Source organism: Myotis daubentonii, chromosome X, assembly GCF_963259705.1.
Source record: "Myotis daubentonii chromosome X, mMyoDau2.1, whole genome shotgun sequence".
NCBI lineage: Eukaryota > Metazoa > Chordata > Mammalia > Chiroptera > Vespertilionidae > Myotis > Myotis daubentonii.
In genome coordinates, this window is record NC_081861.1 from 14,829,205 (window position 1) to 14,901,293 (window position 72,089).

Sequence of the window (72,089 nt, forward strand, 5' to 3'; positions counted from 1 at the left end):
AAAGTCTGTCTTCAGCTTTCACTTTCACTTCTCCTGCATCATCATGTTCTTCTACTTCTGCATTTCACCTTTTAAGCCCCTCCGGTTGCCCTAAAAGTTCAAGCTCAACCGTGTCTGTGGCTTCTTGGACTTTGTTGGAAACTTGAAGACATTCCCTTTTCCCTCAACCTTTTCTTTGATTATGGCCATCTGAGGACAGAGATGCCATCTTTTCTCTCCAGAATTGTGTAGCCATCACATGCCCTGGGGAGCTTGTCTTAATGGGTACAGTTTCTGTGGAACAATATGGCTCTCATGGATTCTTTTATGGCTTTCAGAACTATAAGAAGTCACTTCCATGTCTACTTGAGTTTTGTTGGTTCACCCTAGGAAGTGATCTGACCTTGGGGTCAAATGTCTATTCATATTATGAACTAGTAATATTGTTGTGCTCATTTTCCATTGTTGGGTAACAAGTTACTACACATTTAGCAGCTTAAAAGAACACACATTTTTTTAAAAAAGAATACACATTTATTAGTTCACAGTTTTGTGAGACACAAAAGAAAGTCCAGGCACAGCTTAGCTGGATCCTTCACTCAGGGTCTCACAAGGCTGAGGTTGAATTGTTGACCAGGCTGCATTCTTTTAAAAAATATATTTTTATTGATTTCAGAGAGGAAGGGAGAGAGAGAGAGATCTCGCAAGATAGAAACATCAATGATGAGAAAGAATCATTGATTGGCTGCCTCCTGCATGCCCCCTACTGGGAATCAAGCCCACAACCTGGGCATGTGCCCTTAACTGGAATCCCCTTTGGAGCTATTCTAGGCTGTCAGTTTCATCAGTCTTTTAAAAAAAATTAAATTTATTTTATTTTTAATATATCTTTATTGTTGAAAGTGTTACAGGTGTCCCCCCTTCAGTTCACAGGCCAATGCTTTATCCACTGAGCCAAACTGGCTAGGGCCAGACTGCATTCTTATCTGGAGTTTGAAGTCTTCTGCCAAGGTCACATGGTTGTTGGCTGAGTACATTCCCTCAGGTCCTTAAGGTCACCTACAGTTCCCTGCCATGTGGCTCTATGAAGTTACAATATGGCTTTTCAAAGATCAGCAAGAGGATTTTCCTAGTGTTTTTTAGCATGATGGACTCCAATCTCCATTGTAATGTAGTCACAGGTGTGACATCTGTGTCACCTTCACCATATTTTATTGGTTAGAAGCACATATTCCACCCCACACCCAAATGGAGGGGAATATGCATGGACATGACTAATTGGGGTAAGCTTAGGGTGTGTCCACTACAGCTGTCAATGAATACTAGCTGTTCACCTTTATTCAAATCTAAAAACTCTTCCAGAAAGATGCAGATAAGATTCCATGCCTTGTCTGTCATCTCTCATATCTGTCATTAGAGGTCTGGCTATTGTTCTGAGCAAGCTTTCCAGCTGCCTCTTCTTGGTGGACTCCAACATCTCAGCAACATGTCAGAGGTGCTTGAATCAGTGTTAGATTAGGTGAATTTGTCTTCATATCCATTGCTTCCTCTGGGGAAACTCTTCTTTTTGACAAATCAAAAGTCTACCTGTGTTATGGTGATCAAGTTATATTTCTGCGTGTCCTTCCCACAGACAGTACACTCCTGTGGGAGGGTAGCAGGCAAGGACCAGTCTGCCTCCTTAATCCTCATGTAGTCCCCTCCCCCTAGGCCTAGATAAGATGGGACTCAGTGCACAAAAGAACCACAGACATTTTTAGAGGCAGGAACAGTGTGTGACTTTTGTCTCATTCTTCACATTGGTCAACCCTGGGGTATAGTGAATTATTTTTTCTTACTGGCTTTTTGGTAAGGACGAGAATATAATTAGGTCCTTAGTTTACAAGCTCATAGGAGGCACCAATTGCTGTGAGAAAGTATTACAGATCCCAAGGAAAGAGGAAATAAGAGTAAGAACAACTTTCTAAACATCCACTGGAGTATTTATTGACATTGGGCTCAGGCTTTCCTGAGACATTAGGCCATAATTTTGGGAGGAAAAGGGCAAGACTCTGAGCAGCCAACAGTACAAAGGAAGGGTTAGGATGAAGAGGGACAGCTGAGGGACCACTTGAAGCCTGGCAGCTTGGGCCCTTTTCTGGGGCTGACCCACCCTGAGGGCTCTGTATGCTCTGGCCTGGGGATAGCAGGCAGAGGCTGGCCCTTTCCAGTGGGACACTAGCCAGGCCTCAGTGTGAACAGCAGCCCATTGCTGGGGCCTGAAGAAACAGCAAAGCAGGTGCAGCAGCAGTGGCGGCAGGCCACAGGCGATGACCACGTTCTGCCTATTGCTTGAGGAGGCAGACCTCTCATTGAGAGCCACCTTGCTTTTCTACTTCCTGTCTGTGTGTCTTTGGTCAAGTGATTCAGCCTCTTTGAGTTTAATTTCTGGATTTGTAGAATGGAAATGATAGCAGCATCTACTTTACAGCATTGCTGTGAGGAGAAAATTAGCACGTTGCCTGGGTCATAGGAAGCCCTCAATAACAACATTAATATTTTATGCATTTCTTCACGCAAAAAATACCTCTAGTCTACCTGGCATCATGTTAGGTTATTTCACTGGGGAGTTGTGGTGGGTCAGAGGGAGCATGGGGACTGTGATGTCTTTCCCAACCTTCAGTCCCAGGGAAAGAGTGAATGATTCTTGTCAGGAGGTATGATCTTCACTCCTCCCATCTCCTGTTATCAGCCTCTGTGAACCTCTAACACTGTCAAGCATCTTCCACACAATGGCTGCTCCCTCTGCCTGGATCACCCTTCTTGCAGACATCCACGTAGCTTGTACCCTCATCACCTTGGGGCTTTTGTTAAAATGTAACATTATTAGCTACTCTCACAGAAAATAACAAGCAAATCCTCCCCTCCAGACCATACATGCCACTGCCACTCTGTGACTAACGAGTGTCGTGACTAACGATTTTTTTGAGATACCAGCTGTCTCTGGGCCGATTTTTTGCATTGAGTTGATAAAGTAATTTGAGTTAACGAGCTCCTTAACAAGCTCGGTCTCTCTGAACGAATTAAACTCTTAAGTCAAGGCCCCACTGTATTTGGTTAATTATTGTCTGCAAGCTCCATTAGGGCAGGCACTTAAAAACTCCCAAGCCACCAATAGTGTTTGATATACATATCTGTGGTACTTAGTGTTTGTTGAACAGATGAATAGGAAAGGGAGTCAGGAATGCTGGTTCTCAAAGGGCCTCACTGAAGGAGAATGGCATTTAGGGTGGTCTGTAAGGAAAAGTGACTTTTATAGAGAGAAGAGGGAAGGGAAAGGCTGCAGGTGAAAAGTACAGTAGGAGCAAAGAAGCAGGAAAGTGCTTTTTAAAAACAGTGGTTGCATCTCAAATCTTTGGAAACACCTTGAAAGACTCACTGCAGCAGCTCTCCAAAGAGGATCAGAAGCAAGAGCCTGTCTCTCCACCAGGCCCCGCCCCCAGCGGGGCGAGGCTAGCAACAGGCACGCAGGCGCACTAGCGCCGTGACGCTCAGGCCCCAGAGGCCCTGCCTGCGTAGTCCGCGGTGGTGGCGGAGGTGGCTGTGCCCCGCCCTCCCGCCGCGACTGGTCACCTTCGCTCTGGAGCAGTCGCACTGAGGCAGAAATGCCGCCGTCGGACCGGGGCCTGCTCTTGCTAGGCCTGGTCCTGGGCTCCTTCTGCACCCTTCTAGGATCCGTGGCGCCAGGCAACAATTCCAAAGGTGATGCCTGTGCCCCTGCCCTGATTGTGGGGCTCTCTTCCTCCCTCCCAGCTCCCCTCCATTCTTCCCTCTGTACATTCATCCTTTAGTCTCTCGCTCCCTCACTCATAGTTTTCCCTCCCTTCCTCCCTCCCTCTCTTCCTTCCTTCCTTCCTTCCTTCCTTCCTTCCTTCCTTCCTTCCTTCCTTCCTTCCTTCCTTCCTTCCTTCCTTCCTCTTTACATTCATCCTTTCTTCCTTTCCTTCCACTTACTGTCTTTTCTTCCCTCTATCCATACATCCCTCCTTCCCCAAATTCTTCTTTCTGTTCTTTTAACCGTTCCTCCCTCTCTCTCCCTCTTTCTCCCTTGGTCTCTTCCTCTCTCCCTCCCTCATCCAGGCTTGAGGCCATGGCCAAAGCCTAACCCTACTACCCAGGTCTGAGGCTTCCTCTGTGCTCCGACTCCCACATCTCTGGCTTGGTTAGCTGGTTTGTCAAGGTGCAGGGCACAGTTTGGACCTTTCAGTACCCTAGCACCTACCATGATCTGGGTTCAGTGTCTGTGCAGGTCATCTCACTGAAGCCGCACCCTCCCGTGCAGATGCTCTGAATGTCCTTCTAATCATTGTGGACGACCTGCGTCTCTCCCTGGGTTGTTATGGGGACAAGCTCATAAGGTCTCCAAACATCGACCAACTGGCATCCCACAGTCTCCTCTTCCAGAATGCCTTTGCCCAGGTATGTCTGGGGTTCTCTAGGTATGTATGTGTGACTTGTGCACTGAGGGTTGGAGAAGGGGGGTCACCTCAGGAGTTGTTATATGCCCCTGATTGTGCCAGGCATATCTTTATTAGAGGGAAGCATCATCTGGAAAATGGCAGTTGTGATAACCTGGTTGTCTACTAACAAGGAAGCTTGTACTTTCAAGGTTCCCCTCCTCCTTGGACCCAAGTAATACCCTGGCCCTAACATGCTCAGCCTTCTTCCCCATAGAGGGGGTTGCCTGGTTCTGAGAAGGAAGGGGTGCTATAGAATGGCACCCTTAGACCTGCTGGCTAACTTTGAGTGAGTGCCAGTCAGCTTGCCATGGTTGCACTTCTTCATCTAATTAGTGAGGGCACCCCCAAGACCCTTGCCTGCTCTGTGCACCTGTGAGACGCTATTGTGTAGAAGGACATAATCATCTGCTGTTTTGAGGGGCTGAGGCCTTCCCTCCCTCTTTCCTGGGAAACATTCTGGTGACTGGGTGAAACCCAAATCCCACTGTTTGGCTTTGAGATCTGCATGACTCAGCTGCCAAGCTGCTTGCTGAGGACTTGGTAGGTTGCCTGGTTACGTTTTAGCTCCCAGACTGTTTTTCTCTGATGATGTTTCCCTCCGCTTCTGTTCCCTAACAGCAAGCAGTGTGCGCCCCGAGCCGAGTTTCCTTCCTCACAGGGAGGAGACCTGACACCACCCGCCTGTATGACTTCAACTCCTACTGGAGAGTGCAGGCTGGAAACTTTTCCACCATCCCCCAGTACTTCAAAGAGAATGGCTACGTGACCATGTCAGTTGGAAAAGTCTTTCACCCAGGTACTGCTTGCTGTCCAAACTCTGGGTTATTCATGTCCAAGCACTGGGGATTCTGTCCTGGGGTTGGGGCTGTCTTTTGCAGAAACCTCTTAGGGCTAGGTGGACACCTCATTATTCACTACTGACATTTTATAAAAATCTTACTTCTCAACCTGGCAGGAGGAGTGAAAGGGGGTAAAAAGGGTAGAAATAACAAAGGGTAGGAGTTTTCCTTCCTTACAGAAATTAGTCATGGTGTGGTTTGATTCATTCAGCTCATGGGGTGGAAGAATGTGCACTGGATTGGATGAGATTCTAGCTCTGTGCCTGACCCTCTGTACTCCAGGGTCCTTGTCAATAAGTTAGGGATTAAGGGTTAGAACATCTGAAGATGTCCCATGTAGCCAGAGCTGTTGTTGCTGTCTTGTCTAAAGAAGGGGCTGCTGCTTAAGGTCTGTGAATTAGGTCAGCAAAAGCAGTGTAAGCTGATACCCAGGACCTATAGAGTGTCAGGGACTGCAAATCCTGACCTTCAACACTGCTTAATAAACTGACTCTCTCGAATGCCAAAATGAGAATGCTAAAGCACAGACAAACTTTAAGACTTTTTTTTAACTTACAGAAGAATTGCATGATTATTGGACAAAAAAGAAGTATAAACTAAATGTAAAACACTTGTAATCACAGCACCCTGTATTTTGATACAGGGGAGCTGTATTTTGATGTCCACCCTATTCTAGGCACATTATTTTTCTGATTGGAGATTATTCTGTACATATAATTTTCTATCATGATTTTCAACATAAAATTTTCCCATATAGTTACTCTTCATGCAAAGTTTTTTTAAAAATGACAGCCCAGTAGTCTAATATATAGATCTACTGTACTTTAGTCCAAGTTGTTTTCAGATCTTTGCTGTCCCACGTAGAGCTGAGATGAACATCTCTGGAGGCAGACTGAACTACTGATGGGCAGTGCCACCAGGAATCTAGGCCCCTGGGTTTCAGTTCTAGCTCTGCCACTTCTTAGCTGTGCAGTTGATCTTGAGCTAATCATTCACCCTCTGAGCCTCAGATCCTTCTCTGGGAAGCTGAAGTCATAACTACCTTAATTACCTACCAGGGGAGTGTTCAGTGTAGGTAGTTCAGGAGTGTGAAAGTGCATAGAAAAACCCAAGCCCTGTATAGAACACAGTGCTTATCATTAGGGCAGTGGTTCTCAACCTTCCTAGTGCCGCAACCCTTCAATACAGTTCCTCATGTTGTGGTGACCCCCAATTTCATTGTTATAAATTGAACATAATTAAAGCATAGTGATTAATCACAAAAACAATATGTAATTATATATGTGTTTTCCGATGGTTTTAGGCGACCCCTGTGAAAGGGTCGTTCAACCCCCAAAGGGGTCGCAACCCACAGGTTGAGAACCACTGCATTAGAGCTTACTACTTGAATGTTTTCAGTAGTTTTCCTTTTGTTCACTGCTTACATTGGCAGGATCAACAGCCTTCTTCTGGAACCCTGTTGGCCAGTCCAGGTTGAGGGTAACTTTAGGCTGGGCTAAGTTGGGCCCAGTTTTGAAGGTGAATCAGTCAAAAATATTTTGTGCAAATAAAAGCCCACCATCAGGAGAACTTTCTGCAGTCAGTACTCATATTATGATAACCCCTTGTCTGAGAACAGCTGGAGGGAAGAGAGTTTTGGGGAGATGAGGAAATAAAGCAGAGGGGAGATTTTGTTTCAGGAAGGGAGGCCAGATATGGCCTGAGTGGTGGTGTTTACCTCCTTCCTCCTGATGGTTAGATTTTGGGATCAGGCTCGAAGCAGAGTGTTAGCCAGAGAACAAAGGCTTTGCTTGCAGTCCTTGTGGAAATACACTTTTCAACTTGTTCTTTGTTCTCAAGACCTTGTTCTATCAGGGAAGAATCTGTCAAAGATGACAGCAGCCACCTTTGATTTAATGCTAGCTATGTACCAGTAACTGTGCTGGCTGCTCCATTAATCCTCTCCTCAACAGCAAACAAGGGTTTTTTTTTTTTTTTATCATAGTCATCATTTCCTGAGGAAGAAATTGAGGCTTGTTGGAGGTCAAGTAGCTTGCCCAAGGTTGCACAAGTACTAAGGAGCAGTGCCGGGACTTGAATTCAGGTCTGTCAGTGGCCTCTGCTCTATCCACTATTCTTATTGTTCTGATGAGCCTCCCACCCACTGCCCCCTAAGTATTTCACTGTGCTGATAATGCTCTTTCTCCCGGGGTTCTGACTACGCTACCCTCTCTGCTCCTCCTGGCTAATGCTCTCAGATCCACTTGGTAGCACTTCCCCTAAGACTCCTTGCAAGCCTCGCTGACTCAAGTCTTCACTGTGAACGTCACCAGACCCACATTATCTCTGGGCCTGGGGCCTCTCCCACTTAACACAGTACTTCTACTCTAGATAGCTAGCACTGATTCCTTGGTTTCACACATTGTTATTTTGTCTTCCCAAATAGGCTGTTAACTGCTGAGCTTAGGATGGGTGGTTTAGTAGTATGCTTCATGAATGAGCACTGAGCCTGGAGTTCTAAGACACTGAGCCTGGAGTCCTGGCTCAATCATGTAATATCTGGTTGGCATCAGGCATAGCACCAACCTTCTCTGAGCCTCCTCTTCCCCACCCAGCCCATGGTGGTGTATGTGCCTTTGCCACCTTCTTCATAGGGCAGGTGAGAGGCTCCAGTGAGGGCTGCAGGGCTATGTTGCTGTAACAGATTGGCTTATCTCACCCTTTTAGGTTTCTTCCTAAGAGCCTAACATGAATTACGAGGGCTTTAGAGACTGGGAGGTCAGATGCTTAGTGCTCGAATAGAAACCTAGATAGAGTTGGCTTTAGGGGGATTTATCATTATGTGGCCTAAGTTCTTGATTTTATAGATTAAAAAACTGAGGCCCAAAAGGGGAGATGATACTTCCCTAAATGTTTACAAATTTTTAACTTAGGGTGAGGAGGGCATTGAAAGACCTTTCATGTTTTATTTAGTGACTTTCTTTTTCTCCCCACCTCAAGGAATATCTTCTAATCATAGTGATGATTCTCCATATAGCTGGTCGGTTCCACCTTATCATCCCTCCTCTGAAAAGTATGAAAATACTAAGGTAAGTATGTGAACAGGGTATGGTTCCGAAGAGGAACCACTTTTATACACTGTCTAGTAATTTAAGGTTAACTATTGTGTATGCTGTACCTTCTTTCAAGCTGGTTATCCATTGAGGTTTGTGGGTTTTGTTTGCGATTTTGACTTGACAGAGACAAGTGTTGAGATCTTTGGAGAGGTGGCTTTGTTTTAGAAGTGAGTGGGAATGCCCTCTTCTAGAACCGTACGTTCTAGTGTGTAAGACTCATTTAATGGCTCCTTGGTGCTCATTCTGGATAAAGCTCTGTGCTGAGTGTTATAGGAGATGCTGAGACATGGAAGGGTGAGAGAGAGAACTGTGCTCCAGGACCTTCAGCCCAGATAATCTGTCTGTCTGTCTTAGGTCTACTGGGTTTATTCAGGTGCTGAGATCTTTGATAGGAGTTTTAAAAATTTAGAGCATTATGGAAGAAAAGGAATATACAAAGTAATTTATTCTTGGTTCAGATGAATTCCCAATCTATAAGTGAAACTGAAACCCATATTTAAGCAATTCAGAAAACCAGCTGCAGGACTGAGAAATGGCATGCTCCTTGGAGGCTTTTAGATACATATGGAGAAGGGTGTGGATTTGTGGGGGTTGGTATGGTGGAGTATTTTAAATTCTTGAAAACTTTCCATTTTATGTAGATTTAAAGCTATGGGCTCTTGCCTTTGGCTTATGGCTTGAGTATTAACAGAATGAGATTGGAAGACCCCATCTCAATCCCTACATTCCCTGAAGCCATCTTGCTACTTTAAATATATATATATATATATATATATATATATATATATATATATATATATATATGTATATGTATATATATATATACGTATATATATATATATATATATATGTATATATATATATATACGTATATATATATATATATATATATATGTATATATATAAAATGGATTTCAGAGAAGAAGGGAGAGAGATAGAGAGATAGAAACATCAATTATGAGAGAGAATCATTGATTGGCTGCCTCCTGCACGCCCCACACTGAGGATCGAGCCCACAACCTGACCATGTGCCCTGACTGGGAATCGAACCATGACCTCCTGGTTCATAGGTCAACATTCAACCACTAGCCATGCCAGCCAGGCCATTTTGCTACTTTTTAGTGACCTCAAATGCCAGGTCCATGTCCCCACTCTACATTTGTTCTCAAAGTGGTGGCTATAACTGTGCCAAATCCTCTGGGAGTGCTGGAGATCATGTAGAGGGGAGCAGATGCTGGGAGTCAGATGCTGGGCTGTCCAGCCTGGGGCTGGGTGGACAAGGCAGCCTGTGGAAAGATGCTCCCATTTGACATGGAGCAGCAGCTGACACTGCCCCTGGGTCTTTGTAAGGTAGAAATCATGGTCAAAACTGACTTTGGCCTTTGGCCACCATGGCCACTTTGGGAAATGAAGCAGTAGGCTAAATTCTGTGCATGGTGTGGTTGAGGATCTGGTAATTCCATAAACTGTCATCTTAATCTGTCTTTGAAATTGAAGAAAACATTTTTAAAATTTTTGAGATACAATTCACATACCATAAAAATCACCCTTTAATGTGTACAATTCAGTGATTTTTAGTATAACCACAGAGTTGTGCAACCATCACCAAAATCAATTTAAGTCCATTTTGTTACCCCCAAAAGTAGCCTTGTACCCATTATCGTTCACTACCCATTTCCTCTCAATCCCCAGCCTGTGGCAAAAACTGATCTTTCTCTTTGATTTGCCTCGTCTGGACATTTTGTATAAATGGAATCATGCAGTGTATGTCCTTTTATGTCTGGCTATTTTCACTTAGTATAATGTTTTTGAGGTTCATCCATTTTGTATCATGGATCAGACCTTCATTATTCTTATAGCCAGAGAATAATCCATTTTATTTATCCATTCATCAGTTAATGGGCATTTGTGTTATGTCCACTTTTTAGCTGCTATATTCATGCACAGGTTTTTGTATGGACCCAAGCTTTAACTTCTCTTGGGTAGAATCGCTAGGTCAAGTGTTCGTGTGGACTTAGGTTTTTACTTTTTGTTATACACCTACAAGTGGAATTGTTGGGTCATATAATAACTATGTTTAACTTTTTGCAGAATTCTCAGAGTGTTTTTCAAAGTAGCTGCCTTGTTTCACATTCCCACCAACAATGTATGAGAATTCCAATTTCTCCACATCCTTGCCAACACTTGTTATTTTCCATTTGTAAACATTATAGCCACCCTAGTGGTTTTGATTTGCATTTCCATGATGACTAAAGATGTTAAGCATCTTTATGTGTACTTATTGACCATTTGTATATTTTCTTCGGAGAAATATCTATTCAAGTCCTTTGGCCATTTTTAAATGGGCTTATTTCTTTATTGAGTTGGAGACAGATTTTTTTTTTATCATTAGTTTACTTGGGTTTCCTTTAATTATGATCTAGAGACAGAGGATTAACAGCAGGGAGGTAAGTGCTGGTGGCTTTCTGGCCCTTCTCTGGAAAAGCAGAAATGCTTCTGTGTTTAAGTTCTACTTCCTGTGTCCCTGTTCTGAATGACTAATACTTAATGGGCTGGGCTGCTGATATGAATATTAAATACATTGTGTGTGTAAAATCCATGACTTCTATTTCTTGTACCTAACAAGCTGACTTTATATATTTTGTTTTGAAAGACATGTAAAGGGCCAGATGGAGAACTCCATGCCAACCTGATTTGCCCTGTGGATATGGCAGACATACCTGAGGGTACCTTGCCTGATAAACAGAGCACCAAGAAAGCCATACAATTGTTGGAAAAAATGAAAACATCTTCCAGTCCTTTCTTCCTGGCTGTTGGGTATCACAAGCCACACATCCCCTTCAGATACCCTAAGGTGAAGAGCTGGCTGAGGGCTGATCCAACATAGTCATGACAGCTGTACTCTTTGTTAAATAAGGGATTTGTGTAGTGAAGGTGGCCATATCCTGCCATCCTTGATCACTAGGGATGCCTGATGACACTAATATACTCAGTGGTGTGAAGATGGGATTCAGAGGTCAAGGCTAAGTAGTAGACTTAGTACATATAAGAATCTTGTTGGAAATGCTTGGCTTTCTACTTTCCCCCATTGGAGGGTTTTATTTCTTTTCCTTGAACTCAATGAACAAATGTTGAGTTGGTTGGTGAGATCATTATAGAGAAGAGTCAGAGCTGCCAAAGCCTGCAATAGGGGATGGTCCTTGGGACACAATTCCAAGGAATGTGGATCTCTCTTCATAAGCCCTTTACCCCAGAGCCTGTCAGCTCAGACTCCTCATACACACGACACTGCATTTTTGTTGGAACCTCAAATCCTGTACTTGCATTTAGAGCTTGTAATATCTTTTAAAAAATACTTTTCCCTATCATTGTTAGTTTTTTTTTTTTTTATTGTGTGTTCCCTGGGCCTGAGCAGCCCATTTTTTTTAACTTCTCATCCCTTGCTCATGAGGAGAGTTGAGACCAGAAGGCATGTTCCTTGATGCTGCTGGTATCTTGCTTAGATTGGCCCAGGAATTTCACCTTCCTAGCAGGAGCTGTCAGGTCCCTTGATGGAATGAGTCTCACTTCTTTTGCTTTTTGTGCAGAAGAATTAACCTTGCAGGCCTCACTATATCCTTTGGAAGTTTTGCTTATGAGCTTGACCCTGGCTGGAAACCTGAATCTCTGGAGTGTTCCTACCATTCCAAGAATTGATGAGTGGCTCACTATAACTATACTGTTTATGCAAACCCTTACCTTCCTGCATGAAGTCTGGAAGTTTGGTATGTGTAGGCAGAGGATGCCAGGGTGACCAGCCCTAGTAAAAACCCTGGATTCTAAGGCTTTAATGAGCTTCCCTGGTGGCAGCATTTCATACATGTTATCACACAACACGTTGCTGAGGGAATTAAGCACATCCTGTGTGACTTCACTGGGAGAGGACTCTGGAAGCTTGTGTCTGGTTTTCCCCAGACTTCATCCATGTGGCTTTCTTCTTTGCTGAATGTGTTTGGTCTCCTTTTACTGTAATCAATCATAGTCATGAGTATGACTGTGTGCTGAGTTCCAGTGAATTACGAACCTAAGGATGGTTTGGGGAACTGACAACACCTCTCCACACTTTTTCTAGTTGCAATGGAGGGGAGATAGGAACAGGAGTGCATGATTTGTATGAGGGAAGAGAGCTGTCGCTACTCTGTTTGTTGAAAACAAGTCATAGTATTTCATTACCATTGGCATCTTATGGGAGTGACTTAAGGTCTGACTTTCAGATGGGGAAATGCCTGAGCAGTGTTAGTGAGTCACCATGTGAATGCATCACAGGCTTAGAACAAAGGCAACATAAATACTGATAGAGTCTCAGCCCTGTGCCTTTGCTAAAAGAGTGACAATCTGGTGGCTTTATGTGCTTTTCTTCAAGGAGTTTCAGAAATTGTATCCCTTGGAGAACATCACCCTGGCTCCTGATCCCCATGTCCCTCCTGGCCTCCCTCCTGTAGCCTATAACCCCTGGATGGACATCAGGCAGCGGGAGGATGTCGAAGCTTTAAACCTCAGTGTGCCCTATGGCTCAATTCCTGTGGACTTTCAGGTACCAAGAACATTTTTTGGGGAAGTATTAGACACTTAGGGCATGATGTCACTTTTCTCTGTAGATACTATGTACTAAGAACTTTCTCTGTCCAAAGCATCTTACAAATTGCTGGGGTTGGGGGTGGTCTGGAGGCATTTAGGACATGGGAAGTGCTGCATGGATAAAGTGTCTCCCAGTCAGTGTCTCCACTTCCAAAGAAAGAGGCATCTGGAGATTTGATAACTCACTGGATGTGGGCACAGGGGTGAGGAAGAGGCCTGGATGATCATCAGTAACTCATGGAGCATGCTATTTAATCTAAGTGACAGTTCATCAGTTATAGGGTGGTGGGTAACTCCTGTGATGCCCAGAACACTCAGTTTGCTGGTACTTGCAGGTCCCCTCTGAGGAAAATGCAACATGGGCATGCATCACTCTCAGAATGATGCAGGGTCTGTTGGTGAGCAGGGTCTTGGAGCAGAAGGAGCTGGGGCACCAACATGGCCAGTGCCATCCAGCTGCAACATCTGGTTTCCCTTTTCATGAGGTGGGGGTGGAGCAGACATAGAGTTAGAAGCTGCACACTAACTCATCAGCTACCCTCTCCCTGGAGTGTAGAAGACATGCTGACCAATGCTATTTCTGGAATATTCCACATTCATCCCTGCCCTTCTTTTACCATGTGAATACTCCAACAGGAAGTCTACAGTGGAAAGAAGAGGGCCATGCTTTCAAAATGTGCTTCCTCTATTACCTGCATCAGAATTACCATGAGGGCTGCTAGAAACTCAGAGTCCTGGCCCCCACTCATACATAGGAAACTAGAAGCTGAAAGTGGAGCCCGAGATCCTGCATTTCCAAAAATATCACATAGTTGACTCTGATGCACACAGAACTTTGAGAGCCACTGCTATAGGGTATAGTTTACAACAAAATATAATGTACAGGTATCTCTTGCTGTCCACACATATTTTACCCCTGAGTTTGGACAGCAAGAGTTTGGGTGGTGTGGGATGTGTGTTCCTCACATAGACTTGCTTCCTGAGTTTCAGATGGTAGTAGTGAGAGTTTAGAAAGCAGTAGATTCATCCATTTGTTTGGTTTCTAATTTCTATTTGTAAGAGTTCCAATAGTAAGGTTGCTGGAATTGCAACCCCACGGCTACAGTTGAACACCTTGTTAATAATAGTCACTTAAGATGACCCTTTAAATGGGCTCTGTGCCAGGAAGGGTGCTCAGTATTGTGTGTGTTCTCTCTTGTAGTCTCCATGGGAATGTAATGAGGTACCTGCTATCTCTGTTGTCCAGATGAGGACATTAAAGGCAGAGAAGTGTGGTGACTTGGTCCAGATTACACAGTTAGTGATCGTGGAGCATGTAATGCCAAAGCTGCATGGTTTATTTTGTTGGTTCCAAACAGTCCCAGTTCAAATTTCTGTTCTACCCCATATCAGCTGCATGATCTCTATAAAGTCATTGTATCTCTTGGGGCCTTAGATTCTTTATCTGTAAAATAGAAACCAGATGAAGAAAGGTTTTCTGTGAGAACACCTACTTCAAAGGTATTTAGTGGGGACTACAGTGATCATGTGAAAGCATCAAGGACAGTGTCAGCTGCCTGGTGAGGGCTCCTTCAAAGTTCTTTTGTCCTCTATCCATTGGTGGTGTAGCTGCCCAGTTGGACACAGAGAGGTGAAAGCATGACCCAGAGGAACTCCCTGGAATACTCATGAGCTGGTCCCTGGCCCACATTTACCTGGAACTGGGGACCTGCTCACTGTCCTCTTGCAAATTTAGGGGTCTGTGCCCAAGCCCCATCTCATTCTATTCTTTAGCCTCAGTTCTATGCCCTCTTTACCCCCAGATTTCTAACTGAACTCCATGAGCCAGCCACCTTAGCTTCACACTCAGGAGTTTGCCATCTCCAGGCCAGCTCCTCTTCACCACCCTGACCACATCTTTTTTTTTTTTTTTTGCAGCTCCCTTACTCCACGCTCTCATTCCCTACACACCTCCCTGGGATTGCTTCTTCCAATTCCCCAGTGATTAGGACCTTTCTGGGCTTCACACCTTCCTTGAATAGCTTCTGCCCCATGGAAGGTCACTTACTGTTCTTGGTAGCACCTCAGCCCATGTCCATTTATCCTTGCCACACCTGCAGTACCCTGATCACAGCCACCACCTCTGCTCTCAAGCCTGAATCCTGAGCGAATCCATGTAGCCATGAGGCAGAGACACACACACAGCCTCTAGCCCCAGCAATTCTATGTGGTGTAGACTCTCTGCTCAGCTCCCTTCAACCCCTTTGGCCCCTCTGCCCCACACATCCCTCTGCCTGGTCTCTCAGCAATGACTATGCTTCCTGTTTCAGAAATGGAGGCTGGTAGACAGTCTAAGGGAGGGGAATGCAAAAGATGGATGTGGGTACATATCCTAGCTGTGGTCCTTGCCAGCTGCGTGTCTCTAGGCAAGTTAACCAACTGCTCTGAGCCTCGGAGTCCTCCTGTGTAAGATCAGAGTGGTAATGCTCACCTTATAAGATAGTTCAGAGGATTAGATGGTACCCAACAGGTGTTTGGTAAATGGTGCTATTAATAACTCCCTCACCAGTATCCAGAATCATGCTTACATGTGTGCTGGGCTAGCAGCCTTCTCCCTAATCTTGCAAGAAGAGCACCAGGGACTTGGCCCCCCAGCCCTTTAACCCCTCCTTGCCATTATCTAAAAACGAGGTCTCCTCTCCTCGCCCATTTTCCCCCAGCCTACATAGCTGATCATATCCATCCCATCTTCAGAAGTCCTACCTCCCTTGCCCCTGCCTGTTTCTTCTCCCTTACCAATTTTTTTTGCCTGCCCTTCAAGGGAGAATGAGTGAAATGTCTGTTCTCGCTGTGTCCATGGCCTCACTATCCATTTGTTCTTTATCCCCCTCTGCACAGCCTTCTGCCTTCCCAACCCACTAGAGTTCTCACCTGGGTCAGCACTGACCTTGTTGACAAATAAAATCCATCCTATGGGTGTAACCTTCCCTGAGTCCTTGCTGCTTTCTTACTGTTGATCAGCACCACCCTTTCTGGAAACGTCAACCTCCTGGTGGACTTCAGTCCCCATGGTAGGCCCCTCTTTCTGCATCTGCCACTTAGGAGTGCTGCTCCTCAACATTAGCCCCAGAGACCCTACTATCTCCTTTCTGTCCCTCCTCCACAGCCAGGCTCAGCTGAACCCTGCTGAACTACTCCTCTAGCCACAGCCTCCCTCCTGTTTTCAGAAGTGTCTGTCCACTTGGCTGTAAGAGCCATTCCCAGGCCACTGCCCATGGTGACTTCAGCTCAGTAGGCTCCACATGGCCAGGCCACCACTCCTGCTCTTGTTTTTCTTTAGCTGCCCCTCTGCTTTTGTGCCAGCCCCATGCCATTGAAATAGCCATTGAATCATGCCATCAGCTGAAGGAGAAATCTAGAGTTACCCTTGGAGTCCTCGTCTCCTTCCCTTGCATATTCCCTCCCCTTTCCCACTCCTACTTATTCTCCCTAATCCCCCTCAAATCTATACTGGCTTCTTGCTCTTTCTTCACATTTTTCCCGACCACTGCAGTGGGTCTGGGTGTGTTTTGTTTATTTAACAAATGTCTATTGAGCCCTTCCTGTGTGCCCAGCACTAATACAGTATCATTTTTTCTTGAGCCTCTGGAATCTGCTCTGGGCTGTTGCCTGAGGAATCATGCTGACCTGCAGCCCAGACTGTATTGACGCCTCACCCTGAGCATCCTCAGTGCCTCCCTTTGCCTCCAGTGTGGGACCTCCACTCCTTGGATGGACCCACGAGGTCTGGATCATCTGACCTGTCTTTTAGCATCCTCCCCCTTGGCCCTGTTGTTTTATTTTTCATACACAGCGGCCAGCTGACTGGCCCCAAACACACCCTGCTCTGGTGATTTTGTTCCATCCTGTGCTTTGTAGCCCCTGTTTAGTGTGCCTTATCCCAAATTGTCTGACTGCCAGTACCCTTTCTCAAATGCTAACTCTTCTGTGAAATCTTCCCTGATTTCCCCAGGCTGACTTGAGGGCTCATTCTCCCATGTCATCCCTGGGCCCCAATAGGAATGTGCACTTTCTTGTCTCTAAGCCTGTGTCCTCACTGGACAGGTGACTTGTTAAGGGTAAGGATCACATCTGTTTCTTTCCCTATTTCCAGTGGCTAGCATAGGAAGGCAGACATAGTCTTGAATAGGATACAGCCATCCTGACAGGTGTCTTTGATCTCCAGGAGGATCAAAGTTCCCCAAGCTATAGACTGAAGGCTTTTATCTAGTAGAAAGTTGAAGTAGGCCAAGGTTCAGCACAATCCTCTTAGAGAAGGTTGTTAGATGGATAGCAGTCATTTTTGCCTCACAGATAGAACCGGTGAGTCTCATGATTACCCTCACCTGGCAGTGAGAAAAGAAGCCAGAAGGTCCAGCCGGTAAGATGGCTGGGTACATGGTGGAAGCTGTGGCTGCTCTGATAGGTCAGTGGCCCCCTTATTCCACATCCTTGGTGGGGGTTCATCTTTTTCTTTAATATTTCTGAACAAGGCTTGGAGGGGAGTCATCCCAGAAGGGGCCATGACATTTTTACATCAGTGCTTGGCCTGGCTGCTCCAGAAATCCCTCTTAGGTTTAGGGACCATGGAGGGTGTGCTGCTCTCTTGTCCCACCATTGCTCTCCAACCTGCTGGGTGTTTGTTAGAAATTAGCCTCACATGCCAGCTTCAGCCAATGAAGACAAGCAGTTTCCAGTCTTCTGCTGGGTTAGAAAGTAGTCAGAGGAAAAGGCCCATCCACTGCAAAATGTGACTTTATTTGGAGTTAGGGTCATTGCTGATGTAACAAGTTAAAATGAGTAGTCCTACTGTAGTAGGGTGGTCCCTGACTCAATCTGACTGGGAAGAGAAGAGAGGTACATGAGGAAGAATTCCATGTGAAGACAGAGGCAGAAATGCGAGTGCTACAGCTGCAAGGCAAGGAACGTCAAGGACTGCTGCCACCACCAGAAGCTAGAAGAGGCAAGACCTTCTCCTCAAGCCTTCAAGCCTTCAGAGAGAGAATGACCCCGTGGATACCCTGGTTTCAGACTTCTGGATTCCGGAACTGGGAGACAATACATTTCTGTTGTTTTAAGCCCTCCACTTTGTCATCCTTTGTTGCAGCAGCAACAGGAAATGGATACAGGTTTATGGTATCTTTGGAGTGACCCTTAGCAGAATTTGGAGGGACTGAGGGATCAGTTTCTATGTACATGGTCATCTCCTGGGACCTGTAAGAGTATGTGAAGGAGACAGAAAGAAACAGTAAGTGGCAAATCCATTTGCTGTGCCCTAAGTGAAAGCTGATCCCCTTAAAAAAGAATCTTAATTTTACACCTGCATAATCACTATGGGGCAAGGGGATGTAGATAGTATAGAAATGAATGACATGTTTTGACAGAGAAAATCAAGGGCATCAGCACAGGGATGGTGTTTGGGAGGGATGTTCAAGTGAACACTGTCTATGCTACAGCAATTTAAATCACAGTCACTCTCATTATTACTATTATTTTTTTAAATTTGTAGAGGAAAATACGTCAGAGCTACTTTGCCTCTGTTTCCTACATGGACACGCAGGTTGGCCACCTTTTGAGTGCTTTGGATGACCTTCAGCTGGCCAACAGCACTATTGTTGCATTTACCTCAGATCACGGTAGGCATTTTAAAGTGCTCTGGTGAGTCACTCACTTGGGGTGCTTGTCTGACCGCCTTGTTAGTCCTGGGACGTCTCTTCATGTCTCTGTGGCTCAGAGGAGCATGTGAGATGCTGGAATGGTAGAAGTGGGTGGGTGGGGGAAATCTGTAGCAACCTTTTATTTTTTTGCTTAATAAAGTCAGCAGGAACCCTCCATTTGTGTGGGAAGCCTTTTTATCCCCCATTTCTAACATAGAGGGTGGGTCTTAGGAAGATCCAAAACATTTTTGATAGAACTCAACAAGGCCTTCAGATCTGCCTCTACCCCTCCACTCCATCCTTTCTGCCATGAGCCTGGGGTTCACAATTATCTCTTCTAAGGCAGTTTCCCACTTTTCCAAAAAATGAAAACATCTTTTTTTTTTTTTATTGCTTAAAGTATTACAAAGGGTATTACATATGTGTCCTTTCCCCGCCCCCCCGCCCTTGACAGTCCCCTAGCCTCCCCTAAAAACATCTTTTTTTAAATGTTCTTTTTCTTTTAACTTTTTAAAATTTCTTTTTAATTTTAAAATTTTAAATATGCCAAAGAGGAAAGGATAAACAACTCCTTGGTTTCCATCCATCTTCCTGCTACCCAGGTATCCACTCATGGGAGTCTTGTTCATCTCATCCTCCACACCCACCTCTGAATTCTTTTGAAGCAAATCCCAGGTTGTTCAGTTTTATGAACAGTATCTCTAAAAATTTTTGGCTTTTTTGAAGTATAGCCACATTACCAAGAACCAAGAAAACAGTAATTTAATATCATCTAATATGAAACACAGCAATATTAGAACATAATATGTGCTCATTGCAAAAAGGAAAAAAACAAGTTCATGGAACATATCATATAGGGCCAGAGCATCCTACCCTGGGCTAACTGTCACTGACAGATCGGGGGCCATTTGCAGCTTTTGGTTGTGCATATGCATGTGGCTACGGGTTATGTGTGTGCATGCATGTAATATACTAGTAATGAAACATGGCAGGGTTGATTGTGCTATGTGTGCTGTTTTGTTCCCTGATTTGTTTTTTTATGACTTAACAATATCATAGACAATTTTCTGTGTGATTTTTCACAACCTAGCTTATGCCTTGTAAAGGCCTGTGTATTTATTATATATGGAGGTGTTGTAATTTTTTGCTATTTCCCTAATGAACTGCCATCCACTTCCGATCTCTCTTCTCAGTGCTGGGTTTCCTCTTGCAGTGCTAACACAGCCCTTTGTACCCCATGATGGCAAGGCCCACTTGGAAGCACTCTTTGCTCTGAAGCAGCTGCAGTTGATTACAAATTGCTCTTCTCAAAGGGCTCTCCCAGGACTTTGTACATCTGAACTCCAAAAGTCTTCTCAAATCCATGCATAGCAACTCTGTGGCTTTGGTTATTTTGTAACACAGAATACTCAATGTACAATCTCTGTCTTTTATGCATTATTATATCAAAAAGAATACTCAAAAGGATTGGAAATTTCCAACTTGGAGTGTTCAAGTTACCTTTTTAAGGGATGTTTTAAATCAGGGTTAAGGGTGGTTTTTAGTCAAGGTTAAAGATTTGGAATCAAAAGTTATATTTTTTGATCTATGCTATGCCCTAAAAGTTGGACAAGCTGTCCTTTTTTTTATTTTAGTGATTGTGCTATAGTTTCACAGCTTATTCTTTGGTGGTACACACCCAAATGTAAAAACCAGAGGTATGAAACTTGAGTCAAGATAGGTAGACATAGGATAAGGCAGTGATGACACTACAGCTGTCGGAGTCCCTGCCCAGTCAAAAATGAGCCCATCTTAGCAGGGGAGGTGGGTTTAGGGGGCGGGCACTGATCCTGTGAGTCCAACCTGAGTGCATATTGCTAGGTGCTTACTAAGAAGAAGATATTTTAGTTTGAGAATTTAATATTTTTTCCTCTTAATAGGTTTCCTCATTCAAGATAAATGTGTAACTTCAAATAAAGTAATATACAGGTGAAATCACCCTTTTCCTGGTAATTTTAGAGGAATTTTTTGGTAGTTGATGAGTTTTTGCTTCATCTGGTTTTTAATAACAGGAAATGAAATGGTGTCTAAAATTAACAAGCTGTAATGTGATTATTTCATTTCATTCTGTGCTTTTTTACGAACCAGGGTGGGCTCTAGGCGAACATGGAGAATGGGCCAAATACAGCAATTTTGATGTCACTACTCATGTTCCCCTGATGTTCTATGTTCCCGGAAGGACGGCTCCGCTTCCAGAGGCAGGCGAGAAGCTTTTCCCTTACATCGACCCTTTTGATTCCATCTCAGAATTGATGGAGCCAGGTATACAATATGCTAAAGTGATATAGCTTGACAGTAATAGCTTCTTTTGTTTATATAAACCACTTTACCAAATCATAGGCTAGGGGCCTACCCAGTCCACCTTCTTGTCCACTGCTGGCATCCCTACACACGTTTCCTGGGTATTTTCCATGCTCTGGGTAAGGGAGGACTGGCAGGGCCAGAGATGACAAGTATGGCCCCTGTCCACAAGGAGCCATGAATGGCAGGGGTGGGGGAGTGTGGAGACAAAGGAGCAAAAGGCATCCCTAGGATAGGAAGGGCTATGTTAGAGGTGACAGACAGCAGCAGCCTACTTCAGAGCTCAGAGGAAGTAGTTAGCAGATTCGGTTAGGGCAGGGGCTGTTCCTCCATTCCCACATACACAAACACAGATGAGCAAAACTCCATTACCGACACACTTCTGGCAGAGACTTAGCCCTTTGTGAGAGAGAGACATTTGCCATTTTGGCAGCTCATCAGTCTAGTGAATCACTAGTTCTGTAACATTACCAGGTGATTCTCCTTCTGCCCTCCCCAACAGTGACCGTCAAGTTTACTTTGATTTCCATGTGCCAATCTTTCCAAGCTTTGAAAACAACCTAACCTTCTCTTCTCTAGACTGAAATCCCCAGTCCATTAACTGTTCCTCTCAAGATGGTGTTAGACCCATGGTTATCTTGGTCTCTGTCTTCCAAAATGCTCCAATTTGAGAAAGCACTTCCAGAAATGTCTTTTGGACAGGATCCCCTCTTTGCCACACAAGGCAGCCTGGATGGTGTTTTTGCGAGTTGTCTAATGACTTGATCTGCTCAGTGCAGAGATGAGGCATGTACTTTAGACAACATTTGCTCTTTGGGAGTCCTTTTTCTATGACTCTGCTAAAGCAAGTTGCCCCCTTTCTGGAGTTCTGCATTTAATCCATCTTTTTAACATCTACGTTCTGTACTTTGTAGTGATTCCTATTTAAATTTTTTCTGGTCTTGGACCATCATTCTGGCCCTTTTAGATCTTTCCAAATTTGCTTTCTACTGCCCATTTTTATTTTCTGCACATTTGATTTTTGTGTGCTGCATGCTCTCTCTTCTTTCATGTCATTGATAAAAAGGTTAAACAGTTTAAAGGCATGAATATAGCTTTTGTTGACTTGGAGAGATCTTCTGACAGGTTGAGAATTTTTTTAAAATATATTTTTATTGATTTCAGAGAGGAAGTGAGAGGGAGAGAGAGATAGAAACATCAATGATGAGAGAGAATCATTGATTGGCTGCCTCCTATGTGCCCCCCACTGGGGATTGAGCCCACAACTCAAGCATGTGCCCTTGACTGGAATTGGACTGGGAACCCTTCAGTCTGTAGGCCAACACTCTATCCACTGAGCAAAACAGCTAGAGTGAGAATATTTTTTGAAACTTTTGTTGGGAGGTTTTTGGCAACTTATAAATGTATAAAACTGCACTGTCATCTAGTTTATTTCCAAATTTTATCTCTAGCCTGTATCTGTTTCCTGAACTTTGGACTTAGATTTCCAACAGCCAATCTCACATGCCCAGAGCTAAACTTCTGACCTTTTACCTCAAGCATTCCTTTGACACTCTTCCATATACGATATGCAGTGCATCAGGAAGCCTGCCACTCTCCATTCAGAATCTGTCCATTACATTTCTCACCATTTCACTGCCATCACTGTGGACCACCCTGCCACCATTCTTGCTGGATTACTGGAATAATTTGCTAAGTTCTCCTTGGTGTGCCCTTGATCCCCTAGAGTTTTTCTTCCTCATAGTAGCCAAAGTGCTCCTGTTAAAACCCCAGTCAAATTGTGTTATAGTCCTGTTCTGGAGCCTTCTATGTTTTCTTGTCTTACTCTGAGCAAAATGTCCTTACAATGACTAACAAGGTCTGATGTGATCTGGGTCCTCATTATCTTCCTAACCTCATCTTTTTACAAGCTGTCTTATGCAGTGACCCTGTTTTCTCACGACGAGATTCAGGGTAAACATTTTTAACATGTACACTACATGTGAGGTTGTGTGATCTCATTGTATCACATTGGGGGACTTCTTGGCAGCCTGTGCCATTATTAGTAATGCCAGGTTTGATCACCTGGTTAAGGTGGTCATGTCAGCTAGGTCTTGCCATTGTAAAGGTTATCTGTAGTCTGTTCCTTAACAGACTTTTACTCAGTGGTTTGGGCTTCCACTGATGATCCTTGCTTGAATTAATTATAAACTGGTGGTTCCAAAATTCAAATAGTTTTTAAAAGTGCCAAGAGGGCTGTGGGCACCTTCATTTTGCATCCTGCTGTTGGGTGAGGTGCTGAGTTGATATTGTTTCTAAAATTCTTATACTAAAAATAGATATTATAAAAAAACACAAAACTTGTGGAGTCCAGATGGGCTCCTTTACTTATTCTGCTTTGCTGTGGCAGAATTCTGTAATGTAACCCATTCTGTTGGGTCTTTTTCTCCTTCAGGACGGCAAGTCGAGGACCCTGTGGAGCTTGTCTCTCTCTTTCCCACACTCGCAGGACTTGCAGGATTGCATGTTCCACCTCGCTGCCCCAGTCCCTCATTTCATGTGGAGCTGTGCCGAGAAGGCCAGAGCCTTCTGAACCATTTTCAATTTCATGATTTGGAAGAGGATCTGACCCTCCGTGGTAATCCCCGTGAGTCCATTGCCTATAGCCAGTACCCCCGGCCTGCAGACTATCCTCAGTGGAATTCTGACAAGCCAAGTTTAAAAGATATAAAGTTCATGGGATATTCCATACGCACAATAGACTACAGGTATACTGTGTGGGTTAGCTTTAATCCCCATGAATTTTTGGCTAATTTTTCTGATGTCCATGCAGGGGAACTGTACTTTGTAGATTCCGACCCTTTGCAGGATCATAACATGTATAATGAAACCCAAGGTGGAGATCTTCCCCAATTGTTGACACCTTGAGTTGTGCCAACCATAGAGGGCATATATATGTAATGTGCTCCCTTCTGGTTGGTGACAGAATGAGTTAGAGCTGGTTATTTTGTAATATCCCTTAATATTTGAAGAGGTACCAAGGGGTATGCAATGAAAATATGCATGAATAATTTGGCCTAAAAATATATAACAGCCAAACATTTTTATTTGCTCTTTATTAATTTCTAATTGTTAATTAAACTGGGGCTTGGCTGATCCTTTTCCTTCCTTTTTTTGAACAGTCATAGCTTATTTATTGAATGGATATGTACAGAGTGAGCAAACTAAAATTATTATACCTTTAGATATCAAGAACATAATAACCAAACATAGCACTATATTCAAGAAATACTTTGTTTGTGGAATTTAGTACATTTCAAAAAAGTAAGCATATATCAAATTAGGTTCAACACTAAGTTCCTGGTTCTCTATAACTTAATAATTTGTCTTAGTTAAACCAATATAATAAAAGTATTATGTTAACATGTAATCCAAATTTCTTTTTAAAATGTGAAGTTAAATAATAATGCTAGATGCCAAGGTCTTAAAGTCTTATCTTAAATTTTTGTTTCTAAGATCATAAAATTTCAAAATCCAAAGATAAAATATATATAAAGTGATTAATGTGGAATTTCTACATCAAATAATAAATAATACTTAGTAAACTTGAGGCATGAGATGTATGAGAATTTCAGTTAAATTTTTTTAGAGACTTTCTGACCCAAATAATAATTTGTTAGTAAATAATATGACCCATGAACCCAAAGGCCATCTATTAAAGAGTGTTATTTACAATAGAAAGCATTAAAAGGAATAACTATCCATGAATTGAATCACAACCTTATTAGTGTTCCTCTTCAAGGGTGTTTTGTTACAGACATCCATTTATCCAGGAGGCAAGAAATATTCTATTTTTAATTACTGATTAAATAAAACATTAACTTTATTAAATTATAAATTATTTTGAGAATTGTGAAAACTTTTTATTAGTATAACATTAGGTAATTTCGAATCCCCAAGAATGTAGTTCTGTATTCTCTAAATATGAAAGTAACCAAAAATACAAGTGGTAGTGATACACTTAGCCTATATCATTTTAAAAAGGATGCAATATTCACAACTCATATTTCCAACATGTTGAAGCTGATTAATTATCATTAGTCATAACAAGAGTTAACCACTTTCTAAATAAACATAATGAGCCCTATATTAAAGTGAGTAATATTTAGTATTTCTGTTTGTACAAGTGCATCATTGTTTAAAGGTAAATGCTTGTAAAACAAAATACAGCAAATTAGAGTGTAGTAAGTGGTAACCAAAAAAGGCAAGATATTATATTAAAAGATTACTTCAAATCAGTAAAATTTCAGAATTTTATAATTATTTTTTACTAAATAGCCTACAATAGAGGTATATATGGTAATACAACGATCTTCTAAGTGATTAAGTGACTTAGTGTTCTGGCAACAACAATTTCTACTTCAGGAGGGAAGGCCTTATTCATCTCCCCAATTCTGAAGCTCTTCTCTCTTGTGGAAGTCTCAGCTTCACATGTAGACGGTTTCCCTCAGCCTTTTCTTTTAATGCTTCATCCACTTTATGGATCTTATCACTTCCACTACAATTTTTACAATCCAGTCTGTAAATTTCTCATGACATATTTTCAGTGTTTTTAGCTTTATTTCCTACTCTACAGTTTCAGTAAGTTTTATCACAGTTTTATTTCACATTCTTTGTTGCTCCTATTGACTATGATACATACACTCATCACTTTTTCTCACTTTATTTCTTGAAGCACAGTTTTATTATAAAAAATCTCCAAATTCTGCATTTTTTTTAAAATCATAAGCTGAACTATGCCGTTTCGGCAGTAATTTATCTGCATTACTAAAGCAACATCTGGGTCTTGCATGTTGATCTGTCTCTGCTGGAAGTGCTTCATGAGGGTGTAGCCTCAGAATACTTCAGCTCTCTTTAGGTTGTAGTTTTACTTGGCCTCCCTTTACAAATCTCTCTTTTTAGAAGTTCTGCATTTCACATTCAGTGCCATACTCTTCTAAAACATCTAACAAGTTATGGTTGCTTTTTGTTTATTTGTGATACTGAACCCAATTTAGAGCCACTTTTGTTTCCTTTTGTATGTCTCCAACATACAGTGGAATGAGCAGCCACTTCTAGTTTTTAGATATCAAAGTTGACCACATTCCTTATCTTGACTTAGTTTAGATAAACCACATCTTTGTTGTCTCACAATCTCACTGATCATACATCTTTTATTAATGGTTCTCCACTCACTTGGTTTGTAGAAAGTCCCATTTCACTTGACCAGGGGTTCTTTTATACAGTTCAGTTAAAACTAGAACAAGTGATCCTAATAATTTTGAATGGTCCTAATCCAGTGGATCACAAATATGGGGGTACATCAGAGAACCACCTGAAGGGCTTGTTAAAATCCAGTGTACTGGGCCCTTCCCATAAAGGTTCTGATTCACTGTGTCTGGGTGAGGCCTGAGAATTTGCATTTCTTGCAAATCACTCTGCAGCTCTAAAGACCACACATTGAGAACCACTACCCCTATGTGTGTACTGTCCAGTAGGTACATGTGACTATTAATTGTAAATTAGTTAAAATGAAATAAACATTTCAAAAGCAGAATCTCAATTGCACTTGCCATATTTCAAGTGCTCAATAGCCGCATGTGGTTGTTAGTGGTTACCATGTTGGACAACACAGATCTAGAACCTTTTTGTCATGACAGAATGTAGATTGAATGGAGTTGCTCTACATTAACTCTGCATTTGAGCTGGATCCACGTGGTTGTTGGCAAGTTCCTCCTATGGGCTGATTCTCTACCCTGGGTTTGCCTGTGAAGCCATGTCCAGGAGTGAGTGAAGTATGTTTGGTTTAAGCATAGCATAGGGAGTTCACTCTGGCAATCAACCTCTTTTTCTCCATTACCATGGCCATTGCCTCAGCCCTTCTCACCTCCTTCCCAAGTAGTTTACCCACCCCTCTTCTTTCCTCCCTCAGTCCCTAAAGAATCCATGTGTCTTCCTGAAATCCCTCTTCAATCCTGCCCTTTGAGAACACCATTAGTGCCTACTACTGGGTCTACAAAGACCTCCGCTGAGCAGTCAGAGTCTTCCCTGACTCCACAAATCCCCTTCCCTCGGTTGACCAGTTTGTATACTGGTCCCTCACTTTCCTTTGCCAATCCCTGCCTCCCCATCCACCCCTAGATTTTTCCCTCCCCCCTTCACCATCCATTCATGGTCATTCTTCACACCCTACTCCCGTGCTCCCACCTACAAGAGGGTGAGGGTTTGTGACTCTCTAGACTACATCTTGGGATGAAATGAACATCACTAAAGAATCTTGTGGTCCCCTTACTTTAAAAAAGGTATTTTTTTTCTTGATTACAAAATTGTGGTAATTATTAGAAAAATTGGATAACAGAAATATAGTAAAAGGTAAGAAAATGCATCAGTATTTTACCCCAAGATAGTCACTTAATATCTTGTCTTTTTTGGGGTGTGAATTTTTACTAGTATAAGGTTGTCATCATACTATGTGCTTTATTGTACAATTTTGTATTCTTGGTTTTTTCCCCACTAATTATTATATGTGGTTACTACAGATTTTTGTAAAGATGCTTTATACTGGTGGGAATATATTTTATTGTGTAGTTTTTATCAATGTACACAACCTTCTTTCAGTTATTCAACGTTTAAGTTATTTCCAAATTTTTAGTATTGCAAATAATGCTGTGATTAACAACTTTTTGAATAAAATTTTTATGTATTTCAAATTACTCTCTTAGGATAGTCTTTCAGTGGCACATTGTCAAAAGCTTCTCTATTTTGCTACTCTTCCCACTCTCCTGTTACCTTAGGGCAGTGAAGCTAACAATAAAGCAAATAAGCATACAAATAAAAACCATGAAATCAACAAACCCCCAAACACCCACCCCTAATGATAATAGATAAAAGTGGTATTTTATTTTACCTTCTAATTCTTTGCTCATTAAAGACTTTGATCATGTTCTCTCTGTACAATTGTTGGACATCTGTATTTCTAGTATGTGAAGCTGCCTTTTAAATTTGGTTTTGGGTTTCACTTTTTAAGTAATTAAACAAATTGTTCTTTTCCTATGTGATTTTTCCCTGTCTTTTCCTGTTAAACCTGGAGACCTCTCTCATTCTGGAGATTGAATAAATATTCATAATCCTTTGATTTTTTTGTGGTTTGGTTTTATACTTGATTTATCCTGTTTCTTCACCGCATTATCAAAGTAACACATGCTCATTGTGGAAAATGGTGATGATGAAATGAAGCCCACCTTCAAGAATATAGCCACTGTTGACATAAGCATTTTTTCCATTTTTTCCCCACATACATATGTACAGATTCATTTTTATCTTTACATAGCTGAAATTTTACTACATACAATCCTATATCCTGCTTCTTTTTAAATCTAAAATAACATTAACATGGTTTTTCATGTCATTTACAATTCTTGGTTAGCAATTGTAATGACTACACCACCCTTCCTATACTAATCTTTCAACTGAAATTCTCAAATTTTTGTATGCATTTTTAAAAGTGGTAAATACATGTAACATAAAATTTACCATCTTAAACATTACTAAATGTGCAGTTCTGTGGCAATAAGTACACTCACATTGTTGTGCTACAGTCACCTCTACCCATCCACAGAACTCTTATCTTCTTGCCAAACTGAAACTCTGTTCGCATTAAACACTAACTTCTCATTCTTCTCCTCCCTCTAATGCTTGGCTCCTACCATTCTATTTTCTGTCACAATGAATTTCATCACCCTAGGAACCTCATATAAGTGGAATCATGCACTATTTGTCCTTTTGTGTCTGGCTTATTTTACTTAGAATAATATTTTAAAGTTCATTCATATTGTAGCATATTGCAGAATTTCCTTCTTTTTAAAGGCTGATATTACATTGTATGGATAGGCCACATTTTGTTTATCCATTCATCACTTGATGGACACTTAGTTTGTTTCTACCTTTTGGCTATTGCAAATATTGTTGCTATGATCATGGCTATACAACTATCTGAGTCTCTTCTTTTAATTCTTTTGGGTATATGCCCAGCCTACATTCATCTTTAATTACTTAAAAATGTTGGGTGTGTGCTGAGAGATGAGCAAGGTGACTCAGAAGGAGCCTCACCCAGTCTACAGAGGGCACGATTTCTCTAAACGATCACAAGGGCTGGCTCTTACCCCAACTAAGACCAACTTCACTGATGCCTGCCAGGTTCCCAACTCACCATGTGAGGGGCTTTGGGTATAAATTCACAAATTTGGCTCTGCCCCTTCTCCTTGCCCAAGTCCAACCTGAAGTTAGAGCTCCTCTGAGGAGTCTCTTGAATTCTGGCCTTGGATCTAGTGTTGAAATAGAACCCAGTCACCCCCTTTGACCTCCACCCATTTTCTTTGTTGGCTTTAGGTGTAGCCTGTTGAGGTTGAGCCAGCTGTCAGCCTAGTCTCTCCCTATCCCAATGCACTTGGTGTCCCCTTGGCACTTCTGGGCAGGCTCTCTTCTGCTCATGAGAACTTGAAGCTGAGAGAAATGTCACTGATTGGTGCCCTTGGATTGCCCATAGTGTTGCCATGATGGGTAGGAGCCCTCTATGCTCTCTGGACTTGCCTTACCCATGCTACTGAAGCTCCTGCTGGCATCCCAGGCCATTTGCCCACCTGGTGGGGTAGGTGCCACTTTCCTCTCGAGTGTTTGCTGAAATATCAGCAGTCTTATGCGGGGAGCCCACCTTCAAGGGCTTTTCTTTCTAACAGAGTTTGCTGGCTGTTATTCCATGTCCCAATCAAGAGCACTGGCAACCAATGGTGCTAGTCTTGGAAAGATGCCCTTGTTTGACTCTGGATTCCTAGGTCTCTGATGGTGTGCCCAGACTGGAGAAAACAAACATGTCTTGGATTGGCTCTGGGTGAGGTGTCTGGAAACCAGTTGCAGGTGCCTGCACAGAATCACATGGCAAAGCCCAAGCTGGAGGAGCAGTGCACCATTGCCAGCAGGGGAAAAAAAGGCTCTAGGTCTAGTGTATTTGTCACCTACTAGGAAGCCAGAGTTAGGATGTGGGCAAAGAGAGGAGCAAAGGCCAGTGGTAAACTGCTTTTGTTTTATTGTATCTGTAAAATTCAAGAACCATTGATTTATGTTGGTAAGATGGTTGGAACAGGATTGAGGCTGACCTTTACACAGCCTTTGCCTTAAATTATCATAATTTTGTGTGTTTTAGAAAGAAACTTTTGCAGGTGATTTACATTCAAAACTAATCATCTACTTAATAGGTTTTATGAATTTTATCTCTTCCAGGCTATTAAAAAGGTTCCCTTGTATTTGTGTTAAGGGTAGCATGAGTTATTCTATAATTAAATCATAGTAAATTTGCCATTGTCATTGTGTGTGCAATTCTTGCTGCTGTTTTGGGACTGCTTGATGCTGCCTTAAAGTAAGTGAAGCCATTTAACAAATATTGATACTGCAGTACAGGTTTGTTCCCTTCTAGTATTCAAAATGTTCTCACACATGAGGACAGGGCAAGTGTGGTGTGGGTTTTGCGAAGGAGTCGAATTCTTTTGATGGTAGGGGTGAGCTGCTCTTGAGTGTAGCAGTTTCTTTTGGGGCAGTGATATCTCTCCCAGCTTGCCCTGAAGTTAGAAACTCCCCAGAAAGAAGGAAGTGGGGTGATCAATCAGGTGGGCCTTTGTTTAAGGAAACCAGATATGCAATAGCAACCCCTTAAAAGAGGGCTTACTTGTCTTCTTGAAGGAAATGTATGAGTTCCCAGGGTTCCAACTGGAAAAGTCACTACTTGGTGTCTTGACTTAAATGTGCTTTGATGAACCTTGACTTATCTTTTTCCAACTTTTCTTATGGATGACTTTTAGTGAATATATATCAGAAATTACCAAATGGGTCAGGGCAGGCTAGAAGGATTGGATGAATCAAAGCAGGTGAAGCATATCCAGTGTATTTATTTACTGGCTTCTTTATTGTATCTAGATAATATATGTACTCAGTTCAAAGTTTGAACGGCACACACATGTCCCTAGCTACTCTGCTGTCTTCAGAGGCATGCAAAGTTACCAGTTTCATGTGAATTGGAGAAGTTTGAGAAGGATAGATGTAGGCCAAACAGGTGGGCCTCAGAATCAAGGAGCTAGGAAGGGTGACCCAAGGGATCAGTGTCACACATGCAAACCTTTAGCATTTTGGTCAATAGCTTAGTATGGAGACTTAGTGTGATATGGTGCCAGGAAGGAATGTTGGGCTACATAAATGGATATTCTGGAGGAGGGAGGTGGTCAGCTCTTCTTCCTACACAGTTAGCCAGCACCTGGAGAATTGTGTTTACCCAAGGACCCAGAGTTGTCATAGAAATGTGGACAAACAAGAGACCCAACATGGCATGTGAAGAACCGCCTAAGGAGGAATGTTCAACTTGGGAAGAAAAACATGGGAGCATGTGGGGGATGATGGGAGAAAGAGCATGGTGCTATCTTGAAATCTCTTCAGAACCATCATAGGCGAGAGAGATTGGACATGCTCTCTAATGGCCCCAAGGAAAGAACCAGCACCAGAGGCTGAAGGAGACAGATTGCAGTTGAGTGAAAGTTTGACCTTTAACAGCAGCTCATGGTTGGAAGAGTCTGTTCCTAGTTGTGGTGAGCTCTCTGTCACCTGAGGTACATAAATGACATCTAGGCTGGTGATTCTCAACAGAGCAATATCTCAACTTCGTTTTAATTGCCACAATTGGGGGCAGTGCTATTGGCATTGAGTCGGGGAGAGGCCAGAGGTGATAGAAAGCATACACAAGATAGCCCCCACAACTATCTGGCCCCAAATGGCAATAGAGCCTAGGTCATTTGACAGAGTAGGACTAATTACTAAAACCCCTTCTGTCTCTGAGACTCATGATTTGGGGAATACACACTCAATTACTAAAATAATGTGTTGACTATATAAATTAGTGTCCCTTTGCACATAGCCTTGAAAAATCTTTAAGGAGGACAAGGAGCTTTCAAATAAAGATAAAGATTTTAAAACAATAAAAAAAGTTTCTATAGTAGTAGTTGATGGATTTTTTCTTTCTTCCTGTCCAGAGAGAATCTCCCATCTCAGTTTCTTCTCTGATAGAAGAGGAGTTATGTATACTCAGTAATTTCTTTTAAAATATAATATTGGATTCCTCACATAATTATAATAGTATTTACATATTCATCACAGAAAAATATTAGAAGACAAAGACAAAAATCTAACACCACTGTTAACCTGGCATAGCCTTTCCTTTGTGTATACAGTTTTACATTCTGTCAGTTTTTCTACATCCTATTTTACAATCTGCTTTTAATGCTGCATAATTTCTAAGGGGTTCTCAACTCTGACTTTCTATGACATGCAAATATGAAGCATTTGAAGTGAGCATGTGATACTGTTTCCTGTAGGACAAAACCAGTTTCCTTCCTCTCCCATGAGAACTTACAAATGTGAATATTTTTATAAAGTTTAACACCAAGACTGCTGCTCTTCCCAGCCTTGACCTTCATGACTCTGATAGCTGCAGATGCCTGGAAAGCCCTGCAACCCCCTGAGGTGTAGACATCCACCAAAAGATCAGGTGGATTTCACGTCCTTCAGTATATCCTGAATCTGTCCAGACATCTATCTCTACTTATATCATTCCATGCCACCATCTCCTATTGCTTGGACATCTGACCATTTCCTAGGGGGTCTTTCACTCCTGCTACATTGCAGTCCAGTTCGCACAGTTCTGAAGATGATCTTTGCAAAATGAAAATCTAATCATACATGCCCCACCCCCAAATACAGTGTTTAATGGCTTCCCATTGAAATGACAACAAGCAGAAAACACTTTAACCTGGCCTTTGTGTATACCCTTCGTGATTTGGCCCCTACTGACCTGCCACACTTCCCTGACCCTCCCTTCCCAAGGTCATCCTCCCCTAATACCCTTTACTAGATTAGGTTGTAGCATACATACCACTTTTTCTTAGCCCTCAGCTCAGTTGTGCTTTCATGCTCATTTACGTAATTACTTCCCATGTATGTGTTTCCCCCCAGTAATCTCCCTGGGGGCATAGTGTCTGTTTTTGCACTATTATCTCTAATAATAGTGCACCAAGTACCTAGCACATGGTAACCCCACAACAAATATTACTGGAATGAATGAGTACTTGTGTGGGTATTAACATTAAATCTAAAGGATTAAATTGTAGAAATGGCCCACCTGGTGTGGCTCAGTGGTTGAGCCCTCCACCTGTGAATGGAGAGGTCACTGGTGTGATTCCTGGTGCAGACTTGATCCCTAGTAGGGGATGTGCAGCTGATCAATGATTCTATTTCATCACTGATGTTTCTATCTCTTTCCTCCCTTCCTCTCTGAAATCAATAAAAATGTATATTAAGATTTTATTAAAAATTATAGAAATGGAATCTCCAGGTCAAAGACCTGTATAGAGGACATTTGTCATGATTTTGGCCACCAGCATCCTAAACGTCTTCCTCTGCTGGAGAAATTTTCCATGCTATTATTTTGGGTGGGAAGCAGAGTCCAGTTGCCACTATAAAGGCACAAAATTCCAGGTGACCAGTTTCCTGTGGCTCCCTTTTGGCTAGAGAGTAGGTATGTGACCCTGACCCAGCTAAGCAGATACCCTCGTCCCTGATTTGTGAGGCAGGAACCATGGTGATTCCATCTTTGTGGTAGGAAGCAGTGGTGGCATGGCACAGAATGCAGGCTCTGCAGCAACAGGTGAGCAGTGACCACCAGTGTCCAGCGGTGGCAATGGCAGTGTCAGTACCAGACTTTTTGTGGTGTGATTTCAGCTGAGGTTGTGGCAGCTGCCTTGCTTGGTATGTCCCTACCTGAGTCTGAGACTGCAGTCTTCCTTAGGACTCTGAGTTACTCAATAGCCTTAAAAATACACCCACAAATTCACACCCTTTTCTGCTTAAGTTAACTGGAGTGAGTCAAGCAACTAGAACTGCTGACTAATGTAGTATGCACATTGGACAATCTGGAAGCTGTCACTAAACTGGCCTCCAAAGGGGTTGCACAAGTTGACAGTCTCATCAGCAGGGCACCCAACATTTGGGTTTGGGTATATCTCTCTCTTCTAGCACTTCTTTTGTTGCTTTGCAATGATCTACTTTTAAGGAAGGGGCATTTTTTATTCATCCTCTATGGTAAGTCTCTAACCCAGTGCCTGGCATAGTTTAGGTACTTATATATTTAGTAAATGAATTAACAAAAATTTTTTTTGAAAAAGAGTTTGAGGAAGACCAAACTAGAATCAGAGACTCAGAGTTGGGCGGATACCCATGTAGTTCCTTATTCCATGAGGGGAGCTGAAACTCAGAGGAGGGAAGCCAGTTAGCCAAGGATTTGCACTTAGCCAAGTGACAGCAGACCTCAGACCCAAGTCCACCAAGTCTTTCTATGGCCACCTGCAAGTTCAGTTCTCTGTGGCAGTTGCTGCAAAGGCTGCGGCTTGGGTAACCTTCCTCTTCTTGGGTTCCCCAACAAAGGAGGTAAGTTTCAGCTGAAATTATGAACAAATAAGCCAACTAAAAGCTGTGGAGCTGCCAGAAAATCAACTTGTGAAAGGAGAAAGGCTGGTGACCACCCATTTAGAAGACCACATTTTTATGTAAATGGAAGGCTCAAGTGTGTATGTGTGCCTATGTAAAGATCAAGCGCAAGCCCCTTTTTGGCAATATTTTTATAATTTCCCTTTATTCTTTGTATTGATTTCAAATCAAAGGGAAGCTGTGGCAGAGAACTTCTTGCCCTGAGCTACATATATGAAAATGAACAATATTATGTGAGTACTGTGTTTTCAATAATGAATTAATGGTCCCTCCCTTTGTCCAAAATGAAGGGAGTTGGCTGGTAGGTCAGAGGTAAGAGGTAGTGGGTGGGAGTAGGGGTCCTAATTCAATGGTTTTACCTTTCTCACATCCCCCAACTATCCATTTAAGCATAACCAACGGGTAGAAGAATCAATTCTGAGTCCAATCATTTTAGTAAAGTGTTGTTGTTTTTTGTGTGTTTGTTGTTGTTAATCTTCACCCAAGGATATTTCCCCAGTCATTTTTAGGGAGAGTGGAAGAGAGAGGAAAGACAGAGAGAAACATCAATGTGAGAGAAGCACATAGATTGGTTGCCTCCTGCATAAGCCCTGACCAGGGCCCAGGCCGGGGAGGAGCCTGCAACCGAGGTACCTGCCCTTGACTGGAATCGAACCCGGGACCCTTTGGTCCTCAGGCCGATGCTCTACCCACTGAACCAAATCAGCTAGGGCAACGGTTGTTCTTTTTTTTGACATTTCCACCACCACAGCTTGATAGTTGAAAAAAAATATTCACAAAACCGAGTCCGTTTTGAAGAGAACATCTCTAAAATTGGGTCAGCAGATAAGTCACACGTTGGCAGGCAAGATGAAATACAGCCCTGATGTGGTCAGAGCTTCACAGTGTCAGGGAAGAGCTTGGTTTTCGCAGAGTGCACTTGGACTTGTGCCTTCAGGCTGTGATCCTTCTACACCTCCCAGGCCCCTGGGGCGATGCTGGGCGCCAGTGCTAGCTAAATGAGCAGGCAGTTGTAGCCTGAGGCTGAGACAGCATGCGGTTCCCCGAGAGGCCAGTGGAGGCCGCTGTGGCACCAAGAACGCGAGGAGGGTGACCAGCTGGCGGCAGGGGCGTCTCCTAGGAGTAATGACTGTCACACTCACACACCGAGACTGTTCTCGAATTCTAGTCCAGAATTTTAAAGACACTGTTATGAATTAAAGAGGATAAAAGACTCGGCAGATGAAACGCGGGTCTCGGATCCCCTGAGGTTGTTTTCTAATTGCATTTCTAACTCATTTTTTCCCCCCTTCAGGACTGGGTCTCATTTGCATCCTCCAGATGCAGGCTTTATATATGGTGAAGACAATCCTCCAAAAATGACAGGAGAGGAAGAAGTGTCGCAGCTGCAGCCTGTAGTATTAATACCCAAATACTTTTGCAAAACAGGATATTACACTGTTTTCTCCATTAACAAGTACTGGCGGCAGGTGCAAGGCATCAACTAGGTTTCAGGAATAGGGCTGCGGGATAAAATCTGGACGCATAGATAAACATAAATTTCAGATGAACAATGAATAATTGATTACTATAAGTAATGATTTGTTGTTTCCTGGAAATTCCAATTTAAGTGGATGTCCTGTGTTTTGATTTACAAACTCTGGACACCCTACACAGGAAGGGAGACTCTGGTCAGGTAGCATTGAGCTGCCCCAAGGGAATTTGTGGACTCTGGGTGGTCAGGGCTGAAGCCAGGCAGAGAGTTCTAATCCCAGGTGGGTGACAATAAGTGCCATATGTTCAGATAGAGAACAAATGGACTCTCAGATCTGCCTAGTGGCAAGGGGCCAAAAGAGGAAGAGGTTTGCTCACTGAGAAGTGGCAACTAGAGGTAATGTTCTATTTTTCTCTTTTTGGTTACTGCCCTCCCCCTAACACCTGCACAGACACACCAACTTTGGAGGACTTGATTCCCATAGCCACTGAGTTCAATCAATGGTCACATGTGTTCTGGCTGTGGGAGATTCTGCCAGAGAAAGAGGTAAATCCTGCAAAGCTCCTTTGCATTGTATTATAGACTAGTGGCCTAGTGCACAACATTTGTGCACTGGGGGGTGGGTCCCTCAGCCTGGCCTGAGCCCTCTCGCAGTCTGGGACCTCTCAGGGGATGTCTGCCTGCCAGTCCAGGCGCGATTCCTGGGAGATTGGGCCTAAGCCATCAGTCAGACACCCCTCTCACAGTCCAGGACCCCTCACTCTTTACCACCCATCTGCCTTGAGCATCTGCCCCCTGGTGGTCAGTGTGCATCATAGCGACTGGTCGTTCCTCTGTTCAGTCAATTTGCATATAAGGATTTTATTATATAGGACTAGAGGCCCGGTGCACAAAAATTTGTGCACTCGGGGGGAGGGGGAGTCCCTCAGCCCAGCCTGTGACCTCTTGCAGTCTGGGACCCCTCGGGAGATAACGACCTGCTGGCTTAGGCCCGCTCCCGGGTGGCAGAGGGCAGGCCTAATCCCTAGGTGCAGCCCCTGGTCGGGCTCAGAGCAGGGCCGATTGGGGGGTTGGGGCACCGCCCCCTGTCACACTCAAGGCAGGGTCGATGGGGAGGTTGTGGCGCCACTCCCTGTCACGCACAGAGCAGGGCCAATCAGGGGGTTGGGGCACTGCCCCCTGTCACGCACAGAGCAGGGCCTATCAGGGGGTTTGGGAGCTCCCCCCTGTCACACACAGAGCAGGGCCAATCAGGGGGTTGGGGCACTACCCCCTGTCACGCACAGAGCAGGTCCCATCAGGGGGTTGGGGAGTTCCCCCCTTCACGCACAGAGCAGGGCAGATCAGGGGGTTGGGGCGCCGCCCTCTATCACCCACAGAGCAGGGCCGATCAGGGGGTTGGGGTGCTGCCACTCTCACACTCAGGGCAGGGCCGATGGGGAGGTTATGGCTCTACCCCATCACACAGAGCAGGGCCCGTGGGGTGGGGGGGTTGGGGCGCCGCACCCTGTCACACACAGAGCCACAGGGCGATCAGGAGGTTGAGGAGCTCCCCCTTATCAGGCACAGAGCAGGGCCGATCAGGGGGTTGGGGCGCCTTCCCCTGTCAGGAACAGAGCAGGGCCGATAGGGAGGTTGTAACCCCGCTCCCTGTCACACACAGAGCCACAGGGCGATCAGGGGGTTTGGGCGCTGCCCCCTGTCATGCTGATCCCGGTGCCAGGAGACCTCGCGGCTCCACTGATCCCGGTGCTGGGAGGCATATTACCCTTTTACTATATAGAATAGAGGCCTGGTGCATGGGTGGGGGCTGGCTGGTTTCCCTGAAGGGTGAACCGGATCAGGGTGGGGGTCCCCACTGGGGTGCCTGGCCAGCCTGGATGAGGGGCTGAGGGCTGTTTGCAGCTGGTCACACACCCTTCAGGGTGGGGGTCCCCACTGGGGTGCCTGGCCAGTCTGGGTGAGGGGCTGAGGGCTGTTTTCAGGCTGGGACTGAAGCTCCCAACTGCTCCTTTTTTTCTTTCTTTCTTTTTTTTTTTTTTTATTCTGAGCCAGCTTTAGCTCTGAGGCTCCAGCTCTTAGGCCTCCGCTCCTGAAAGCAGGTATCTGGTTTGTTTAGGCTCTACAATCGAAACTCTGTATCAACTCCAGGTCTGAGATCCCAGCTAGCTGAAAGCTGGTTTCTGGGGTTTTGTTTAGCTTCTATATTTGTAACAATGTTTCTTAAACTGCCAGCTCAGAGGCCTGCAGCAGCAGGAGGGGAACGTTGGAGTCCTCTGTCACTGAAGCAAGCAAGCCTCATGTTAGTATCAAGCTGCCTGGCTGCCGGCCGCCATCTTGGCTGGCAGTTAATTTGCATATTGCCCTGATTAGCCAATGGGAAGGGTAGCGGTTCTACGCCAATTACCATGTTTCTCTTTTATTAGATAGGATGGCACACTATGCATTTTGAATGTGGGGCTCCTGAAGTCCCTGAGGACCCAACACATAAATGCACACCTCCTCTGACTCTTTACAAAGCTCTTCCATCTGTTTGGAGACATCAAGGACTCAGTGGGGATGTGCAGCCCTGGAATTTCCATTTTCTGGTTTGGTAAATAAACTATATTTTCTGAGGAGCCCTCAATCTCTGGTCTGCTCATATGGCCAAGGAGAAATCCTGGGGGTGATCTGGAAGAGCCTCCACAGACCAAGGTTGATCCCATTCTGCCACCTGAGAGCTGGATGATTTTGTACAAACCATTTCCCCTCTCTGGGCCTGTTTGCTTGGGAGAAGGGTCCTCTCAGTGAGTGAGTGCTGAGAACATGCCAGAGTTGGGAAGGGGGTCTCTGATTAGGGGATTCTTCTGAAAACAAAAGCAGATTTTTAATGGAATTGTTACTTTGCAAGTATCAAAGTCAATGGCAATTATTTGGAACATTTCTTTATTGTTTGCCTAGGCTCTGAGCACCTGGAATTTAGGGAATATGTTCTCATCTCTGTCCTCCTGGTACTGAGATTCAAGCCATGACATTGGCCCTGACCCTGACTGTTACCCATGGGGTGACCTGGGACAAATCTCACTGGCCCTGGGTCTCCCCATCTAAGATCTATCCTTTCCTGCTATCATATTCTAGAGTCCTGTGAAAGGCAGTTCTTCTCTGCATGGGAGCTATATTCATTGTAAGTAGCAATATATAACCATAAACTTCTTTCTTTTATTTCTTGTTCTTCCTAGAACTAGACTTGGGTGAGTTTAACTTCAAACCTAACTCACATACACATTTCCTGAGTTCCTTGGGCTGGCAGGATCCCAGACTGGCATGATACTGGGCCAGACTATAGCTTGAAGGTCACTCCCAGGGTAAGGGGGAGCAGGGCTGGGGAAGTCTACCTGACAGAAGGGATAGGGACACAGGGTTATTGTGCAGGTCATCACCTCCAGAGGCTAGACCCTGATCTGGATATCTGGCCCTGCCCTGGTGCTCACAAGTGCACAGAGTAGGGGAACATTACTCCCTCAAAGGGTCCTGGGGTGTAGAAAATGTCACCTGCCTAATTTCCCTGGCCACCCAATCTTTGTACCTGCTACATTTCTCTCATGTTGCCTGGCTTCATTTCCTTCATAGTACTCACCATTTTCTGAACTTGAGTTATGTTCTTGATAACGAGTCAATGTATATTTCCAACAGTAGTATACTGGGTCCGGAGAACAGGGACCTTGTGGTATCTTATTTACCACTACATTCTCAGACCGTAGAACAACGCCTCACACGTGTTTGCAAAGTATTTGTTGCATCACTTCTTTGATCACTGTTTGAGAGCTTGTGAGAGAAACCATGGCAAGTGAAAATGGGCTCTCATTTCAGAGTGTGAATTCTCACTCCACCCTGGATTAGCTGTGTGGCCTTAGGTAAGTGCATTAATGTCTCTGAGCTTTAATCAGTCTCTTCATGTGATAGGCCCTGCCTATCTCATGGGGTTGCTTTTAGGATTGATCAGACTATATGACTATCTAAACCCAGAGCGTCAGAATGGTTATGCTACTGCAACATCACCCTGCATTTGAACAGCCCTTGATCTTGGGGGTCAGTGGGGATGCTGACATTAGGATCCTGTTCTCCTAATCTCTGTTCCAGATGGCTTTAGGTTTCTTGTTCACAGTTTCATCAAAGTGACCTTGGAGGATTATGTACTTATATAGGAGAAAAGCTTGCCTGTTTTCCCACTGGGAGTTGGGAACCTCAGATTTTCTATTTCCCAGCATCCACACTTCCCTAGCTGGCCATTGCAGTTAACTTCAGACAGAAAGCTGGAAATGAGCACAAAAGGCTGGACCTTATTTGCTAAAGCATTTCTTCTGTGGAAGGCTCTAGTTGTCTCTGTCATGGTTTCCCACCCAACCTGCAGCCTAGAGCTCTTTCCTTTTCTCTTGATGTGCTGCAGCTGTGTACAATGTTGACTCCCCCCAGCCCCCAGCCAGGATGGGAGGGCCTAACTTTTTCCATGGCTGAAAGCAGACCTTTTCCCATTCTCCTTCTTGTAAGAGCTTCCCAGACCAATGTAGACAGGTTTGTATCCCCAGGTAGTTGGAGGATCCCTGCACCAGTTCTCTTTTGCCACTATTAACCTGCTAGGGCTTGCCATCTCTGCTGAGTTTATCTTGCAAATGCACTTTCCCAGATACATGACCTTAGATTCATAACAAGAGAAGCTGCAACATCTGTGAGCACTTTGGCAAATATCTGAATGAGCTTTAGGTTCATGTGTGGGTACTCAAGAATAATAGGACCAGCTTTGTAACTCCTGTTTTATTATTTTCTTAGTTCCCCTAAAAATCACTGGAATGAAAGACTTTGAAATAACTGTATCTAGAGATGCTCATTCATTCATGTGGTCCTTTTCTTAGTCCATCAACACAGAGTACTACTTACTCTTGGCCAGGCCTATGCTGGACTCAGCTGTGGATGGGCCATCAGATCCGGCTCTGGGAGTGACACTAAGTTCAAGCTCCAGTTCCTTGGGTGTGGTTTTTTTTGGGGGGTGGGGGAAAAGGTGATCGCTGCAGCATCTGTCAGAAAATGGAGTAGGCTTGAATCAGCACTGTGTGGTGAAGGTGGTGAGGTGGGGTGGGGCTAGAAGGCACACCTAACTATAGCTTCAAGGACCTAATGAAGCAGCAGAGGTAGGAAAATGAGGTAGGCACTGCCAGCCACCGTCAAAGTCATGGTGATACATTTCAGAAAGGTTTGGAATATAGTCCAGAACAGGGACAACAAACAGGTTTTTTCTTGCATGCGAGGGCCTATTGATTGCAAAAGATTGCCTAGAGCAGTGGTTCTCGACCTTCTGGCCCTTTAAATACAGTTCCTCATGTTGTGACCCAACCATAAATTATTTTAGTTGCTACTTCATAACTGTAATGTTGCTATTGTTATGAATCGTAATGTAAATATCTGATATGCAGGATGGTTTTAGGCGACCCACAGGTTGAGAACCGCTGGCCTAGAGTGTGCCTTGAGAAAGTTCCTGAGGATGTGACTAGACTCAGAGGAGAAAATCAACTCATGGTGTCCACCATGGATGCAGGAAGGGGAGTACTAGGCAAATGTTTACCAAGTCTTCATAGGTGGAATCTGTGCCAGTGAGGAGATAGAGCTTCTAGTCTGAGCTCTACAGCTAAGTAGTTTTGTGATTTCAGGAAGTCCCTAGGTATATATTTGTTTATATGTGCATCTATCTATTATCTATACCTATACATACAAATATACATATTTGTATGGCAAATTTATATGAAAAGTGACATGGTCATATATTTGATAAATGTATAAATATATTTCTCCTGTTTTAGGGGACCTCAGTCTTTTTCTCAACTGATTGGATAATGCCCACCCACACATGGAGAGTAATATTCTTTACTCAGTTTACTGATTTAAATGTTAATCACATCTAAAAAATAACTTTATAGAAAAAATAGACTGATGCTTGACCAAATATCTGGGCATCATGGCTTAGGCAATTGACACATAAAATTAATTATCACAGTTGTGATCTCAGGAAACACCTGCAAAGGAATGAAGAAATGATACAGGAAAGTAGCTAAAAAGGGGTGTGTTATCCAAGTAAGCTACCAATGTGGATAGCAGAAACTTACTCCTTCTGGGGATCTCTAGATATCAGAATAGAATACATGCTTCCAAGTTGTCATGCCCAAGGGGTGAAGGAGCTGTGTCATTCATGCAGTAACTCCCATCAGTCATTGGTTCAGAGCTACTTTCAGTGAAGGGAATAATTTCTCATCCTTCAGGGTTTCAATGTGGGCAGGTTGAGCAGACATCAGTAGTGAGAGCTAGTACTCAAGCAAAGAGACTCAGGCACTGGCAGATGAAAGTTGGGTCAGGGTGCATGGAAATGGTAAGGGCTAAGGGACATGGGTGGGACACAGAAAATATCTACAAAGCAAAGAGAATAATACATTCTCAATCTTCTTCATTGAGAGTTTATAACAGTAAAATAAGAAAATGGATATGAAAGTACTGGTAGTCTTTATAAATGAGGTATAATTAATTATTTAAATAAAAAGCTAGAACTTTTAATTAATCTAAATACCCTATTTCTTGAATATTCCATTTAATGAAGATTTAACTGACTGATGCCATATCAGGCCAATCTTTGTATATCTTTCCATTCTCAGTGAGAATATTTTCCAGGAGGCCTTTACTGTCCCCTCTGGATAGGTCAGGTCCCATGTTATACACTCTCAAAAATCCCTGTTCTTTTTCTTCAGAATATTTCCCAGCTCCCTGAAGGAAGAAACAGTATCTTTCTGGTTTACTATTGATGCCCCAATACTTAGCACAGTACATGAAACATAACAGGTGCTAATAAATATTTGACAAAAAATTAAGAGGTGGCAGAAAAAAATTTATTGGAACTCATTGCAAATTGATGAATGCTATAAATAAATTCATATGACTCACCTCAGGATCAGAAAATATCTTTGGGAACCTGCTTTAACAAAGGGACAATAATGATATTTACGAACATGGCAATTGTTGGTAAGTAAATGGGTACTCTTACAGTACTTGAGGAAAATTTCTTTTTGAATATTATGCAATGAGTCTTCAAGCTTCCACAAAAAGTGACATGGTCATATATATGATAAAGGGTTAATATCTAAATATATATAAACAAGTCATACAACTCCATAGGAAAGCCACAAATAACCTGATTAAAAATAGGCAATGACCTGAATAGAAATTTTACCAAAGGAATAAAAACGGCCAACAGTTATATGGAAAGGTGCTCAACATCACTAATTATCAGGGAAATGTAAATCAAAACTGCAATAAGAAATCACCTAATTTAAATGGCTATTATAAAAAAAAACATAATAGATACCAGGTTCTGGCAAGAATGTGGAGAAAAATAAATCATTTTATACTGACGGTGTCAGTGTAAATTGCTACAACCACTATGGTAAGCATTATGGAGGTTCCTCAAAATATTAAAAATAGAACTACCATATGATTCAGCAATCCTACTTCTGAGTATTTATCTGAAGCAAGTGAAATCACGATCTTAAAGAGATGTCTGTACCCTCATGTTCATTGCAACATTATTCAGAATAGCCAAGATATAAAAACAACTTAATGTCAATAAATGAATGGATAAATATGTGATATATATGTAATGGAATGTAATTCAGCCTTAAAAACCAACTGAATTCTGCCATTTGTGATAACATGGATGAATCTGGAGGGCATTATGCTAAGTAAAATAAATAAGACCGAGAAAGACAAATATTGCATGATCTCACTTATATGTAGAATTTAAAAAAGACAAACTCACAGTAACAGAGACTAGAATGGTGGTTACCAGAGGAGAGCATAGGGAGAAAGAGGAGAGTAAAAAATAAATTAAAAAATAAATAGAATGGTGTTTTCCAAGAGTTGTGGGGAGAGGGTCATGGGGAGCTAGTTTTTAATGGGTACAGTGTTTCAGTTTTGCAGGATGAAAAGTACAGAGTTTCAGTTTTGCAGGAGATATATGGTGGTAATGATTGCACAACACTATGAATGTAATTAATATCAGTGAAGAGTACATTTAAAAATGGTTGAGAAAATAAGTTTTATGTTATATGTATTTTACCACAATAAAATTTTTGGAAAAGTAAATGAAAAACATTTCCCAGAAGAAATGTTTATTTTAAAATAAAAAGCAACATTATACTCCTTTTATTATGAAAATGAAACCAATGATGGGAGAAATAAGATGAGTTGTACAAATATATATGTGTCTATATTTGAAAACTTGGCTCCTATCAGAACAATCGATGTTGCATTAGGATCCAATTGTGTATAATATTTAAAATATTGGAAACAAATTAAATCCTCTTGTTTTTTATAAGTTAAGGTCCAAAATTGAAATTTCTACTTCTTATAAATGAAATCCAAAGCTTAGAATTCTTCACCCCAAAGAAATTTAAATTCAAATTTTATTCTAATTTTTTATTCTGCTCAGTCTCAGCCATAGGTATATGTCTGGAAATAATGGGACTTTCTTTAGCAGCAGATGCTTAAGTTACCTTCCCATGGAATAAGCATTGCTCTAGGGCAGTGGTTCTCCACCTTGGCTGCACATTAGAATCACCTGGGAATCTTTTTAAAATCCTGATTTCTGGGCCTCATCCTCCAGAAATTCTGTTTCTTTGTTATGGGGGGGGGGGGGGGCACAACATTAGTAACAAAGAAACAGAATTTCTGGAGGATGAGGCCCAGAAATCAGGATTTTAAAAAGATTCCCAGGTGATTCTAATGTGCAGCCAAGGTGGAGAACCACTGCTGTAGGGAGTTGAATTAGCCTCACTTGTGCCCTGCTTTTAAGAGTCTCATGACTGTGGCCAGCCATACTGGTCTACTTTTCTACAGCTCAGACTCAGCATGCATCTTTAATCTGCCACACCATGGTAAGGAGTTTGGTCTTTCCCCCAATGTGTGATAGATTTAAAAAGATGTTTTTTAAAAGAAGGGTGCCATGATGATTAGATAGAATTTTTAATAGATCCCATTGACAGAAGAGTGGAGAATAGCTTGAAGTGGAATTTAGATAGGTGGAATTTAAGAGACTGAATAGTTCAGGCTAGAGTTGATGCTGGGTGGTGGCAGTGGTGACACAGAGAAATGGAGGAATGGCTTTAAAGATGTTAGGAGGTAAAATCAGAGGTATTGATTTGATGTGGAGGATGAAAGTTCCTTCTTTTCATGCAATGCCTATGTAGTGCTTTTCCTTCCTTCCTTCCTTCCTTCCTTCCTTCCTTCCTTCCTTCCTTCCTTCCTTCCTTCCTTCCTTCCTTCCTTCCTTCCTTTCTTCTATGGAACTGTGCTTTACACAGTGAGAGAAGTCAAGATGTAATTGCTTTCAGGGAACTCAGTCCAGTGGTAGAACTTGGGCACAGTTTCAAACAACTATGTGATAATAACAGTATCTTTCATGTGTTGACCCCTCTGTACTATGCCACTTTACATATGTAGTCCTTTTGTCTTTGTGTGTGCATTTATTATATTTTTCCAGTGATCATTTTACACCATGGAGAAACTGGAAGGTTGGTATGTGAGGAATCTAGCTCAGCACCCAGCATCCTCAGCTTTCCATGCATTTGCTCATTTTTACCCATCACTGTCCATAGAAAAGCTCTAATTAAGGGTCCATAAGTATCCATTAAATTTCCCGATGATAATTCTTTTTGTGAGGATTTATGTGATAAAGTCCTCTAAACCCTAAATCAATGATTGCAAGTATTATGAGGGTCAGAGGTATCCATCTTCACCTCCAACTTTCCATTCTTCCCAAATGAGAGACCAAGGCCCTGAAAAGGCTCTAGTGCAGGGCATGAGTGTGATTCACTGGGCAGTAGGAGGTGACACCATTCTTCTTTCTTTATCACAATTAACACCATGCAGATACTTCAGTGACTGAAAAAAGGATAGCATTTATTCCCAGAAACTCCTTGTGGATTTGAGACTAGTGTTCTGGGTCTCCCAGAAATAATGGTCTTCTTCTTTGGAGCCTGGATCCTAATTGGCACAGCTGCTGAGAATTCTGGTCATCCCATCTTTCTCCCTGCCTTCTCTCAACACCACTTTCTCCCCTCTTCTCTTAATGCCCTGAAACTCTGATATTTATAAAGTAAGTATTAGTAATGAGGTTTGGTAACAACCAGCCTGAGGTGGAATCAACTCAGTAACCTTGAGGGGAAATAATTTTTTCTAAATGACTTTTTTTCTTTTAGGTTTTCAAAGGAACTGGTACTGTACTATTCATTTTACACATCACAAATTTTTATCTTCAAAAGCTGGAAAGCATCAACACCTCAGGAAAATATAGTGTAAAGTATGTGGACATCTGCTCACCTGGAGCAGCAGTAATCACAGAGAATATTGTAATCTCCTAGGCTGGCCATCATTAGGCTTTAGTGCCTACCATCTGACTTTGGGCCATCTTCAACCTTATTAGATTCATATAACATAAAAGCCCAGACAGCACGTTCCCTGAATTAGGCTGCTAGTAAAACCAAAAACTTTTTTCCACAGAAAGTCAACAATAAAGTCGTTGTGTTTCACTGGAGTGAGACATGCTTGGAGGAGCTCAGCTTTCCACTGTGGTGTAACACCTTCAATGGAGCCTTCCTTTCCAGCCCAGGCCCACTGAGATGGGAGTCAGCAATTCGCAGGTATTTCCTGAGGGCCCCTCTCACAGTTCCCTCTCAACGTGTGCATTCATGGCCAGGTCATTTATCCTGCCTGCCACGTTGGACTGATGAAAATGTTACTTTGACTTATGGCTTGAGCACTTCCTCAGAAAGTTGGGGACCCCAAGTGAGTCCCACTCCTAACTTTCTTCATGGAAAGGTTTTCATTGTTTATAGTCTGTGAATTTTGGATAGCAGCCAATGCTGAAGTCAAGAGGAAGGTTTTCTCTGTGGGATTTTTGCCTGAATCCGCCACTATGATAAATATGTGATGTTATTTTCAGTGTATTTGACTTTATACAATAAATGCTTTCTTTGTCTGAGAGGACTTCTGTGTAGTTTTCAAGTTCATACATTGTCCTCTGCTGTTAAATGGCATTCATGTTTTCATTTAATTATTATGAGATTAATGTAACCTTTTTTAGATCCCTAATATATCACATGATAAAGAAAACCCAGATATTTTGGGATTGAGAAAAACTAGCCTGCCACCAGGTCCCAGTACTAATCCCTAGAAGATGAGCTAATCATACTAAGACTTAGCAGCACAAAAAGACAAACTTATCTGTGAAGTGAGGAATTGGTAGCAAATAATAAAATAAATATTTTACTCTGAGGATAGTTGTCTTTTTGGATTATAACTGAGAGAAGTGGTAAAATCTTTTCTGACAATCTTTAGGAATAATAGAAATGGTCATGCCTGGTATGGTTTAAGCATTGCATTGTTGCAACTTTAGGGGATGCAATAATGTGTAGGTACCTAGGTGCCATCTAGAGGTGATGGTTAGTGGTGGGTATGGTTTCTCAAGAACACCTTTTTAGTTGGGTCACCACATTCTACAAAAGTGGTTTTTAAAAAACTTATTACTATTGATTTATTATAAGGATGCATCTCAGAAACAACCACATGGAAGAGAAACATAGAGCAAGATTTTGTGTGTATGTGTGTATGTGTGTGTGTGTGTGGGGGGGAGCAAGAATAGCACAGAGTTTCCATGCCCTCTTCAGGCACACCACCCTCCCAGCACCTCCATGTGTTCACCAACCTTGAAGCTAGAAAAGTGATTTTTAACTTATCCTAAAGGACCATGGAATCTAGGTTAAAAAATCCAGTTTTGCAGTCTGGTTCTGAATCTTGGACTGTGTCAGGGTGCCAGAAATGAGAATAGACTCATGCTAACTGAAATACTACATAGTAACTTAAAAAGCAAAGAGTCAAAGAATTTAGAATAGGGCTTCCCTCTTTCTAGTAGCAAGAATGCTTTTATGTCTTCTCATATCCAGAGACCTGGGAAGCAGAATCATTCAGCCAAATATTGCTTGGAGGTGGGTGGCATGTGGTGGGCTTTTAAACTCCAGCACCGAGGGAACTCTATCTGTCCCTTTCCCAGAGCAAACATCATCTTCTTAGTGACCTCAGATCCAGGATTTTTCTCTATATATGATGCTGTATATACATGACAACTCGTACTTCTTTGAATTTGGTTTCCCACACTTGTCAGCACTCTTGGTTGACTCATTCTTTCTTTAGACTGTACCTGTTTTTTGGAGCTCTGGAGCCTTGTCTGTCTCCTCCAATTATAGGAAGCGCACATCTTAGCTTATACTCCATGTATATGAAGGGTATGTGAAAACAAGGGATGATCCAACCCCTGCCCTGGTTTTCACTGTTCCAAACTGTCCTAGAAGCTCACAGGAAAACTGGAAGGAGCTTCTGGAAATCTGATGTGGTTTGTGGCAGTCATGTTTCCTTTGTGTCTGCCTTAGCCCTGCACTAGAGTTGCAATTGAGACAGGAGAGGACAGCAGCCTTGTGTAGTCAGAAAAGTTGTAAATTACCCTTTGTCTAAAATGACTGGTTCAGATATTATACATGCATATTTTAATGTTGTATGTTCATATTTCAGATCATACAGGGTGGGGCAAAAGTATGTCTACAGTTGTGAGTATACTACGAAACATGGAGTTTATTCTTGTATTATTTTAATTATTGTATTATTTTTATATGAACAACAATTGTAAACCTACTTTTGCCCACCCTGTATTTCCAGCCACTTTCCTAAAATCCATCTTTGTAATGTGCTCTATTGGCATCCATATTTGAAGATCCAAGGTGGCTTACTGAATGGAATAGTTGAGTGCCAACTTAGGGGGAGTCCATGGCCTATTCAAACATTGATATTTGGGCATTCTATGATATCCAAAAAATCTTCATTGACATGTAACCTAAGATGATAGAAGTACATCTTCCTACCCAATATGAAGGCTCTTTTGGCCTTTTCTGAACCCTAATTGGGCAGGGTTGTTTGGAATTGCAAAGGCACCTAGGATAACTTATATAGCAGCGATGGAACCCTCAGGCCAGGCTTTTATTCAGCAGTAGGTGAGTTGGACATCTGGAAATACAATAAGTATCTTGGAACAGTTATTACCTCCCTGTCAAAAGTTTGACAGTTGAGCTGAGGCCAAATATTTATAACAATAAGAGGAAAACGTTGCAAACTAATGACTGGTCCTGGAGAGAAAGGAGTGTCCATGGCACAGAGCACTCATCCCTTGGGCACTGCCTTGTATTTTCATTCTTCAGACTAGACTCACACCTCATAAATTGGTCAGTCATTTCAAATAAAGTTTGTTTGTGTTGGACAAACCATTTCCAGAATTTTACATAAACTATCTGGCAAGTTGGCGAGACAATGAAGACTGTATTCCACATTGAAATAAGGAGAGAAAAATCTTAACTGATAATTTCTTTGCTACCTCTAATGCTGTATACCTATTAAAAAGCTAGTGTCACATTTCCTTCAGTTTGGAGAATTTAAGCTTAATCTTCTCATTTGGGTTGCCATCTGGTGTGCTACTAACAGTCTCAGAAAGAAAGAGGCCATCTGTTAATACTTTTTCCAGGAAGCTTTTTATAGAGCACTGAAGTGGCAACTCTCAAAAACACATTGTAATGACTTACGAGATCTTGGGTAATAGGTACAAGTTGAGGCTGATATTTCATTTCTACTAACAGTACTTTCTTCCATTGAAGAAAGAACAATCAATAAATACGGCATATTTGCATGGCAAAAATGCTTATCTCTGATATGTGGGGAGCTATAAGATTAACAAGTTATTGGTCCTATGGTATTTCAAAAAGAAAATTGTAAATACATACTAAGAAGTAATAATGGTGATGATGTTGACAGTCATTTACTGAACACTTGCATCTTCTAGCCACTGTGCCAAGTGCTTTATGTCCATTGTTTTATTTTTTCCTTACAATAAGCCTGTAAAAGTATTGCTGTTACTATGCAACCTACAGATGAAAAAGAATAGGTGCTCAGAGATTGGCCCAAGCCAGGACTTGAAAACAATTTTCTTTTCTCTATTTTTGCTTACCATTCTGTGAAAGTTAGAACAGTCTTCTTTTGTAAGTAGCTGGATACTAGTAAATAAACTTTCTATTACTAGAAATAAAAGTTTAGGTAGATTTGATTCAGGACAGTGAATGATCTGAATAACGGTATGGGTTAGCATAAGTTTGGTTTTGATATAGTTATAAATAACCCCCAAATCTCAGTATCTGAGCACAAAAACATACTTATTGCCCATGCTATATGCCCAACAGTTTACTGGAACTATGCTCATTATGATCACTCACACTGCTGAAGCCTCCATCCTTACACAGTCTTCTATAATAACAGTGGCACCAGCCTCTCCTTACTTCCTTATACATTTCATTGGCCAAAGCAAAGACTTGGCCACCCAAAATGGGGAGATACAAGTTATATTCTCCAAATGTGTTGAGGAATTTCAATCCTAGTATGTGTATGCCCAGAAGGGGAGCAATAAGAATATTTAGAACTAGCTCTAGTTACCACCAAAGAAACTTTATAGCAGTTGATTGAAAACTGCCTGATTTTTGGCCCTTTGCATTTCTCAATTTGAGATTAAGATAAGTAATCCTAAAACATATCTTGGCATTGAATGGGCTATGGTATGTTTCCTTTTTTGTTTGTTTGTTCTGATATCATTCAATGTTCTTTAGGGATCATACCTTGTCTGAATTGGCCTCCTTTCTATCCAGTGTCTCAAATTTCTTTTTGAATCGACATCCTATAAATGTCAGAGGATACTGCTATACACAAATCATCCCAATATGTTTTTCATCCAATGGGAGTTTACTCCCAAGATGATTTCAAATCATATAATTGAATTTTCTTTTTTTTGGTTTCTATCACAGTATTTCAGTATCAATTATGTTAGAATATTTTTGCTTTTATAAGGCTTCCACTATGTACTTTCCTTTTGTACTTGAGGTAAGCCAATGGTGGAAATATTTATGTCATGACAAAGTTTAAAAGATGACTTGAAGAGCAGTTTGAACAAGTCTATTTACTTAGGTGTCTCTTTGTGTTAATCAGGCCACAGGGGTGAAGCATACACAAGGACCTTTTCTGTCCCTTATTGTTAGACAGTATGACTTTTATTTTATTTTATTTTTTTATTGATTAAGTTATTACATATGTGTCCTTATCCCCACATTACCCCCTATCTCCCCCCACTCATGCCCTCACCCCCCTGTTGTCTGTGTCCATTGGTTAGGCCTAAATGCTTGCATATAAGTCCTTTGGTTGATCTCTTCCTCTTACCCCCACCCTCCCCTACCTTCCCACTGAGGTTTGATGGTCTGATTGATCCTTCTCTGTCTCTGGATCTGTTTTTGTTTATCAGTTTATGTTGTTCATTGTGGGGTGCGGCTACAGTGTTTTGGCCAGGCTCAAGCCTCGGACTAATGAAAGGACAGGGTCCTCTCATTTCCACGTGCAAGTCCCAGCTGGAAGGGCAGGGCCCTCCCAGCACAATCATAGCCAATGGCTGTGGTTGTAAGCTTGAACTTATGGTCCAAACATGTGGCCCATATGCCTTGTGATAGAGTTTGGGTGCATGTAGTTGAGTGAGGTTGGAACTCACGAGAATGCTGTAAACAACGTGCTCACGCCCTTACTTTGCCTCGTGGCATCTGCTATAAAATAAAGACACGGCTTGTGGGCGCTGGCGCTGTCTCCTCATTAGGGAGCAGCGTCCCACTGAGACCCAGCTTTCATTCTCTTGTCTGTCTTTTCTCAATCCTTTCACACACCCCCTCCCCCCCCCCCCCGCCTCAGGATCACCTTTGGCCATAACAGTTCATTATATTCCATGAATGAGTGAGATCATGTGATATTAATCTTTCTCTGACTGGCTTATTTCACTTAGCTAATGCTCTCCAGTTCCATCCATGCTGTTGCAAATGGTAAGAATTCCTTTTTTACCGCAGCGTAGTATTCCATTGTGTAGATGTACCACAGTTTTTAATCCACTCGTCTGCTGATGGGCACTTAGGCTGTTTCCAAATCTTAGCGATGGTGAATTGTGCTGCTAGGAACATAGGGGTGCATATATCCTTTCTGACTGGTGTTTCTAGTTTCTTGGGATATATTCCTAGAAGTGGGATCACTGGGTCAAATGGAACAGTGTGACTTTTAGAGGACTGGCAAACTAAACAGTAATATTTAAATATATATTTTATTTTATGTTTTTCTTTTGCCCAGCTGGTGTGGCTCAGTGTTTGAGCATCAACCCATGAACCAGGAGGTCATGGTTCAATTCCTGCTCAGGGCGTATTCCTGGGTTGCAATGTTTCTCTCTCATCTGTGTTTCTATCTCTGTCTCCCTCTCCCTTCCTCTCTAAAATCAATAAAATATGTTTAAAAAATAAATATATTCTCTTTAATAATAAAAAACACACAAAAAACTTTTTTAAAAAATATATTTTATTGATTTTTTACAGAGAGGAAGGGAGAGAGATAGAGAGTTAGAAACATCGATGAGAGAGAAACATCGATCAGCCGCCTCCTGCACATCTCCCACTGGGGATGTGCCTGCAACCCAGGTACATGCCCTTGACCAGAATCGAACCTGGGACCTTTCAGTCCACAGGCCGACGCTCTATCCACTGAGCCAAACCGGTTTTGGCCACAAAAAACTTTTTACCCTTTTCCCAGTTTCCTCCTGCCCGAAGCCTCTGGCAACCACCATCTTACCCTCTGCTTCTATGAGTTTGACTATTTTACATTCCTCATTATAAATATGAACATGAAGTACTTGTGATACTGTGCCTGGCTTGTTTCACTTAGCATAATGTTCTCCAGGCTCATCCATGTTGTTACAAATGGCAGGCTTTCCTACTTTTTAAAGGCTGAATAATATTCCATTATATATCTATATATCTCTATATATCACTGTTATGAACAAAAGGTCTGTATGCCCACAAAATTCAAATGCTGAAATCCCAAACCACCAATGTGAGGTATTAGGAGGTGGGTGCTTTGGGAGATAATTGGGTTATGAGGGTGATACCTCATGAATGAGACTAGTGCCCTTATAAACATGACCTCAGTAAGCTCTCTTGCTCTCTCTCTGTCATGTGAGGATATAAGGAGAAGTTGACTCTCTGAAACCTAGAAGAAGCCTCTCACTAGAATCCAACCATTTTGGACTCTGATCTTGAATTCCCAGCCTCCAGAATTGTGAGAAATGAATAGTTGCTTATGCCACTCAGTCTATGGCACTCTGTCATAGCATCCCGAACTGACTAAGATAACCACATTTTCTTTACCCATTCACCCAGTAATGGACATTTAGCTTGCTTCCATGTCTTGGTTATTGTGAAAAATGCTGCAATGAACATGGGAGTACAGATGTCTCGTTTAGATCCTGATTTCAATTCCTTTGTATATATATATATACCTAGAAGTGGAAAGTTGGACCATACGGTAGTTCTATTTCATTTATTGAGGAAACTCCATAAATGCAAGCAGCTGCACCAACTTACATTCCCACCAACAGTAATACAAGGGTTCCCTTTTCACATCTTTGAAAAAACTTTTTTTTAATCATAGCCATCCTAACAGATGTGAGGTGGTAGATAGGTCATTGTTGTTTTGACTTGAGTTTCCCTGATGATTAGTGATGCTCAACATACTTGTTGACTATTTGTATGTCTTTTTTGGAGAAATGCCTATTTAAGTCCTCTGCCCAGTTTTTTATTTTTCTTTCCTTTATAGAAGGGGGGAGAGAGAGAGAGAGAGAGAGAGAGAGAGAGAGAGAGAGAGAGAAGAGAGAGAAACACCTAAACACCGATTGGCTGTCTCCTACATGGGCCCTGATCAGGGATTGAACCCTTAGGCATGTGCCCTAACTGGGAATCAAACCCACAACCTTTTGGTGTATAAGACGATGTTACCATCAACTGAACCATCCAACTAGAACTCTATGCCCAGTTTTTAATCAAAACATTAGTTTGCTATTGAATTTTAAGAGTTCCATATATATTTTGGATATTAACTATTTATCTGAGATATAGTTTACAAATATTTTCTCCAACTCCATAGATTGTCTTTTCATTTTGTTGATTGTTTTCCTTGCTGAGCAGAAGCTTTTTAGTTTGATGTAATCCCACATATTTATTTTTGCTTTTGTTGCCTGTGCTTTTTGTGTCATAGCCAAGAGATCATTGCCAAAACCAATGTCAAAAAGCTTTCCCAGTTTTCTTCTAGGAGTTTTTTTGTTTCAGGTCTTACATTTAAGTCTTTAATCAATTTTGAGTTTCCTGTATATGATGTAAGATATGGGTCTAATTTCATTCTTTTGCATGTTGATATCCAGTTTTCCCAGCACCATATATTGAAGAAATGATTCTTTGCCTGTTGTGTTGGCACCCTGTGAAAGATGAGTTGATTGTATGTATTTGTGTAGGTTTGCTTCTGGGCTCTCTAATCTGTTTCATTGGCTTATATATTTGTTTTAATGACAGTTAACATACTGTACCTTATAATATATTATGAAATTAGGAAGTGTGATGACTCCAGATTTGTTCTTATTGCTCAAAATTGTTTTGTCAATGTGGAGTTTTTGTGGTTTCATTACTGAATTTTAGGTTTGTTTATTTCTATTTCTGTAAAAAAAAAACCATTGGAATTTATATTCAGATTGCATTGACTCTATATATTGCTTTGGGTAGTATGGCAATTTTAACACTATTAATTCTTCTAACCTATGAACATGAGACATCTTTCCATTTATTTGTGTCTCCTTTAATTTCTGTCATCAGTGTTTTATAGTTTTCAGTGTACAAGTATTTCACCTCTTTGGTTAAATGTATTCCAAAGTATTTTATTCTTTTTCATTATAAAACTAATATATGCTCATTGCTGAAATTTAGGAAAATATAGCCAAAGTGATAAACAGGAAAAATCACTAATAATTGCTACTGATTTTATGAAAATAATTATCATTTTTAACATTTGAGAAACAACTTTTAGGGGTTTCTTTTGTATGTTCTGCATATCCTCTATACTCTCCCCCTCCTAACATATAAGACCTTTTTTATGTGCTATAGTAGTAACCTGTAATATTTCTTGAAAGCACTTGAAATTCATAGTTATATGTTTATTTGTATATTTATATATTGAATACATCAGCTGCACCAGAGTGTAAATGCTATGAGGACAGGTTTGTGTTCTTGTTCACTATCATGTGCCCAGAACCTACTAGTTAGTGTTTGCCACAAAAATCGGTGCTTCATAAATATGAATGAAATGAATAAATTACACATATAATTTAAAATAATATAATTACATTTTATTTTATTAAAATATCACTTATTTCAATTTCAAGTATATTTTTAATTTTTTGCTCTTATCACATTCCCAATATATTCAAAACATACTTTCTTGTTACATTTGAAGATTATAATTTAGTACTATTTTATAGCATGATTTTAATTACTCTACCTTATATTGTATTTTACTTAAAAATATACTAGTATTGTATTTCATAAGTACTTTTTATAATTCTGACTTTTTGTCAGATAATTTTTGGTGGCTGTGTGGTATATTATCTTACAGATAAATGGGCCAGGATTTATCGAACCATTTTCTTAACATTGTTTATTTATACTGTTTTCAATATTTCACTTCTATAAGTGCCACTGTGTATCATATATTCTTTCTTGGGAACACTTCTGATATCATTGGAATTTCTGGATAAAAATGAATACATTTCATTAAGGCTCTTGTAATATTATAAAATTGCACTTCAGAAAAGTTGTACTAATTTATATCCTCATCCACAATACATTATGGGAGTGTCTGCATACTCACCAACCTCAAATATTCCCTTTGTTTTTGCTGAATTTATAGATGAAAATATTATTTCATTTCCATTTCTTTGTTTATGAATGAGGTCATACATCCTTTCTCTCATGTCTTCTTTCATTCTTCCCTCCTTCATTCACTCCTTTCTTCTCTTTCTCTCTCCCCATCCCATTCTTTTGTAGTTTGTAGGTTTTCTTTCATTACTACCCTGTCTATGTCTCTTGCGATTTTTTTCTCTGTTGGGGTCATTTTTCCTCATTTGTAAGAGCTCTTTATATACTAAGGGTATTGACTCTTGTCTTCACATATATTACAGGTTGTTTTTTTTTTCAAATTTGTCACTTTTTAATTTTTATATATGGTCTTCTTGAAATAAATAAATTAAAAACTTTTATGTAGTCAAAACTAGTAGTCTTTTTCTTCATAGCTTCTACCTCTTAATGGCAAAATGGCACCAGATGTTACTGACTGAGCTGGACCTCAGTTCTACAACCTTGGTTCTTGAGTTCGGCAAAGAAAACAATTCAGAACCAAGGAACTCAAATCAAAAGAGAAAGTTTACTTTGAAAGTCACAGAGATAGAAGAAGTGAGCCGTAGAAGAAGTGGGCTCAAGAAACAAGTTACAGTGGAAAAAGAATGGCCCTTGGAACTTAAGCAAAAGAATGCAAGGATATATGAACCTGGGGGAAGTAGAGGGGAAAGGCTTGGGCATCCTCCAGAGAGAGCATGCCTGAGAAGGGGTGGAAAAAGCCATGGGCGAGAGAGAGAGAGAGAGAGAGAGAGAGAGAGAGAGAGAGAGAGAGAGAGCCTGAAAAATGGGTGAGGAAACGTATGGGTGCGCTCAAGAGAGGAGGAAAGAGAGGGAACTTCTGGGTCCTTTGTCTTAAGAGGTTTTGTCTGGAGTTCTCAGGGGAGGATCTCAGTAGAATATCCATCAGCTTCCCAGGTGTATCTCCTCAGGGTCATGGTCTCTACTGATAGGTAGGTGCCAGAGCAGGGGATCATTAGTCATTGGAGCTGGTCCTAAAGTCAGCAATGGCATAACCCCACCTGGCCTTGCTGCTTTTCTGGACCTGGAGTTGAAACACAACTGAGGCCTAGAGGTCATCTATAGTTTGATGTCGGGGTCCAGCCCCAGCAGGTCCAGGGGTCCCCAAAGGTTTGGACGGAGTCGGTGAAGACTATCCACCCTTTTCCTATGGTGGAGTCCTATCCGTCCCGAGTGCGGGGTGCTTACCTAGGGGTCCCTGTTCGGGCGCCAGATGCCGGGGTCCAACCCCAGCGGGTCCAGGGGTTCCCAAAGGCGTAGACGGAGTGGGCGAAGAAGGAATGACACGGAGACAGGGTTCAGTTGATCAGCAGCCTAGCCAGGATCTCGAGCCAAGTTCTGGTCTTGATCTCCAGAGAGGTTCTGCTTCGGATCTCCAGCCAGGTTCTGTGGCCAGGTACTCAAGTCAGGTTCAGTCACCAGGTTCTAGTCAGGTTCTCTTGCCAATTTCTGTAGTCAGGTTCAGTCCAGGATCTTTTGCCATGTTCTCTCACTAGGCTCCGTCTCCAGGCTCTGAGGCCAGCCTCTGTCCAGGATCCCCTGCCATGCTCTCTCCAGCGAAGCTCCTCCGTCTCCAGAGAACGCTCCCTGTAGGTTCCGTGCCTAGGCTCTGTCTCTCTTGGTCCTGTCTTCTGAGTTCTGTGTCCTTAGTTCTGTGTTCTGAGTTCTGTGTGTTTCTGTCTTGTTACAACTGTATTTATACCAGTTGATTCAATCCTATCAATCTCTATTACAAAGGTTAGGGCGTTTCTTATCTCCATTCCAGGGAGAAAAGATTATGTAGTTTAAGCATGATTGTTCGTAGTTAAAGGGATTAATTACCCGCCTGGCACTTAGTTGAGGGGTTTTATTCCCTCCCTAACTTCAGGGGAAAATCCCTACCTGGGGATTCAACCGTTCTCGGAGAGGTGACCTTAGTTAAAACACAGCGCCAAGAAGGTGAGCAAACATATTAAGAACCGTATGCCATATATGCCAGGTCCCTTGAAACAGCAAGGATGGACCGGCTCCCGGCAGTTTGACCAAAACTCTGCCTTTGTAGTCAACAGACCCAAGGTTTTGTTCCTAAGATTATTTTATGTGGGTTAGAACCTCATTGTCCTAAGAGTGCAATGCTTAAGTGAGTGGTTTTGCAAAGGCTTGTATGGGAGTCATATGAGGCTATTCTCCAGTCCCCTTCTTCCTCCTCTAAAGGTATCTGCCACATGGCTAGTGACATGCTAGGGGGGAAGGGTCAGTGGAGAGTCTGAACTGCATGAACAGTAATATGAAAAGTCAGAGGGTCAAAACAGCATGACTAGCAATGTACTAGGGGAGAAAAGGTCACCCAGGGGTGGGGTACCACCCTAGTTTTGCTCATAGCTAGGTATCTGGGGCTGTCCACCCTGATGACCCTCAGTACCTGGCATATGGTTCCTACTCTGCTCATGCCTGTCTAACTGCCTATTATATCATATCTACTTGTGCTTAAAGAATTATTCCTTCCCCTAAGTTTAAATATCCACCTTAATGATGTCTGTCTAGCTTACTTTCCCCCAGTGATTAAAAAGTCCACGTTTCACTATATATTTATTTGTTTTTTTATTTTTATTTTTTTATTGTTTAGAGTATTACAAATAGTAGTACATATGTCTCCTTTTTTACTCCCAATTGACCTTCCCCCAGCCTCCCCTACCGCCAGCACATGCCCTCACCCCCCTTCCAGTGTCTTGCATCCATTGGTTATGCTTATATGCATGCATACAAGTCCTTCGGTTGATCTCTTACATTTCACTATTTAATTCATAGGGTATTTATAATAGTGTACAGGAGGAAAACTAATTTACCCTCTACCCGTCTAGTCTAGGTTCTTGGTTGGGACCACCCTGTATAAAAGACAGATTAGCCCTAGTTGGTTTGGCTCAGTGAATAGAGCATCAGCTTGCGGACTGAAGGGTCCCAGGTTCGATTCCAGCCAAGGGCACATGCCTGGGTTGCGGGCTCAATCCCCAGTGGGGGGATGCAGGAGGCAGCCGATCAATAGTTCTCTCTCATCATTGATGTTTCTATCTCTCTCTTCCTCTTCCTTCCTCTCTGAAATCAATAAAGAAATATTTTTTTAAAAAGACAGATTAGCAGGCAAACATTTTAATTATGTTCCTAAGCACATATGGGAGCCCCATGGAGATATGAGACTAAAAATGTGACAAGACCATTGAGTTTTATCCTGAGCTATAAAAGGGATGAAGGCCTGGAACTTCAAAGGGCAAGGAGGCAATTCACAGCAAGGTGAGAAGAGGAACTGTTTGGTAAACAAATATTTGCCCTACTATGCAGATAAGTCTTTTACATGAAAAAGTGATCTCTGGTAATAGCTCTCTTTCTGGTACAGATCTCCTTTCTAATGTAAATCTCCCTTATAAAAGAGTAAACTCTACTCTATTTTCAAAGCTTCTGTGTCCGAAATTTCTCAAGATAATTAGCTCAAAATAGTCTTTATGCCAAAGAGATATATTTTGGGATGGCACATTCTGTTACTCTTCATCCTAGCCCCTTCCCCTTTATAATCCTGTCCCCTGCACCTTGCTCAAAGACAAGATTTGAATGCTTATAAGTGCCCTGTCTTCTTGATTGGTTTAGCCTTCTCAAAAAACGCCTTATATGATACAACCCTGCCTTCGTTATTGGACACAGAGACAGGTAGCCTGAGCCTGCCTGGGGGTTTCCTGGTAACAGGATTTTTTAAAAAAATATATATTTTATTGATTTTTCACAGAGAGGAAGGGAGAGGGATAGAGAGTTAGAAACATCGATGGGAGAGAAACATCGATCAGATGCCTCCTGCACACCTCCTACTGGGGATGTGCCCACAACCAAGATACATGCCCTTGACCAGAATCAAACCTGGGACCCTTCAGTCCGCAGGCCGATGCTCTATCCACTGAGCCAAACCGGTTAGGGCAACAGGATTTTTTTTAAAAACTGTATTTTCTAACTCGTTATTGCTGACATACAGAATACTATAGATTTTATACATTTATTCTGTAACTCCCTAACTGAATTTTCTTAGTAGTTTTTTAGTCAATTCTCTTGCATGCCTAAATAGAATGTAATGACATCTAGAAATATATTTTTTCTTCTATTTCCTAAAATTACCTTTACATTTCTTGCTTTGGTATGCATGTATCTATGGATAATTATACAAAATTGGGATAATACAGAACATAACATTTACATATATATCTCCATGTAACATAGTGTGAGCATTACCTCATTAGCACTCTATTACTTTAAGAAAACTGTAAGTTTACCTGGCCAGTGTTGCTCAGTAGTTGAGCATTGACCTATGAACCAGGAGGTCATGATTTGATTCCAGGTCAGGGCACATGCCTTGGTTGAGGGCTTGATCCCCAGTAGGGGATGTGCAGGAGATAGCCAATTCATGATTCTCTCACATCATTAATGTTTCTATCTCTTTCTCCCCTCTCTCGTCCTCTCTCTGAAATAAATAAAAACATATTTTTAAAAAATAAAACTCTAAGTTTAATATTTGCATAAAATTCCATTGTATGAGATACACTATAATTTTTAGAGGTTTCTTTAAATTTGCTTACTTAACTTTTAATTTTGCAATAAATTCAGATACACAAAAACTTGTGAAATAGTACAAAGATTTATCATATACCCTTCATCCAGCTTTCTAAAATGTTATATCTTAACTAGAGGCCTGATGCAATAAATTTATGCATGGGATGGTTCCCCTCAGCCCAGCCTGCACCCTCTCCAATCCAGGACCCCTCGGGAAATGTTCAATTTTGGTTTAGGCCTGATCCCACAATTGGGCTTAAACTGGCAGTTGGACATGCCTCTCACAATCCGGGACCACTGACTCCTAACTGTCCCCCCTGCCAGCCTGATCATCCCTAACTGCCCCCCCTGCTGGCTTGGTCACCCCCAACTGCCACCCCCTGCCAGTTTGGTCACCTCACGCAGCCTGCTGTTCAGTCATTTGGTTGTCCCTCACTAACCCCCCTGCCGGCCTTGTCACTCCACACAGCCTGCTGTTTGGTCGTTACTGTTACTGTGACAGCACCCTAGACAATTTGCATATTCTTCTATTATTAGTATAGATAGTCATGGCAAAAGCATCAAAACCAGAAAATTAGCATTGATGCAATACTATTAACCAATCTACAGATCTTAAACTTTTTTTATTAATTGTTCATAATGTCTTTATTTTTCAATCCAAGGTCACAAATGGCATGTAGTTGTCACGTCTCTTTCATCTTCTGTGATCTAGGATAGTTCTCTAAAACTTTATTTTTACTGATTCTGAACATTTTGAAGATAATTGGCCACTTATTTTGTAGAATGCTGTTCAACTTGAGTTTTGCATTTTTGGCAAGAATACCCTAGAAGTGATGCTGAGCATGCTCTTCTTAGGGCATCATATCAGGAGGTATATGATGTTGATATGTCCCTGTACTGATTATTTTAACTTTGATCATTGTTTATAAGGTTTCTTCACTGTAAAGTTACTATTTTCCCCTCAGTAATAAATTATAAATATCTTGTGGTAAGATATTTTGATATTATGTAAATATTGTTTCTCATTATACTTTTATCCACTGATTTTAATATCCACTGATTTTTTTTGAAACAATTACTACTGTGGTATTTGCCAAATGGTGTTTTTCTATGTCCATCATTCCTTATTTATGAATTAAAAGAGTTTTCCTTCCTCCCTCATTTATTTATTCAATCATGTATTTTTTTAAAAATCTATTTTATTGATTTTTTACAGAGAGGAAGAGAGAGGGATAGAGAGTGAGAAACATCGATGAAAGAGAAACATCGATCAGCTGCCTTTTGCACACCTCCTACTGGGGATGTGCCTGCAACCAAGGTACATACCCTTGGCCGGGATTGAACCTGGGACCTTTCAGTCTGCAGGCCGATGCTCTATCCACTGAGCCAAACTGGTTAGGGCTCAATCATGTATTTTTAAATTTTTTTCATTTTGTATTTTTTATTTTTCCATTGATTTTTAGAGAGAGCTGAAGGGAGTGAGGAGAAAGAGAGAGAGGGAAGGAGGAAGGGGGGAGATAGATAGATAGATAGATAGAGAGCGAGAGAGAGAGAGAGAGATTGCCTCCTGCATCTGTGCAGTCTAACTGGGGCCAGGGACCAAACCTGCAAGTCAGGTACATGCGTGCCCTTGACCGGGAATTGAACCCTCCACCCTTAGGTGTATGGGTTGATGCTCTATCCACTGAGCCATGCTGGCCAGGGCCAATCATGAATTTTTACCAGTATGGACTCATGTATATATATTTTATACTTTGGGTTATACTCCAATACTATTTTATTTATTTTGTTGGTCAAATTGTTCCAACTTTAGCCATTAACTGTTCTTTAAGGTTGGCTCCTGAATGCCTTTGATATGCCCCATTCTTTTATTCTTTGAGTATTTCCTGCTTTCTGGTACTCCAAGATGCTCCAGGCTTATTTTGATATGTTGTTATTAATTTTTAGAGAGGGAAAGGGAGAGGGATAGAAAGATAGAGACATTGATGAGAGAGAAATATCATCAATTGGATGCCTCCTGCATGCCCCCTATTGGGGATCAAGATCACAACCCAGGCATGTGCCCTGACCAGGAATTGAACCAGTGACCTCTTGGTTTTTGGGTAGATGCTCAACCACTGAGCCACATGGCTGGACTCCAGGCTCATTTTGTGAATTTGCTGCCCTAGTCCTTTTCTTCAAGGAGAATTGTATTTAGAAATCAAAATCTGGGTACTAGGTGTGCTCATTGATACTGGGGTTGTTGCTTCTAGGGCCTTTCATTGGATAGAGCTGGGAAGTATATGTCTGTATATGTTTGTATGTATATATATATATATATATATATATATATATATATATATATATATATTCCTGCTAAGGAAATGCCTTTATCATCAAACTTTATTAAGAATAGTTATTATGAACTCATGTGGATTTTAACATATGCCTTACTGACATCTATCAAGATGGTCATTTAGCTTTGATTCTGATGTGATGAATACTATTCTTACATTTTCTAATAATCAAGCATCTATATGTGCCTAAAATAAAGTCTGCCTAGTCATAGTAAACTAGGCTTACTATAATATTCTAATATATATTCTTCAGGAATTAATTTGCCAATATTTTATTTAGAATTTATGCTTTTATATTCACAAATTAGATAGGTTTTTAGTCCTCATTTTTTTATGATTTTTCAAGTTTGTATATCAAAGTTAAGGTGGCCATATTACTTTCCCATGGCTACTATAACAGGTTATCACAAATTGGGTAGCTTAAAACAACAGAAATTTATTTTCTCATAGTTCAGAAAACCAGAATTCTGAAATGAAGGTGTAGGCATGGATGGTTCCTTCTGGAGGCTCTGAGAGAGAATCTATTCTGTGCTTCTCTTCTAGCTTGTGGTAGTTGTCAGCAATCCTTAACATTTCTTGACCTTTAGGTACATCATTTCAAGGTCTGCCTCATCTTCACATGGCTTTCCCTTTTGTGTTTTTATGTGTCCTCTCCTCTACTTATAAGGATATGTTATTGGATTTACGACTCACCCTAAATCTAGAATGATTCCATCTTGTGATCCTTAGCTAATTACAACAGCACTCTATTTCCAAATAAAGTTAGCCTGGTTCCAGGTGGACATGAATTTTGGGAGGGGGGATGTCTATTCAACCCACTACAGTGACTTAGTAAACTTAAGTGGATAAAACTTTTCTTCAATTTATTATAATTTGGAACAAGTGTATCCTTTTAATCATGGTAGACAAAAACCTGAGTGTGTGGTCTTTATACACTATATTTCTCACTTTAAATCACTGATGCTTGTGGTTAATATATTCTAGTCTTAGGTATTCCTTTATTGTTTAGAATCAACTATCTTTATAGTTTTTCCCTTGGTTAATTGTGTTTTCTCACATATAAACTCTAAATCACATGTAATAATATAGTTCAAAAGTATTTACATGTTAATCTATGCATCAGGGTATGTGTGTGATATAGATAGATAAGGTTATAAATATTGGCATCTGGCAATAAGCTGACATGTGGTGTGCAGTACTAACTTTATTAATTGATTTATGTTCATAATGGTTTCATGCATACTACATAAATATCACTCTTACTTTTTAGATCAGAATTTCTATTTATTCCTTGTTAGTTTAAAATGGCTAATCAGAAACTCCTTTTTTAAGGACTTACTTTTTCAGAGCAGTTTTATGTTCACAGTAAAATTGAAAAGAAGATACAGAGTTCACCTTTATTTTATTTAAAAAATAATCATGCATTTGTGATGGTTTTAATAGGAATTAAACTATTCTAATAAGCTCTCATCATATTTTAGAGCTTCTATTTTCACCAAAAGCTATGGAGAGGTGGCTTCAACTTTCATTTCTGACCATCCCTGGAAGGGTCTGTCATTCAAACATGTGAAATGAGTTGAATTTTAATGGGCATAGAAATCTTATGCCAGAACTGGGGAATGACCTGAAGAATGCCAAGAAGATCAAAGAGTAGGGGTTTGGCAAGCTTATTGAGGAGCATGTGTGACAGACAGGAGGCAGAAGGGATAGAGGGATGGAATCAGTGGACAGACGCTGATGTGCGGGGAGGCAATTCTGGAGAGTTGTCAGTAAGGGTGTGCAAGCCCCTGATTTCTCTGGCAGAGGCCACTTGAATGTCCCAAATATTTTCTGCTTTTAGTTTGGTTTATATCCAGCTTTGTCAGCAATTGGACTCTTGGAGGCTCATCTGGCCGGGAGGGATATGTAATCTGACCCCACCTAAACCACTGCAAACAGAAAAAGAACCAATTAAGATTGAGAAATTGAGTCATGTACTTCATTTGAATAGTCCCTCTCTACTTTTTATATAAATATGTGTTAGGTGCTCAATTTATGTTTTGTGAGTAAATACTTTTTAATTTCCTCCACAGTACCTAGCACTAAGCTGAACACACAGTAATAACTGGCCACTATTTTCTTTAGCACCCTACTACCTATTGGTTGCTTACCTGAGTTATCTCACTTAATCCTCACAATAAGAGCACATGACAGCAAATTCAGAAGCCAATGTAAAGATTAAGTGATATAGTCCCTGTAAACCACTTACCCTAGTGAGTAGCTATCACGAGACTGATTTTATAGGATGAGGAAATGGAGGCCCCGAAAGGTTAAAAACTTGCCCAAAGTCACACAGTTAGGAAATAATAGAACTAGGTTTCTAGCTTGAGTTTATCAGGCATAAAGCCCATGCATTCCCCACTGTCCTATGCTAGAGGGAGATGGGTTAGTTAGCCAGTATGGATTAAAGAGACTCTTTAAAGGCTGTCTACCCCTGGAACACATTAAGTTGGTTATTTGGCTGCACTATATTGCTAGTTAATTTGGTACTTGCTCAAAAGCATTGATTATGGTAATGTTTAAAGTTTTCAGAGAAAAGATTGTTTAAATTTGGCACAGTGGAGCAAGCAGGGAGAGGAAAACAATTGTAAAAAAATGGAGGCAGAGGCCTTCATTGTATTGTTCTGTGCCTGGTTTTCAAATCAGACATTCCAAAGTCTTCCAGCATGGTGGTTTGGTGTGTCTATTTAGGCAGTGTTCCAGTGCTTGGAAAAAACACAAAAGCTTTTATTCATCATGAAAGAATTTGTCATTCCGAGCTAAAGTAATTGCCAAGAATAAGATCTGTTACAGTCATTCCAAAGAAGAATGATTGCTTTTCTTTGCCTAATGCCACATAGTAGAATTCAGGACCAACTTGAGATGTCACAAAGACAGCAAGCAGCCTCCCATGTGGGTCAGCAATGCTGTGGTTTAAGAGAGTTCTCTCTGTGGAGTGTCCAGGATGCTCCAGCCACCATAAAGATTTCTGTGCTTTTGGACAGGGCCATAAGACTTTTTTTTTCCAGATGCAAAATCTGGAACCCCAGCTAGGAGAAGGGATTTGTTCTATGACACACAACAAATTAGTGTCAGAACAAGTGCTTGAACCTGGATATTTTCACTTCTGTGGAGAAACTGAATGTAATAAAAACTAACTGAGGAATGTTGAAGGGCATGACTAATCACATGTGCTAGATAAAGTGTCAAGGGAAACCATAGAAGGAACTGATAAAGAACCGTGAAGAACAAAATGTCAAAGTAATCCTGATAATTATGAAAAACAGTACATCAGAGTAACTACTGTCAAGGTTATAGTAAACCTTGACAGTATGTTTTGAATATTTACCACTTACTAAAAGTGGGATGATGTATAATAACTGCAGTTTTAATTCCATATAAATAGAGCTGAAAATTCAGAACAGTGTTGGAACCACTTGCTAGCTCTCTGCCTGCATTCAAGATGCTGCTCTGCTCAGCAATAAAATCAGTTCATTGTGAACTTAGGAATTGGTGTGCTCCTTTGTGTCTCAATTTTTTTTTCTTTTCCTCAAAAACTTCCAGGCCAGCTCATTGCATTGAAGATGCCCCTTTCACTTTTTGCCTATTTGCTGTAAAGGGCTCAACAGATTTTTTCAGGTAATTAAGGAATTGTCCCATTGAAAGAAAACATAACTAAATACACCTTTCTCCAACTTCCACAACTTCTAGTGTGCCTTCAGTCAGTGACAGTGCCTGTCAGCTATGAATTAGGAATAATATTCCTGTTTTACTTAGGTGCCTAACTTTCCCTACTGGATACTGAGCAATCTTCCCAGATAAGAATTTTTGGATGTTGGGAAAAGTGACACATGGTACCAATGGATGTTGTGGTAGGCAGAAAAATGGCTCCTTGAGACTTCAGGTCTTAATCCCTTACCATATTTGAAGAACGGATCTTTGCAGATGTGACTAAATTAAGGGTATTGAGATGGGGACTTCATCTTGGATTTTGTGAGTGGGCCATAAATGCATCCATTTATCCTAATAAGAGGGAGGCAAAGATAGATTTGACAGGCACACAGAGCATAAGGTGATGTGAAAATGAAGCAGAGAGAGATTCATAGATGCCAGCTTTGAAGATTGAAGCAACAAGGCCATAAGCCAAGAGATTCCAGCAATCACCAGAGGTTGAAAGAGACTAAGAACAGATTCTTTCAAAGAGCCTTTAGAGAAAGTGTGGTCTTGCTGACATGTTAAGTTTCAGACAAGTGAAACTGATTTCAGACTCCAGAACTGTGAGAAAATAATTTTTGTTGCTTTATGCAACCAAGTTTATGGTAGTTTGTTATAGGAAACTAATACAGTTGATTACTCACATGGTAAACAGCACAAAGCTTCCCCCAGGGGAAGGGCTCAGGTTCTGTTTAAGGTGAAACAGCAGTGAAATGGTGGTGGATGCCTTAGGATTTTAATTGTGTGAGAAGTTGGGCTGGGTGTTAGTTTGTGCATGGGGTCTGGGCCTTTCATGGTTTTAAATTTCCACTGGTGTAAAGGGACAGAGCACCTAACTTGCTCAGATATGGAGCAGAAGGGAAAGGAGAAAGGATAGGGCCTTGAAAACTCTCAGTAGTCAAAAATCAAAATGCAGTAGACACTATTATAATGACCCAACTCATGAAGCTGTGAGGATTAAGTGAGTTAAAACAAGTAAAAGCTTGGAGAATAGGGCCCAATATACTTTTTAGTAAATATTAGCTGTTATTAATTTTACCATTTTTAAAATCTCTATATTTTTCAGTTTCCCAAGCTAGTATTGGAATACTCAAGAGCATGGTTCTGAGCTCTCTTTTCTCACTCTATATTTCCTCCCCAGGTAATTTTTGTCTATTCCTATACCTTTAAATGATACACAAATTCACCTCTGCTGTGAACATCTCCCCAAGCTCCAGGCAACTATATCCGATTCTTACTCTGCCTCTACATGGACCTTTAATAGATAGTGGGAGCTCCAGAAGTCTCTTAAGCCGAATTCATGGACATCCACTGCAAATAATGGTCTTCTCTCCAATCTTCCCCACATGATGGAATCAAACTACCATCCTTCCTGTTGTTCAAGTCAGAAACTTGGAAGTTTCCCTTGACTTTATTCCACCACTCCAGTCATCACCAATCTCAGCTGATTCTGTCTCCTCTCCATTCCCACCAGCAACTTCATTTCAGCCTTTTAAAGTGTACCACGACTACTATATTTATCATATGTTCCCAAGGAGACCTGCACACCAACTCTAAATCTTTCTAGATCAATGGCTTTTCATCTTGGCTATATTCAGAATCACCTGTTTTTACTTTTGTTTTTTAAATTACCAGGCCATACCCCATACAAAGTAAGTCAGAATCTCTAGAGATGAGGCTCAGACATCAGAAAATTTTGTATCTCCTCAGGTGATTCCAAAATGCAACTGTGTTGGATTTTCAGTGAGAAGCTGGACTTTGATGCCAGAACAAACAGACATAAGAGATTGACTTTAGTGCTGTGTTAGTACTATTTGGTTTTCCAGCTGCCATCTCTTCTGACTGTTTTTTGGCTCAACAGCAAATACTTCTTTCTTTTTTTAAACTTTGACAACATTTATTTTTATTTTTAAAAAGTATGCTTAAAACACATAATATTTACCATATTAACCATTTTATAGTTCAGTTGTATTATCAATATCATATTGTGCTACAGATTTCTAGATTTTTTTCATCTTGCAAAATTGAAACTCTATATCCATTCAACAGCATTTCCCCATTCCCCCTTCCCATATATCACCTGGCAACCACCATTCTACTTTCTGTCACTGTGATTTTAAGTACTCTAGGGACCTCATATAAGTAGAATCATGTAGTATTTATCTTTTTGTGACTGGCTTATTTTATGTAGCATAATGTTTTCAAGGGTTCATCTATATTGTAGCATGGGGCAGAATTTCCTTCCTTTGTAAGGCTGAATAGTATTCCATTATAGGTATCCTGACTGCCAACTAGTTGTCCAAAGTAATTATAACACTTTATACTCTCTCCAGCAGTATAGGAGAGTTACGTTGCAGTAGATATATTCTCAGTGAGTTCTTTTTTAAAAATATATTTTATTGATCTCAGAGAGGAAGGGATAGGGCAAGAGAAACATCAGTGATGAGAGAGAATCATTGATCAGCTGTCTCTTGCACTCCCCATACTGGGGATCAAGCCCGCAATCCAGGCATGTGCCCTGACCAGGAATTGAACCATGACCTTCTGTTCATAGGTCGATGCTTAACCGCTGAGTCACACCGCTGGGCCTCAGTAAGTTCTTGATGGTAAGTATAAAGAGTTCTGTTTAGATTTTGATGAGTGAGTATATTCTGGATAATCTTGAACTATGATACATGTCTCCTGTGTCTGCTCAGCCCTGGTATTGGTGATGATTTTGAATTAAAATGGCATTGATTGTCAAACTTGAAATCACAAGATAAATTCTCAGGAGTACACAGATATATTCTTGTGGTCATCATATTTTCATGTTTGAAAATCACCATTTAGTTAATTTAATCTTGGTGATCACCTTATAAGATAGGTACTATTATAAACCCTATTTTACAGATGAAGAAACAAAAGTCATGAAGAGAAGAAAACTATTCACCTAAAGTCCACAGCTTGTGAATGGTAAAGTTCTTTACAAAAGTTCTGATTGTAGAGAACTTTTTGTTGTTGTTGTTAATCATAACCCAAGGATACTTTTTCTATTGATTTTTTTCTTTAGAGAGAGGGAGTGGAAGAGAGGAAGGGAAGGGGAGAGAGAGAAAGAGAGAAACATTGATGTGAGAGAGACACATTAATTTATTGCCTCCCGCACATCCTCCAACCGGAGCCAGGTACGTGCCCTTGACTGGAATTGAACCCCTGACCTTTGGTCCATAGGATGGCAGTCTAACCACTGAGCATGCTGATTGTAAAGAACTTTCTATATTTATAAAAGCCTAAGTGATCATTACGACTGAACAACTGGAATGATTGGATGTCTGGCTGGTAGCTATGATGCGCACTGACACAGATCTTGCTGCTGGGACCCTGACAGCCCTGAATCTGGTTCACCTGCACCCTGGGCCCAGTCAGGAGGGAGAAGGGAGCCCGATTCCTTGCAGAATCGGCCGTTGGTTAGCTTGCTGCTGGGGCTAACCTCCCATGGTCTTTCCCCCCAGCAGGCCAACCCCCCAATCAGTCCCGATTTCTAGACAGGCCAAGGGACCCCACCCATGCATGAATTGGTGCACTGAGCCTCTAGTTTAATTATAAAATACTAAATAGTAAGCAATCTTCATGGAGACAGTTCTTGTTCATCTTTTTAAAATAGCTTTATTAATGTAGTAGAGGCCTGGTGCACAAAATTTGTGCACTGGGGGGGCGGGTGTCCCTCTGCCTGGCCTGCACCCTCTCACAGTCCGGGATCCCCAATGGGGATCAGGCCTAAGCCGGTAGACGACATCCCTCTCACAGTCCGGGATTTCTTGCTCCTTACTGCCTGCTTTCTCACTGCTCCTTAGTACTGCCACAGAGGTGGGAGAGGATCCCACCACTGCCACTGCACTCATCAGCTGTGAGCACAGCTTCTGGCTGAGCGGTGCTCCCCCTGTGGGAGCGCACTCACCACCACGGGGAAACTCCTGCGTTGAGCATCTGCCCCCTGATGGTCAGTGCACATCATAGTGACCAGTAGTATGATTGTTCTGCCATAATGGTCGCTTAGGCTTTTATTATATAGATAGAAGATATTTCATAAAACATACAATTCATCCATTTATAGTGTACAATTCAAAGATGTAATATATTCACCTTCCAATATCCCTATTCCCTGCCCAGCCTTAAGCCACCACTACTAGGTGTTCTGTGATTACAGATTTCCTAATGTAGATATTTCATAGAAATAGAATCATATAATATGTAGTCCTTTGTGGTTGACTTTTTTCACTTAGCACAATGTTTTCAAGGTTCATGCTGCAGCAGGAATTAGAATTCCATTTTTATGGCCAAGTAATATTCCATTTTATGGATGTACCGCATTTTATTTATCCATTCACCAGTTGATGGACATTTGAGTTGTTTCCAATCTTTGGCATTTATGAAAAATGCTACTATGAACATTCATGTACATGTTTTTGTGTGGATATAGTTTTCATTTCTCATGGGTAGATATACCTAGGAGTGGAATTCCAGGGTCATATCATAACTCTATGCTTAGCTTTTAAGGGGAACTGACACTGTTTTTCAAACTGCTGCATCATTTTACATTTGTACAAGCAATGTATGAGGGTTCCAATTTTTTCACAACCTCACCAATACATGTTATTATCTAACTTTTAAACTATTGTTGTACTACTGGGTGTGAAGTGATATCTCATTTTGGTTTTGATTTGCATATCCCTGATGGCTAATGATGTTGAGTATCTTTTTGTGTGCTAATTCACCATTTGTATATCTTTAGAGAAGTGTCTTTCAGATCTTTTGGCCACTTTTAAATTGTGCTGTTCTTGTTTGGCCATGGTGGCTCAGTGGTTGAGCACTGACCTGTGAATGAGGAAGTCATGGCTCGATTCCCAGTAAGGGCACATGCCAGGGTTGCAGGCTCAATGCCCAGTGAGGGGTGTGCAGGAGGCAGCCAATCAATAATTCTCTCTCATCATTGATTTTATATCTCTCTCTCCCTCTCTGAAATCAATAAAAATATATTTTTTAATTGTGGTATTCTTTATATATTCTAGCTAAATTTCCCTTAAAGGTATATGATGTACAAAATTTGCATTCTCTTCTTTCACTTCCATACATTCAATTTTGTCTCTTCACTTTCTTGATAGGGTCTGTTAAATCAAAAGGTTTAAATTTTGATGTCAATTTTTTCTTTTGTGCTTGTATCCTTTGTGTTATACCTAAGAAACTATTACCTATTCAAAAATCATGAAGATTTTTGCCTATGCTTTCTTATTATTATAATTTTAACTTTTATATTTAGGTCTGATCTGTTTTGAGTTCAACTGAGTACTATATAGTGAGAAATAGGGGTCCAAATTTATTCTTTTACATATGGATAACC

General features: G+C 41.5%; 1 protein-coding gene across 3 annotated transcripts; it reads left to right on the forward strand.

Moving 5' to 3' along the window:
• The first annotated feature begins 3,497 nt into the window (after window positions 1-3,497).
• IDS (iduronate 2-sulfatase) lies at window positions 3,498-28,197 on the forward strand. Of its 3 annotated transcripts, none has more exons than XM_059679872.1 (9): window positions 3,500-3,720; window positions 4,268-4,437; window positions 5,097-5,274; window positions 8,297-8,385; window positions 11,066-11,266; window positions 12,815-12,985; window positions 18,557-18,683; window positions 20,832-21,005; window positions 23,479-28,197. In XM_059679872.1, exons 1-9 carry the CDS (start codon window positions 3,624-3,626, stop codon window positions 23,949-23,951), a joined length of 1,680 nt encoding a protein of 559 aa, XP_059535855.1. In that variant the 5' UTR covers window positions 3,500-3,623; the 3' UTR covers window positions 23,952-28,197. The 3 variants fall into 3 exon arrangements, with proteins under 3 accessions (XP_059535857.1, XP_059535855.1, XP_059535856.1); XM_059679873.1 differs by having other exon boundaries at window positions 4,301-4,437; XM_059679874.1 differs by lacking the exon at window positions 12,815-12,985 and having other exon boundaries at window positions 3,498-3,720.
• Window positions 28,198-72,089: the final 43,892 nt, after the last annotated feature.

What these genes read in the sequence shown, in the direction of transcription:
- IDS (XM_059679872.1), top strand. Translation starts at nt 3,624, where the DNA reads ATGCCGCCGTCGGACCGGGGCCTGCTCTTGCTAGGCCTGGTCCTGGGC. An exon ending in TCCAGAATGCCTTTGCCCAG is followed by an intron (nt 4,438 to 5,096) that starts GTATGTCTGGGG and finishes GTTCCCTAACAG; the next exon opens with CAAGCAGTGTGCGCCCCGAG. An exon ending in CTCAGAATTGATGGAGCCAG is followed by an intron (nt 21,006 to 23,478) that starts GTATACAATATG and finishes TTTCTCCTTCAG; the next exon opens with GACGGCAAGTCGAGGACCCT.